Raw genomic sequence first — 72,089 nt, 5'->3', positions numbered from 1 at the left:
GATATGTATTCACGCTTGTTTTACGAATATTAGTGGTTTGTATAGTATTGTATGAAATTTCGGGTACGAAATTTTCTTAAAGGGGGTAGGTTGTGACAACTTGTCCCGAATTATAATGTATTTTATTCCTGAAAGTGTGAAAATGATGGTTTTACCCTTGAGCGTTGGGTTGTGAATGCGTTTATGGGCTAAGGTAAATGTACCAATTACATCATTTCCTAATTTTTGGGATTTTAGTGGGCCAATTGGAACTCAATTGGAACTCAAGGGTTTAATTTTGTTGCCCAATCCGGACCATACCCACATACACACACGTTGACCTCTCTCTCTTTCTTGATCTTTCTCACCTATCTGTACAACCTGTACGGTCAATTCATCGACTATCTTCTTCATTCATGGATCAAGCTTGAGGACATCACATCATCTTCCTCATAACCTCACAAACTCGCCTATACTTTTAGTTTCTTGTTTAGTGGTCAAAAACCCAAGAAAACAAAAATTCCGATGGGGAGCAAACTTGTTCCTACACGATCGCCAAGGTTTCACAAGGTTCTAAGGTTCAAAGAGGTCCTAGGCAACTTTATAAGGATCTTAGGTAAATTTTGGAAGGTTTTGGACGTCAGGACACTCGAGTTCTTCGAGTTGAAGGTTTGGCCAGTTTTCACGAAATTTTTCGACGAGATTCCATTGGTTTTAGGACTCCAAAGTGGTAAGATCATGTTCTCCTTGTTGAGAGCTTCATTTTGGTACAAATTTCATGAAATTTGGTGTTGAAATGAGTGAGATACTAAGATTTGAAGTTTTTCCAGAAATCGGCAAGTGCAATGGTGACTGGCGCCGGACTCCGGCGAACCAAGGAAGGAGAAGGGGAATATTCCATCAACTTTGACGGAATATGATAACTGCTTCAGGTAAATTACACGGTATATTCCATTATTTAATGGAATATTCCATAACGCCGTTAGGGAATTCGTCAGTGTGCCAGGCATGTGCCTGTGCGTGAGCGGCGAGTAGGAACTTATAAATTTTTTCTAAAAATATAGGGATATTCGTGGGGTTGAGTAGGCCACAATGGTATATTCATATACCCCAATTGAGCAACGTATGAGAAGTTATTACCTAGTTTTGATCATGTGCTTAAAATAATGTTAAAGTAGTTGTTTCACATATAGGTGAGACGTTTCCTGAGGACGAGCGTAGTCAGGTGAAGCTCGGGGGTTACAACCCTACCACATACCAGTGAGTGGGCTTTTAGTTTTTAATATATATGTATATATGCTTGGTATTTTTCCCAAAAAATATTTAAATGGTTTTATGTTTCGAATGCCATGCCAAATGTTTTATAGTTAGAATATGCATTTAGTAGTCGCATATATTATTGTTGGTGCTACAGACGATGCTCAGGTAAGTTCCAGGTGAGTTTATAGATGGTGGATGTGAGTTATATGATTATGATTACATTGATGCATTTAGAGCTCATAAACCTGCACCCCTGTGTTAGTGCTCCTGCACATAGCCAGGGCACAGTCTTTAACGTGATGTTCACCTCCGGCACCGCACGCTCACCTTGGATCCAAGTTTGGTGCACAGTCCTATCGTTCATACCACTATAGGTGGTTCTGACTCGTAGGTGATTCACGATTATTCGCACAGTCTTCACATGATCGTAGCACTTGAGCATATTTATTTACACCCAGTCCTGTCGTATAGACCATTTTAGGTGGTTCCGACTCGTGTGCAGGCATATTTGATGAGCTATAGATTCAGCCGTACATGCCACCTTAGGTGGATCCGGCTGGCATATTACTTTTCATTGAATTACTTCACCTGATTTACTTACCTCATTATGTTGAGATATTTGACATGGTATACACGTGGATTTGACTATTTCAAGTGTGGTTTCGATATACGTATGTATTCTATTTTCTAGGAAATTATACAGGTCTTATGGCGAGGGGTTACTATCTTTGATGATTGAAATGGTTTTGAAAATATTTGTTTTTGCCCACTCACACTTTTTGTTTTGCGCCCTTCCAGGTTCTAGGTAGAAGCGTTCTTGTTCGTGGCTTGCGAGGAGTCTACAACGGTTCTAACAGACGGTATCTAATGTAGAACCATCCCTCTGGTATTGTATAATTAGTATTTGTCCTGCTGGATTGCACTTAGGCTACCTATGCTCTGATTGTGTGTGTTTACATTTAAATCTCGTCGCTCGCACCTATTTATTCGTCTAGTTTAAATTAGTTAGCTTGGTTTTTATTTACTCACATTTTTATATCCTTATCACTTCCACACTGTGCACATGGCTACGTCACCTTCACATGACGGCCAGCATGCCTTGATTTAGGTCGGGGTGTGTCAAAATAACAATTACCCAACACCTAACTTGCTAATTAAATTAAATATTTCTTTATAATAGGGTTCAGTTCCATTTCGTTTCATTTCCAAATAACAGGAATCGAAACCAAACTGTTATTTTAGCTATTGGTGCGATTTCAAACTGAAACTATTTTCAAAACCGAAAAGTTGAATCGTTCGATGCCGTCTAGTATAATCTCGGTTCAGTTTCAATTTTCCATCCCAAATACCGACCCCTAGTTTATATTTATATTGCAGAAGAAAAAACTAACACTATGTTTGGATGAAAAAATTTAAAATTACTAAGGAATTTTAAAATGACGGAAATTGAAATGATAAGATTTTATTTTTTAGAATTTGTAAATTGTCTTGTTTGATTAACCTAAAAAAAACAATGAAATTGAATACAAAATTTGTTATTTTTAAATTCTCATCATAGAAATTGGGAAATGATACCTATTTATATGGAATTTAAACTTGAGAATTGGAGGTCCAAAATTCCAAGTTTGTTTTCCACGCGGAAATTCTAAAGTTCTATGTTATGAATCCAAACAAGAGAATTGATGCATGTCAATGTATAAATTTTAATTTTTATCAAAATTACAAGTTTATTTGCCTCATCCAAACAAACATAGTGTAAAACTTTGCACTTATATGGAATTTACACATTGACGGAAAAGCGGAGAAAACCGGGAGAAGTCGGGTAAACATAGTAAACTAAAAAACCACATTGAATAAAGAAACAAAATGAGGGGCATATTCGTCAACATAGCGCCCAATAACTTGACCTCCTCCCCCACCTCAAATCACAAACCCTAGCGCTCGCGAGCCCTCGGATACCGCCGCAGACTCACGCACCCCCGCCGCTCCAATCCCTCTCGGAGATGTCGCACTTCGGTCGATCCGGACCTCCGGACATCAGAGAGACCTACTCCCTCCTCGTCCTCAACATCACTTTCCGTAATTCCCCTTTTGCCCTCCTCCTCCATCATCCCCTTGCTCAAAATACTAACTCTCCCTCTCTCTGACACACTCTCTCTCTCTCTCTCTCTGTGTTTACAGGAACCACCGCGGACGACCTTTTCCCGCTCTTCGACAAGTACGGAAAGGTCGTCGATGTCTTCATTCCCCGAGACCGGAGAACTGGCGATTCCCGCGGATTCGCTTTCGTTCGGTATAAGTATCAGGACGAGGCGCAGAAGGCTGTGGAGAAACTTGATGGTTCCTCTCTCTCTCTCACTCTGCCCGCTTATTAGCTTAATTAGAAGCTGGGATTTTGTAATTAATCAATTGAATTTTGATTTCAGGGAGAGTTGTCGATGGAAGAGAGATAATGGTTCAGTTTGCTAAATACGGCCCCAATGCGGAGCGAATGTAAGTTTTTCGTGCGATGTAATGGGTTTTGAGAATTGTGTTTGTTGCCAGTTTTTATGTTTTTATTGGAGTGTTGCTGTTTTAACAATTTTGGTTTGGTTTGTTTTTGATTTTCTAGCCACAAGGGTAGGGTAAGTGAATCAACTTCTAAGCTCAAATCAAGGTCCCGAAGCCGTAGCCGTAGCCCTCGTCCTAGGTGAGATTTCTTCATTTGCTGGAATTGGGTAGAGCACAAATCGTTGTATTCTGATTAACTGTAATTGGGTAATACCGATATCTTGTGTTCTAATGTTGCGTTTCTAGTCCTGCATTACCACATATTGGTTTTGCAGTTTCCTTCTGAATAATATGTGCGTGTTGTATTTAGTTGGTATTTACAGTTCACTGTTTGCTTTAATACATCTAGGCATTTAATTTTAGCAGCTGATGGTTATCAGTTGCCATTGAAGTGGACTGCATATATGCAAGGGGTATGCTGTTGTAGCATGGGGTGATAGTTGTATCATAGGGTGATAGGTGTAGCAGTCTGGACTGGTCGATTTTTGTTTCTTAAACTCTATCTGGTATTGGCGTTTTTCACCATCCTACAACTTTTTGGGGTTTTGGTGAAATTTTCTAATCTTACACCTTCGTACATAATTTTTCTTTCTTTTCTTCATTTTTTACTGGGGGTTTGCACATCAGTTTCTGTTTTTATTTTTTCATGATTGGGGTCCTAGCCTAATGGCAGAGGACCAAGGGACTCTTTAACAAGGCTCAGGTGTTTTGAATTCGAAATACCTACTTCTTTCGATCCTCAACATTCTTTCTTTTTTCATGTTGACGAAGAGCTCTTAACTATTTCTTAGTGCTGCATGATGCTTTGGGTGGAGGGTGATGTCTCTGTTTCAGTTATTTGATTCTTGCAACGGTACAGCTGTTTTTTGAAGCTGGTGTATTTTCTTATTTTTCTATTTTTATATAAATCTTTTTATTGAGTTTATTAGTACAGTTATTATGACATAGGCCTCTATTCTCACTGAACAGATTTTACATGGATTTAGGGTTTTTTTATTTTTATTTTTATTGGGAGCTAATACACCCTTATGTGTTTGTTAGTAATTGTGTGCTTTTGGAAAGCTGTACCACTGACATGAGTCTATAAAATTTGTGGAAATTATGTTGCAGCAACTGACCCAAAAAATTTTCAGGTATCGAGATGAATATAAGGAAAAGGATTACGGAAGTCGCAGTCGAAGTAGGGAGAAATATAGTCGTGACAGGCACCATAGGAGTGAAAGAGAGCATCGCTACAGAAGTAGGAGCCGCAGTGCAAGTCCTGATAATCGTAAGAGGGGCAGATATGATGATGAGCGGCGGAGTCGAAGCCGGTCTTATGGAAGGTATAAAATATTGTTTCTGATAATGTCTTTTATCATGAATTATTGTGCCTTACTAAAGTGTTATTTGATGCTAACCTTTTGTACTTCAAAGTGCCTCTCCTGTTCGGAATAGCCCCAAGTCTCGCAGGAGCCCCTCTCCTCGTAGGAGCTCATCTCCTCGCAGGAGCCCTTCTCCTCGCATGAGCGCATCTCCTCGGAGGAGCACATCTCCTCAGAGGAGCCCATCTCCTCGTACGACACCTTCTAGGGGTGAGAATGTTGATGGACGCAACCGCAAGGAACGCTCTCCTACCCCCAAAGATATTTCACCACATGGACGACGTAATGATTCTCCAAGTCTTTCCCCTCGTAAATCTGATGCTGATGTAAGCCATACACTTTGGGTAGATATTTAATTGTTCCTATTGTTGGATTGCAACATATTATTGCATGAATAAGTATGTATGAGTCGTTTAAGTTGTTATATTGTTCTGCAGGAATGATGGACTCTCATCTTTTGGCCTGAGATGATAACTTTTGGCTCGACTCCTTGTGTCTGAATTCTTAGTAGGAGGATGACTTTCATATTATGGATCAACGAATTGAATGTTACTTTTGACTTCCTGCAGTTTTGTTGAAGGTTAAACATTTCTTTGTTGGACTCAGTGAGTTTTTTAACTCATCTAAGTCTGATGGTAGCCTTTTGTATTCTATTACTGGGCTGGTACAATATGAAGTGTTTGCTGTAGTTTTTATAATGGCTTAGCAGTCCATGCGAATGGGAGTCTTCTGATTATCGTTTTACATTGCAGTTTTTTAGGTTCTAGAATTAGCGTCTTTATTTTCTCAAAATATTTAATCTTTTTAGTTTCTTTCTATTCGTATTTGTTTTGAGCTTTTTTATTGCTGTCATTTTTTCTGCTCCGTTATTTTTACTTATGTTCATTTTTTCTTTCCATGAGCTGAAACTTGCTTTGTTCATGCCATATACTGGCCTTATTTATTAGTGATGTTCGGGAAGAGTGAACATTGCTGATTGGTGAGATGCTGTAGCTGTACTAGCTGTTGGTGCTATTTCTACTACAGAAATGGTAGATGTCAATGAGTCGTGTCCCTGCTGATTGCAGTCTGGTCTTATCCTATTATCCTACTTGCAATGGTCGATAGATTGGGCTTATGTAGTGGTATCAGGAAGAGTGAACTTGCTGATTGACGAGATGCTGTAGTAGCTGTTGGTGCTATTTTAACTACACAAATGGTAGATGTCAATGTCATGTTCTTGCTGATTGCGGTCTGCTCTTAGCCTGTTTTGCTTTCATGAAACTCTGGTTGGTAAGAGTAAAACTCATGTTTCCAGTCTTATATCCATCGGTTTTTTGTATTTTGTTTTTCCCTTGATCACACTGATTTTGCTTCACTGATTGTAAAGTTTTGGTCCTGTAAAGGAATCGGGGATGCTGTGGTTGCCTAAAGTTGGTCGGAATTCACTTGCCATTGCATGTAGCCGATGCAGTATTTTTCTAATAGGAGCTGATGCATTCATTATTTTTAGGAGCTGATGCGGTATTTTTTTTTATAGGAGCTGATGCAGTTTATAGGAACACATAGATTTTTGTTTTGCTTTTGTTTTCTTTTCTGGGAGTAGAAAAAATAGCGGGGTGGTGGGCGCGTTACGGTCGATCATTAGCTAGTTGCTGGCAGCCACCGCAGTGCTATGAATATTCTATAGTCATGCCCTTGATGCAATAATTGGTATATTTAGGTAAATTACTGACGCAAAGTACTTGTTCAGCTATGTGAAAGATTGTTCATGTTCAACAAAGTTATAAGCTTGTATGATGATATTGTTCATGTAACTCTACTTTTGTGCAATTTTTCTTTAAATTCTTTGAATTTCTTTCGGGTCTTGGTACGAGTCGCGATACCATTGTTAAAACTCCTAGGTGCTCTAATCGCAATGTAACATGTTCATTCTACGTTGATGGAGACCTTTGCGTATTGGGTTCTGTATTACGGTACTGCTACGTTATTCAAAGTCTCACAGGGGAAGGATCTGGCTGCACCTCACTGTGGCATCTTAGGCCAAAAGTACTGTTACTTTAACTTAAAAACACTAGGCATTTCGATGTTGGCACTGGATGTTATTCTGGCGTGATTAGGTGTAAGGGCTGGTTTGGTATTGCTGTGCTTTGAAAAAAAGCTGCTGTGAGAATAAACGGCTGTGCTGTGAGAATAAGCGGCTGTGAAATAAATCAGTAGAGTGTTTGGTAAATTTTTTTGTAAAAGTGCTTTTGGAAAAAAAAGCAGTCTAATAGTGGATCTTTTCAATTAAGAAGCACTGTAGCTCCGTGTGCTTTGAAAAAATGCCAGTTTTTCAAAGCTACAAATAGCAGCTTCAGCTTTTTCCTTTGATTTCAGCTTATTCTCACAGTAATTTCCAAAATAAGCTATTTTTTTTCAGTTTACCAAACACCTAAAACCCTCACAGCTTTTTTTCATGAGTGTTTTTTTTTTAAGCACCTCACTCCCAAACTAGGTCTAAGTCTTGCGTCTTGCGGGATTTTTGTTACACTGATGAATGACCTTGTATACGCGTGAACGTGTCTTCTGACTCCACAGTTAATAGAGTTAGGGCTTGTTTAGGGTTGTGTATCGAAAACCTAGTTTATTAAAAAATTTGAAACATTAAATATGTATCGGAAAATAAAGAAATACTTATTTAAAAAACTGTTGGTGCCGGTAGAAAAAAAATAGCAAAGCGATTTTTGATCGTATGCCACAATTTGAGGATTTACAAACTGTTTGCTGAGTCGTCACAAGACAAACTGTCGATCCTACACCACTGCAAAAGTCTGCTGCCGCCCTGAAATAATTGGCTTAGAAAAAAGAAGCCTAACTCGAAAATTGGTTTTGTGCACTTGTTGATCATGCTTCCTGCTTTTGGGGGCATTTATAATTGCTTTCTATGCAATCTATATCACTTTGAGAAGAAAAAGGAACAAAACGAATTAAGCGACATTCAATATTTGATGGAAAAATATTGTACAAAGAAATCATAAAAGCAACTGAGAATTTTGATGCTAAATATTGTGGAGCAAAAAATAATAAAAAAAAAATATTGAGGCAACACATGGATTTTTGGGTAAAAAAGACAAGATTACCCTCGAGACATACCGGGATTTCTACACGTGCAATCATCCCTCAATCAAGTCAAAAATGCCCAAAATAGATATTTATTCAAAACCTATTTCATCCATCCTCATCAAATCTTCTCCACTAGATAACCCTCAAATCATTCATTTCTAATTATATTAATTAGCTAATTAATTGATTTATTACTCAATTAATTTATTGATTAGCTAGCAAATCATGAATCTCACCCAAAAAACTATCCAAGTGGCCAGTCCATCTCCTCCCAAAGGGGCCAACCACACCCCTATATAAACACCCTCATTTTGTTCAAAACCTAAGTTCTACATTTTTGCTAAATTCTCTAAATTCTCCTAACATTTTTCCCTCAAATTTCTAACTTTGGCATTGGAGGTTCTTCGGCCAAAGCCCTCCCCATTCATCGTGGGCACGTGAGGCTCTTGGCCTTGACCTAAGGTGTTATTTGTTTTGTAGGTGCAATTTTGTCCAAGAACAAGGATGAATAAATTTGCATCCACCAATATTGCATTGGGAGAGGGTCAGTTGGAAGTGTTTACAAAGCAATGCCGCCCTGAGATGACTTGGTAGCAGTTAAGAAACTCCACAGTCCGTGTGATGGTGGTGAGTGAAGCAAAGAGTTCTTAAACGAGGTAAGGGCAGGGGCGGAGTTAGAATTTTTTTTTTTAGTGGGGGCAACCCGAAAAACAACTAAGAAAACCTTATTATAGTATGTCTTACACCCAATACGATAGCATGGATGACTTCAAATGATGAGGTATCACCATTCCAAAGTTACAAAAAATTCAATGTTGTAGTGGAAGGTGGCAAAGTGATGAGAAAAAAATATTAATACATGATAGGTGGGAGATGGGTTTTTTGGTTTGAATGACAAAACAAGAACACTTTTGCTCATATAATATTTGATATGGAGTATATGTAGTATGAAGGTATGTTGGATATTAGATACATAAATTTTCTTTAAGGAGAACGCGTATGTATTATATAACTATAGTTTGTAACTTAACAAACGAATTACTTGACTGAGAATATCTGCCTCAGTGAGCCTTTATTGGCTCCGTCCATGGGTAAGGGCATAAACTGTGACACAACATCGGAATATTGTTAAGCTTCATGGTTTCTGTCAGCATTCGAGGCACTCATTTTTTATTTACGAGTACCTTGAAAGGGGTAGCTTGTTTACAATCTTAGCCAATGATGAGGAAGTTAAGAAGTGTTTGTTAGAACTAATTAGGGTTAGCTCATAACAAGGAATACGAACAGTTATTCAAATGAGTTAAAATATTTATTCCTGCAGGTTGTAGACAATATGCATCTACATGTAATCATGTCGAAGAAACACAAAGGAATAAGAGTGCTGCCTGAAGATGTCATGGATCAGAACGAAGAAGAGAGTCTGATGTAGGACAAAATTTTGATTATTTCAATAAAATTGAAAGAAGAAAGCGGCAAGCAAAAAAGAAAAGTGATGGGAGAATTAGTAATTCATGTGTTAATACATTATTTGCTACAGCCATATCTCGAAAGTGGATATTTTGGACTTTTCAGATTGTTTGGATGAACTAACTTTCATTTCTAATGCGTTTGTAGAAGATGTTTGTACCATACTTGACCAATCCCGAAACTATTGAGCACCGGTCAACGTTATGCCGTCAAGGACCTAGAAGAGCTTCCCTTCAACCAGGAGGCCAATCACAAAGCGACACGTGTCGTCATCAGAAGCCAATCACAGCTCGACACGTGTCAACATCAGAAGCCAATCACAACACGACACGTGTCGATGTTAGAACAAAACTAGAAACTCTCCTCTATAAATAGGGATCATTCTCCCACAATAATCTCTAATGTCATTTTGTACTAAACTATTCACTAGAACTCACTAAACCAGAGCTTGAACCTATGTATTTGTGTAAACCCTTCACAATTAATGAGAACTCCTCTACTGCGTGGACGTAGCCAATCTGGGTGAACCACGTACATCCTGTGTTTGCTTCTCTGTCTCTATTCATTTACGTATTTATCCTCACTAGTGACCGAAGCAACCAAGCGAAGGTCACAAAACTTGACACTTTCTGTTGTACCAAAGTCCTCGCTGATTTTGTGCATCAACATTTGGCGCCGTCTGTGGGAAAGACACTTACTCCCACTCTCTTCAGCTTTGTCAAGCTGGTTTCCACCGCTCGTACACTTTCTTTTGGCCAAGCATCTCTCTCCGACATGGGGAGCGAAAGAAGCCACAGCACACAGAATGACACCCCCGCTGGACCTAGTATGAAGCAGCGAAAACAGGAAGGAAATAGAGTCACTCTTCAAGCTAAAGTCGATGAGCTAGAGGTTCAGAACAACAAGATAGCAATGAAGAATGAAGTCCTCCAGGAACAATATGAAAAACTTTTCGAGATGCTTCACGAGGCTAGGCAGGCTCAAACACATAAGCTCGTCGCCCCTGTTGAGGTTAACAATCAACTGAATGCCCCCCAACACGGAGGGTCGCCGATATCCGACACGGACATCCCTGATAGGGATCGAGCTACACATCAATGTGATAATCAACATGAGACTTCTCTCAACCCAGCTGCTTCAACCCGAAGCAGGAGAAGTAGAGGAAAACACCTCCTCACAGAGGGAGTGGAAGGATCAAAAGCTGTCTATCGCGATTGTCGAGACTTCCTAAAGCAACGTCGAGAGAATCCCATCCACATAAGCTCGAAGATCAATGACCCAAGGGTTTCTGAAAGACTCGGTCCTCTTCCACGACCCAGGCCAGCCGCCAATCTAGGGAATGGGCAACAAGTCCCAGAAGAATATGAAGGTACTGGGGACTCGGAAACATTCTGACATACTCACTCTAGAAGTCAGTGTGGCGAGTCCAAAGAAAGATCACGCTATCTTGATCAAACTTTCTTACTTCCAAGAAGTGATGGGGACTTAAAGAAGAAAACTTCGGTGGTGCATGACTCCGCTCAGGACCCCCTTGTCCTGCAGCTCCTTGAGGAAGTAAACAAGCTGAAGGCTGAACGTCAAGCCGAGATACCTGACTGGAACCAACCCAGACCTGGCCCTCTTTCAAGAAGGATCCTCAACACTCCCCTCCAAGCAAAGACAAAGCAGAAGCTTGACTTACAGCTCTATACTGGAAAGGAAGACCCGATTGAACACCTTAACCTCTTTGAGTCCACCATGGTATACTGGGGACACACCGACGAAGAACGGTGCCTTCTCTTCCCCTCCACCCTCTCTGGCGGAGCTTTAAACTGGTATTGTCGTCTTCCACCTGAGACAGTAGACTCATTTGAAGAGTTGAGGAAGCTGTTTGTCTCTCAACACATCTTCCAGACCGATCGCTTGCATTCCGCATATGACTTGTACACTATTCGCCAGAAGCCGGACGAGTCATTACGAAAGTACGCTGGCCGCTTCAGCCATGAGTATTCTCGCTGCGCTGAGGCAGATGACAAGACCGCCCTCAAGGCTTTCACGGCAGGCTTACGTGACTGTTTCTTCAAGTACATGATCAATGCCAACACTTGGAAGACTTACTCTGAGGTGATGACACAAGCTTACAACCATGCCTCCGCCGAGGCAAGGACATATCAAGGGAAACCCCCTACAGTCACCCCTTATCAGCAAGTAGGGAGTGGAGGCCAGATCCAACCGAATGAAAAGACCTCAACCTTCCAAATGGTAGCAGCACACCCCCTGCCTCATTTAATGCTTCGCCAAGTCAGCAGACATATCAATCTCAGGGCAAAAGGAAAGACTTCCATCCTCACCAATCTCATTTTAATAAAAAGAATAAGGGGCACTATCGCGATAACTCAGGATATCGTCACAATAATGCCCACCCCCAGGCAGTCAACGCAGTGGGCCAATCACGTGTCAAGACAGGCCCTACCTCGAGGTATGAGACATACACCTCTTTGAATGCTACATGTGCTGCCATCTACCCCAGTATAGCTCACCTGATACCAAAGCCAAAGCCAAGACAGCCAGATTACAAGTCCACGAAGAACACGGGAATGTTTTGCTGCTACCACGAGTATAATGGCCATGATAGTGAAAAGTGCATTATCCTCCGTGACCATATTGAAGCTTTGGCACGTGAAGGAAAAATTGATCAGTTCCTCCTTCACCCTCCGAGGGATAACCGTAACCAACGCCAGGTGAATGTGATATATTCCATAAGCGGCGGCACACCCATGTCTGAATCTTCCAATAGGGCCATGAAAAGCAGTGAACGAACTTTGAGACCTGGCCATCAAGTGTTTCACGTGGAAGACATCAGAGGAGGCAAGTATCAAAAGCCTAACTGGGATCCAATATGTTTCTACCCTGAGGAAGAAAGAGGTATCATCTACCCTCACAATGACCCGCTGATCGTGGAAGCTCACATAGCAAATTTTGATGTGAAACGAATCCTGATAGACACAGGTGCTTCAGTCAATATCATGTTTGCTGAAGCTTTCAAGGCACTTAATGTAGCAGAACACTTGTTCGATCGCTCGATTTCTCCTCTGATAAGCTTCTCTGGCGATATCGTGCAACCTTTAGGGAGTATACACTTACCCTTCACCATTGGTACAGGCCCCTACACAGCTACTATTACCACTAACTTCCTAGTGGTCAACTGCCCGACGGCATACAATGTCATCTTTGGGCGCACAGGCATCAATGATCTCAAGGCCATGGTATCCACACATATGTTGTTGATGAAGTTTCCAACCCCTTTCGGCAATGGGTACATCAGGGGAGATCAACTTAGTGCTCGATCATGTTACAACACTTCAGTCAAACAACAACACCTGTCTGTTCCCAAGAAGACTCTCTCTATACATAACCAAGTCGTAAAGACCAGTCCAGATGAATCCAACTCGGGTCTTCAGGATGGCAACAGTCAACCCGACGACCCTCGAGATGACTCATTCACCCAGCAAGCACAACCCGCTAAAGAGTTAGAGAAGGTCTCTATATCCAAAGACCATCCAGACCGCATAGTGAAGATTGGCACTACTTTGTCACCACCCATTCGGTTGTCACTGATCTCCTTTTTGCAAGAGAACGCTGAGGTTTTCGCTTGGTCATATAAAGATATGCCGGGCATCTCTCCCGATATCATTTGTCACCACTTGAGTATTGATCCCAAGACCAAACCAGTAAAACAGAAGCGAAGATCTTATGATGTTGAGCGATACGAGGCGATGAAAGCAGAAGTTGAAAAACTCAAGGACATAGGCTTCGTCCGTGAAGTCAATTACCCAACATGGGTAGCAAATGTTGTCCTTGTTAAGAAAAATCTGACCAAGGAAAGTCTCCTGCTTCAAAAGGTCTTGTGGAGAATGTGTGTCGACTACACCGACCTAAACAAAGGATGCCCGAAGGATAGTTTCCCCATTCCTCTCATTGATAGACTTATAGACTCTATGGCAGGGTGTTAGCTCTTGAGCTTCATGGACGCTTATTCAGGATACAACCAAATCCTCATGAACCCCTCAGACCAAGAACACACAGCCTTCACTACTGACAGGGGACTATATTGCTACAAAGTCATGCATTTCGGCCTAAAGAATGCAGGAGCAACTTATCAGAGACTAGTCAATTCAATGTTCGCCAAACAGATTGGGAAGAGCATGGAAGTTTACGTTGATGATATGTTAGTCAAGAGCAAACATGCTGACCAACACATCATCAACCTATCTGAAACTGTCACCATTCTAAAGAGGTATCGAATGAGGTTGAACCCCAACAAATGTGCCTTCGGCGTGGGCTCTGGCAAATTCTTAGGCTTCATGATTAGCCAACGAGGCATTGAAGCTAACCCCGAAAAGATCAAAGCAATCCTCGACATGAAAGAGCCAGTAACTTCAAAAGACATCCAAAGCCTTACTGGCAAGGTGGCAGCCTTAACCAGATTCATCTCTAAGGCCACAGACAGATGTGCTCATTTCTTCAAAGCACTCAAGGGAAATAAGAAGTACATTACATGGACGGAGGAATGTGCCAAGGCATTCAGGAACCTCAAGGAGTACATGAGTAAAGCCCATCTGCTCTCCAAACCAGAAGTTGGTGACACTCTCATTATCTATCTATCGGTTTCGGCTTCAGCAGTTAGTTCTGTTCTTATTCGAAAGGACAGTGGGGCTGAAAGGCCCGTCTACTATGCTAGCAAGGCCCTACAAGATGCGGAGACACGATACTCCAACATTGAGAAATTAGCTTTAGCATTGGTCATGTCTGCTCGAAAACTTCGCCCCTATTTCCAAGCACACGCCATTATCGTGCTTACCAATCACCCTCTTCGACAGATACTCCAGAGTCCTGACACGTCTAGGCGAATGATTAAATGGGCAATATCATTGGGTGAGTTTGACATCTCCTACCAACCAAAACCAGCCGAAAAAGGTCAGGCTGTAGCAGATTTCATAGCCGACTTCACATATCCTGTTAACATTGCTTCTACACCTGAAGCAATAGCTCCATTACCATCGGAAGCTCAGAAGATAGAATCAACAACCCCAACATGGAGTCTGTATGTTGATGGCTCGTCCAACCAACAGGGCTGCGGAGCAGGATTAGTCCTTACTACCCCCGACAAAGTGGTGATGGAATACGCTCTTCGTTTCAAATTCAAGGCATCGAACAATGAGGCTGAATACGAAGCCCTTCTAGCAGGCTTACGTTTGGCCAAGCACCTCGGGGTTAAACGAATTGATATCTTCAGTGACTCCCAATTAGTGGTCAACCAAGTCACGAATAACTTTGATGCTAAGGATAGCTCCATGGCAGCATATCTTGCGCAAACGCGACTTTTGCTCAAGCACTTCCACTACCAGATCACCCAAGTTCCTCGAGCGGCAAACAGTCATGCAGACGCTTTGGCTCGCCTCGCCTCGGCAGTGGAAGACAAGATTGGGAGAAAAATTCATGTCGAATTGTTGGCAGCACCAAGCACCATGGTCATGGAAGTGTGCAATTTACAGCAAGGAGATAGTTGGATCACCCCAATTTATAAATTCCTTGCTCATGGCACCCTCCCAATTGATAAAGTCCAAGCTAAGCAGATTCGATACAAGTCTGCCCGATACCTGATCATTAATGACCAACTCTACAAGCGCGGTTTTACCCTGCCATACTTAAGATGCCTTACATCTGCGGAGGCGGAAATTGTCCTTCGGGAAATACATGAAGGAGTCTGCGGAGATCATGCTGGGTCTCGATCCCTAGCACACAAGACTTTTCGCCAAGGATAGTATTGGCCAACACTCCACCAGGATGCCATCAGAATATCACGCTCATGTGATAAGTGTCAACGCTACGCAACTATCCCTCACTCCCCTCCCGAGCCGCTCACTCCTATGATCAGCCCTTGGCCCTTTGCCCAATGGGGACTTGATTTGATCGGCCCAATGCCTGCAGGGAAAGGCAAGGTCCGCTATGCAATCGTTGCAGTTGACTACTTCACAAAGTGGGCTGAAGTAGAACCCTTGGCAACCATTACTGAGGGAAAAATAGAAGACTTCGTATGGAAGAACATCCTCTGCAGATTCGGCATTCCCAATGCGATAGTCACGGACAATGGGCGGCAGTTCGACAACAAGAAGTTCAAGATGTTCTGCTCTAAGTTCAACATCAACTTATGTTTTGCCTCTCCAGCCCATCCCCAGTCTAACGGACAAGTCGAGGCCGTTAACAAAATAATCAAGCGCACTTTGAAAACTAGCTTGGACAAAGCTAAAGGTTGTTGGCCAGAATTCGTACCCCAAGTTCTTTGGTCATATCGCACTTCATATCGGACTTCCACAGGAGAAACTCCATTCTCACTTGCTTTTGGTACAGAAGCAGTTGTCCCGGTTGAGCTTGAGCAAGCAACATACCGAATCCAGAACTACATACAGAGTGAGAACGACAAGCAACTCACCCTCAACCTGGATCTAGTCGAGGAACACAGAAATCAGGCTCACCTGAGGAATGTCGCCTACAAGCAGCGCATCTCCAACTACTACGACTCAAGGGTCAAACCTCGCTCTTTTAAAGTGGGAGACTGGGTACTGAAGAAAAGATTACTCTGTGATAGAGTCCCGAGTGAAGGAACACTCAGTCCTAACTGGGACGAACCATTCGAGGTCGTCGGCATCAGCCGCCCTGGCTCCTACAAGCTCAGAAGCTCCGACGGCAAGACCCTTGGCCATCCATGGAATGCTGACCACTTGAAGTACTATTACAAATAGACTCACATTGTACAAGTGTTAAGCTACAGCCGTTCAGCATCTTATGTAACAAAGACCATTTGGTATGAATTCAATAAAGAGGTGATTTAGCCAACTCGGCCCTAAACTCTTTTACATTCTGAGCAATGAAACACTCAAGTATTGAAGCTTCAACGCACATGTTTCCAATACAGAATAAAATCTAAGTATATGTCAACAAGACTATACAAATGATTTATGCAAACATAGCCAAACATTCATCAATGATAAGGGCAAACACTTGAAGCTTGATAATACAAACACTTGCTTGATAATGCAAACACTCATAAACATACAAAAAAAAAAAAAAAAACCCTCGAGTTTATAACATGGCACATGCCATACAAACAACAAACTAGTGCAGGCAGAGTACATACAGAAAGTGAAAGCACTTCTAGTCCTCCTCCTCTGAAGTTGAACCCCTGATCATATCACTCTGAGACCTACCGCCATTTTCTGCATCTCCAACCTCATCATCACCCTGATGACTCTGCTCATCAGCACTAGCATCATCACCCGACTCATCTGCACTGCTCGAATAAACTGCAAGGTCGAAGGTTTCACCTTTTCGATGATGCTCATCTATTTCTTCACGGTATTTTCGAAGAACACTTCCATCATCATAACGATCAAGGACAGCCATCCACTTTCTTTTTTCAAAGTGCACTTCCCGGGCACAGCGAGGTCTAAGGACATGGAGAAAGGCCTGGGAACCCAAGAACTCATTCACAGCAGCTTCCTTCTCAGCCGGGATACCACTCTTCAGCTCAGAAACCTCAACCAAGGCACTATCCAACTCCCCTTTAACCTTGGAAACCTCGAGCATAGTTGTCTCCAACTGTTTCTTAGTCGCTTCCAACTGTACCTTGAGTCTCAAGTTCTCACCATTCCGCCTCTTCAAACTCTCAAAATGTTGATCCTTGACTTGGATGGCCTCAGCTAAAGCTTTGCTCGTCTTCCTGGCATCATTCACAAGCTGCTTATTCTCTTTCAATTTCACCTTGCACCGTTCAGCCTCTCGCAGTCTGTCGTGATACTCAGCCATGACCTGCATGACAAGACGATCATCACTACTAAAATAATGCTAATAAAGAGGAGAAAACAAGGGAATGACAAAGTAACACTCACATATGAAGATAGCTTCAACATCCGGTCGCAATCCAATTCATCTTTAGCTAAGGGTTCTCCGAGCTCATCGAAAGTGAATCGACGCCCTGCCAGGCAATTGTTGATATACCCAAAGTCCTTTGGCCTCATGGCAACCTTCAAATCCTTCCAAGGGACACTGCCAACCTCTTCCTTATCTTTACCCTTGCTGCTAGAACTAGGATCACCTTCCTGCCCAATGTGTTCCCTAACTGGAGGAAAGATGGGATTAATAGTAGGAAGAGGAGGCAGCAATCGCCTATCTTCCCCGGCAACTATGGCAGCAGCACATCCAATGGCCTCAGCTTCAGCTTTCTTCGAGGCAGCAACCTTGAGGACTTCTTCTTGAGACTTAGTTTTAATAATTGGTCTCACTCGGTGCTTGCGCGCTTCCTTGTGAAACAGGATGTCTTCTGAATGAACTAACATGGGCACTCTCCTTTTCTTGGTGCTAGTCTCCACTTTCTTGCCCACCTTCTCCACTGAACAAGGAAAATCAAAGTAAGGAATACCACATCATATATCTATAAAAAAAAAGAAAAAAAAAAGGGAAGAACAAGGATCAAGTGAGGATACAACTTACTCGCTCGTCTCTGGCACTCGGAAACTAAGGGCTAGAAACCGTACTTTCGAAACAAGGGACGTAGCTTACCCAAGTATCTATCTTCTTTAGGCACCCTCAGCACTTTCTCTACATCAGCTAGCTCCTGTCCGGAGAGTTTGATGGTGCCTCGTGTCACTGCATGAAGAAAAATCTTAGAAGCAAGAGAAAGTCACAACAATAGCAAATAATGAGAAAATGGATACATTACAACCTACAGTCTGGAAGTGAGTAGGAACACGTCGCTCAGGCGTGACACCCTTAGCATGCTCCCAATCATTATAAAGAAAGCACCAACGTTTCTTCCATGTGCAGTACGACTTTCTCTTATTAAAGACAACACGCTCTCTCTCGCTCCGACATGCACATTCAGCATAACCAGTATATGCTTTCACCGGGCGCATCTTATAACAGTAGCACCATTGATGGAAGGAAGGCTCACCTAATCCACACTCCATCCAAATAATATAAAACCCGATCAAGGTATCCCAGAAACCAGGGTTGAGTTGCCCAGGTGCATAACCAATACAAGCTAGTATTCGTTGCAACCACGGATGCAAAGGTAAATTTACCCCCAAGGTCACTAATGTCTGGGTATAGAACATAACATGACCCTTGGGCGGCTCCGAAGGCAATTCTTCACAACGCACCAAACGTATTCCTACACTACGGGGGATACTACATGATTGCCTTAGGGCCTCAAGCTGCTTTTCGCTATCTAACAAGTTATTTTCTAAATGGTCCGCTGTGAACTCAGAGCGAAATATGGGTATGGCATCACAAACAACCCCCTCACCCACTCGTATGGAGGAAGAACCAATCTCGGCTAAGGTTTGACAATTGTGAGGATCAGAACGACATATGGGTATGGCGTCACAAACAACCCCCTCACCCACTAACATGGAGGAATAACCAATATTGGCTAAGGTTTGACAATTGTGAGGATCATCCAACGTTTCTTTTGTACAAGACTCTAACAAAGGCCATGAAGACCCCGACATTGCAGGCTCAAACCTAGAGCCCGAGCTAGGGAAGCCCTCATCACTAAGACTTCCAGACTCCGACATCTACAACAAACAGAAACAAACTCTATTACTACATGAAGGATCAAAACATAAGGAAACTCACAGGGCATGAAGAACAGCTCAACCAGTTCATTATGTTCGTCACAAAATACATGAACATTCCAACAATTCAACAAAAAGGAAAACATCCAATGTAGTGGAGAAGACTACCAACCTGAAGATGGTGCAGCAAAGCAATGCTAGAATCCCTCTCAAGTAAAAAGCACTTTGTCTTCAACAATCACTACAAGATGAGCAAATGAAGGTAAGGTAAAGAATGGAAACTTATCCTTCTTATATATAGTTCAACATGGCTATTAACATTCAAAATTCAAATTCAAACCATGAGAAAGCCCCACATGGAGAATCTTCAAACTTCTAACATTAAGGAGTTTCAAATTTCAAATGTTTCAGTTCCCCCCTCAAAAAAAAAAAAAAAAAAAAAAAAGGGAAGGGGGAACACAACAGCTTCATCAATGGGATTCAACTCCCAATCTCAAAAGCTTCGCACTATGTTCATCAAGATAGTGCGAAGCATAATCAATTTATGATGCCAACAAAAGCTTCATCAATGGAGGATAAATATCAATCTCAAAAGCTTCGTACTATGTTCATCAAGATAGTGCGAAGCACAATCAATTTATGGTGTCAACACCAAAGCTTCACCTATAAAGCTTCACCACCAAAGCTTCACCTATAAAGCTTCACCACCAAAGCTTCACCTATAAAGCTTCGCCAACCAAAGCTTCACCTATAAAGCTTCAACACAAAAGCTTCACCTATAAAGCTTCAACACCAAAGCTTTACTAGTCAAGCTATCTACCCAAGCACAAATCTATAGTCAATAAACCTTACATATTAAACTATTTTCCAAACACAAAACCTTGTGGCAAATAAACAAATTTTGTTCACACAACCAAGATTCTCTTGAACTTGTACAACAACACATGAGTGCACACAAACTTTTTTGTTTTACATCCACAATATCCCTATCATAAACAGACATACAATTATATACAATCCAACCCAAGCAACCTTTTTTTCTCCCTCTCCCTCTTCCGCCTCTTTCCATCTATCAAATTTCTGCAACTCCTGCTCTTCTTCAGTAGAGCTGAATTTTGGACATCTTATAGTTCTTGAGCAGATGAACAACTTTCACGAAGGAAATGTTTCCATTTGAGCGACGGAAGTTAGAGTGATGAAGCTCCAACAAAACGACGGTCAGATTTCTGCAAGCTTCAATGCTGCTGCGGTGTTTCGAAGATCTGGACATATCCAACCGTTAGTTTGTTCTGAATTTTTGATATGTTATGGAAGAGATGATGAGGAACAACTTTGTTGAAGAAAGTATGTTGATCTGAACACGACAAAATGAAGTTTCGAAGCTCACAATAAGTCTGACGGATTAACAGAAAAATGATGCACAGTTACTCATCATACCTGAATATCTGGAGTTGTATTACTCCGATGAATCTCAAACTTGGATATGTTTTAGTTCACCAGCTAAGGAACAATTTTGATGAAGAAAGTATGTTGATCTGAACAAGAAAAAATGAAGTTTCGAAGCTCACAATAAGTCTGACGGGTTAACAGAAAAATGATGAACACTTACTCAACATACCTGAATATCTGGAGTTGTACTACTCCGATGGCTCTCAAATTTGGATATGTTGTAGTTCACAAGCTAAGGAACAATTTTCATGAAGACAACCTTGCGAGTTGAGCTACAGAACATGGTGTTATATTGCAGAGCTACCGCACCCTCTACGTTAACTCCTTCCTTCCCTTCCTTGGCTCCAACACCCACTTTCCTTCATCATGCCTTTGGACTCATTCAGATTTTTACGAGGACATGAAGACCTTTCCAGCAAAGAAAGGAAAAGGCAAGTCAAAAGAATAGCTAAAAGCCACCAAAAGTGACGGACAAAAGGAATAAGTGCACAGTGCCATATTGAACAAAGTCCGGGGAAATGGGGAAGAAGACACAGGCAAAGGGATGAGACTTTGAGTCTCATTGTTATTATTTATCTACCTCCCAATATGCAGCAAGAATACATTGGGCTTCACAAAAACTAAATAAAGGGGATTGGGCACAAACCTGTTCTCCTCTTTGGGCTTGCCACACAAATAACAAATGAACAAAGGCACTGGATCCCTTCTTTTCGTGGGCTTGCAAACAAATGAGCAGTTTTGGGCTACACAAAAATTTTGGGCCCTCCCAAAGCTAAACCTAGCTTGAAATATTTTTGGATAAGGCATATATGAAGGTGTGACATCAAAACAAGGCTTCGTTACTTTGACATATTAGTAGCAAGCCAGACACCTCATTCGGCAACTCTCATCGCCTGAAGACTTGGGGGACTCCCACCATATGCTACTGCACCTTGATACTCGGAAGTCTCACAACCACTCAGTGACTTGGATTTTTCAAGTCTCCAACCGAGAAGTTTTCCTCACTCAGGAAATTAAGGGAACACTACCTCAAACTACATGCTTCACTCACAAAGCTTCAACAATACAAGTTTCGACAAAAGAAAAAATTCAGAGAACTTCCTGAAGAAGGCTTTGGTGTATTTAACACAATATGTTGAAATGGAGCAAAGCTTATTTATTAATATTTTCGATAAAGCCACAAATATGTACATATACATGAGTCAAAATAAACAAACAAAAGGGAGCCTTCACAAAGGTTGCTTAGGGGAAGTCTCAGCAGTCGGTAGAGCCCCAGAAAGAGAAAGCACCGGAGGGTGGTTATCCGGAGCCTCAGTACTTGACAAAACCCCAGAAGGAGGAGGTATTGGAGGTTCATCATTTGAAGCTTCATTACCAGGTACAGCCCCAGAAGACGAAGGCAATAAATGCATTTGGAACAAACCCACAAACCGCTGATGATCAAGTAAAACCTTACCATCAGATTTCTTCATCTGGTCAAGCTTCCTCTTCATGTTTGTAGCATAGTCATGGGCGAGCCGGTGCAACTGTTTATTCTCATGCTTGAGCCCTCTAATCTCCTGTTTGAGACTCATCACTTCAGCAGCCAATGATTCAACTTGGCGGGTTCTAGCAAATAGGCGTTGGGCCATATTAGACACAGAACCTGCACACTGAACACTAAGAGCCAGAGAGTCCTTAACAGCTAACTCATCAGACCGTTTGGAAAGTAGTCTGTTATCTTTGGGAGTGAGAAGGTTCCTGGCCACCACTGCAGCGGTCATATCATTCTTCATCACAGAATCCCCAACGGTAAGAGGACCAGTAGGGGATATGAAGGATGGGCGCCATATGTTGTCTGGAGAAGGCGTGGCTGTCTCTTCTCCAAGGTTCAAGTCAAAACAACGGTCGGAGGGTCCAGACATTTTCAAATGTGTTGAAGAGGGAAGAGGTCAGACAAATCAAGATCTTAGAAGTGCAAGAATGGAGCTTCTACTGGTAGAGATTCAAGTGTGCTGTGGAACTTAATGCCAGCCTCTATAAAAATCTGCACTCGACGGAGCTTCAGAAATCGAAGAGGCATTTGCTTTCTCAAAAGCTGGGCTGCTCAGAGACCACGAGGGCCGATCTCAGAAATCGAAGAAGCACCTGCTTTTTCAGCCTCGTCAGCACCTATCACATGCACACTCAGCTTTGCGAAAATTACGGGCAATCTGTCGAAGATTTCTGGTAAAGTAGAAAGCACGTGAATCTTACTGTTCAATCACCGCTCTCCACATGCACCATCAACTCCTCGGGTACCACATATAACTTTGTCAAAGATCTCTGACAAAGTTTAGGCACGAGAATTTCGAAGTTCCAGCTACCCTACTATTACCCACAAGGGTAAAGGAACAGCACCACTGCTTGACAACTGGAAAGTCCCTATGTGTGTCGACCTCCGTGTTTTGCGGCAAGACAGGTTGGCAAGAACGTCCAACCTTTACTCACATTCGAGAAAAGACTCCCAACATAATTACTTTCTCAAAAACCGAAGTAGCACCGCTTTCCGAATCTCGAGAGTCAGATCCTCGACGGGATTGCTTGTTCGAAAACCGAAGAGGCACAACTCTCAGAACTTCGAGAGCCAAATTTCCTTAGATAAAGCTTGTCTGTAATCTTCACACGTAACATCAGCTTTCCAGATACCACATACCACTTTTTCAAAGTGCTCTGACAAAGTTAAAACACGTGAAGCTGGCAGCTCCCACTACATTGCTATTACCCACAAGGGTAAAGGAATAGCACTACTACTTGTTATTGGGAAATCCCTATATACATCGACCTCCCTCCTCAACGGACAGGCAAACCTGCAAAAATGCTCAACCCTTTCTCACATTCGAGAAGGCACCCTCAACATAACCTCTCGAAATACTCAGCTTTATTTCCCCCCGATAATACCTCAGTAAATAAGCCACACCAAGAACAAGAGTATCTCATATCATCAGGGTCGAAAGCAAGAGTATCCTATATCATGCTTTCTCCATGTCTTTGTCTTTGTCCTTGTCCACACCTGCAGGACAATGAGAAAGAGAGCAGTCAGTCGGAACCTGAAATCAAACCTCCAATCTAGAATTGACTGCCTGAGACCTTTGCCTGGTTGCTTACTCAACATTGCTCTCGAGTACTCATCCTCAACTGCTGTCAAGGTCACAAATTCCACCAACAAATACCTCATGACAGTTGATCAGATATTGGCTCTTTACACTGAAGCTGCCAAGCGTGGATGAGTCACTAGGAAGGAATGTTCTGAATGACCATTTAAATGCAAAGGGTACACACCACTTCTGCCATGCAAAAGATTGAAGCAGAAGGTTCAACGGTGAGCTGAAACAGATCACTACAGCACGACACCTTTCCATACCACATTCATTATTCTGTCAACAGCAAAAGTATCCCATATCATCAAGGTCGAACGTACTCTAGATTTGATGGACTTGTTTTGACCCTCAAATTCTTGAGTCGGCCTTATACTCTGAAGGGAACCAGAAAACCCTCCAGCACAGTTCAAGAATAAGCCTGTGGAAAGTTACTTCTTTAAAAGCAAAAGTATCTCATATCATCTCTTCTCCATTTGCTTCTCCTTATCCTGGCAGCTGAATGAGAGACAAGGAGAAGGAGAACAATCAACCGGAAGCCGAAGTCGAACCTCCGATCCTGGGTTGCTTGCTTGGAAGTTTGACTGCTTACCTTGTCTGTCACCTCTTTCGGCAGATCTCCTAGCTCGGCGACTTGGGGGACTCCTACTATAGGGTTTGTATCGCACTTGACCAAGCCCGAAACTACAAGTAAGCTTCAAGTGAAATTGATACATTACCTTGTGCATTTTCATCGGTTAAAGATACCACCCATGGATGGAGGAAAAGTACTTCCAGAGAAGATGCCACATCTACATATGAGACAGATAAGGCACGTGAAAATGATACCACACTTCAGTACTTAGAAGTTTCGTGATTACTCAATGGCTTGGATCTTGCAAGTCCCCAACCGAGGAGCTTCCCTCACTCGGGAACTTAGGGGAGCACTGTTTGTACCATACTTGACCAATCCCGAAACTACTGAGCACCGGTCAACGTTATACCGTCAAGGACCTAGAAGAGCTTCCCTTCAACCAGGAGGCCAATCACAAAGCGACACGTGTCGATGTTAGAACAAAACTAGAAACTCTCCTCTATAAATAGGGATCATTCTCCCACAATAATCTCTAATGTCATTTTGTACTAAACTATTCACTAGAACTCACTAAACCAGAGCTTGAACCTATGTATTTGTGTAAACCCTTCACAATTAATGAGAACTCCTCTACTCCATGGACGTAGCCAATCTGGGTGAACCACGTACATCCTGTGTTTGCTTCTCTGTCTCTATTCATTTACGTACTTATCCTCACTAGTGACCGAAGCAACCAAGCGAAGGTCACAAAACCTGACACTTTCTGTTGTACCAAAGTCCTCGCTGATTTTGTGCATCAACAGAAGAGATGTTCAATCTCCCACAAAAGTGGCTTGAGCCATCTTTTGCAGTAATCCGTCAAAACAACAGTCTACTAATAAATGGAGTTCTTTATTGTTTGTCTTTTGCGGTTTCAAGGACTTTATTATTTATCTTTTAGTTTTTGTCTCAATTACTTAAGTCTTTGAGATGCCCAGGGGGTTGTAATCTGTTTATTTAAGCCATTTGACTTCTCATTTGTAAGCATATTTTATCTTTCAATCAATTAATCAAATTATCCTTTGGGATTTCTATCAAACTAGTGGATTGCATAATTTTATTCTTCAAGGATTTACGCTTGTAACAGCTTTGTGCTGCGTCAATTGGTATTAGAGCAGGGATTTGCCTTGTTCTAATGGCAATCGATCGTGGGAGAAGATACACCTTAAGCAATGTTGATCGCAAGGTTGTTACTATAGATGGGGATAGGGAGCGCGCAAAGGGAGTTGCCCCAAGCCAACCATATCTGGTTGATGTCGAAGATATTCCTATTTTCTTATTTTTTGGGAAGTGATTGCATTGAAGGTTTTCTCTTGTGCATTGAGGATGTAGAGAAACTTTTCAAGACACTACCAAATTCAGAAAGAGAGATGGTGAAGATGGTTGCTTCTTGTTTAGATGGTGATGTGCGTTTATGGTGGGATCAAATGCAAGAGTCTAGGCGACAACAAAGTAAAAATTCTATTCAAACTTGGCTTTGGTTGAAGCGTCTAATTGTTAAGCAATTCTTTCCCAATCTCTACAAATTGTATTTGGCAAGAACGGGTCAAGCAATCATTAGAAAAGACGCTACAGTCAGGGAGATTGAAATTTCACTTTGCCAAGAAACAGTGGAGTTCATACTAGTACAAAAACATGTTTGTGCGATGGAGCAAATTTTGTTGCGCAAACGGTCTTTGCGCAATGACACTTTGTGCTATGAAGACTGGCGTCGCGCAAGGTGTACCTACGTCAAGCAAAGCTGTTTTGTGTGACGCCAACCTTCGTCGCTCAAAGTACCATTACGCAAAGGCCATTTACGCAACATTTTGTGCGTCGCGCAAGATTTTGACGCCAAACCAAGAATGCTTTACCGTCTTTTTCCCAACTTTGAGCAATGCAGGTGTACCTATATCGCGCAAAACAGTTTTGCATGACAAAGATTGTCATCGCGTAAAACTGCTTTGCGCGACGAAGGTTCACCTACATCGTGCAAAGTTATTTTGCACGACAAATGCACACCTTCGTCGCGCAAAGTCAATGACTTTGTGGTATAACATAAGATTTTGTGGTATCCACTTGTGTAAATATTTTAATTGGCGATCGAATTAGTTCATTGTATTCATATAAGATCAAGGAGTGTAGTTGTAAAAAAACATCAAAATCGGAGTTAAAATAACCGTTAAATCGTGATTTTTCGTTTATAACCGTCAAACTCAATGATATATATATTTATTAAATAGCTTTAAACTTATTTATTCTGTTATAACACTTAAGAAATTGAATGATATATATATTTATTAAGTAGATTTAAATTTATTTATTCTGTTATAACACTTAAGAAATTAAATGGTATATATATTTATTTATTTTGTTATAACACTTAAGAAATTGAATGGTATATATATTTAATAATAAGTAGCTTTAAATTTATTATTGTAGTTCGGATCCGGTCTTTGTTGGAAAAATATATTATTGTGTTTTATGTAAAAAAAAAAATTAATTTGAAATGAGTAAAGTGACATTTTCAGTCAATTTTATAATACATATATATATATATATATATTTAAATATAACTTGTGCGACGTCACAACTGGGTCGTAGCTCAAACACACCTTGCGCGACGCACCAACCAGTGCGTCACGCAAAATTGCTTTGTGCAACGAATGCACACCTTCGTCGTGCAAAGCCAATGACTTTGTGGTATAACATAAGAATTTGTGGTATCCACTTGTATAAATATTTTAAATTAACGATCGAATTAGTTCATTGTATTCATATAGGATCAAGGAGTGTAGCTATAAAAAAAAATCATCAAAATCGAAGTTAAAACTACCGTTAAATCGTGATTTTTTGTTTATAACCATTGAAAAGGTTTGTCCCGTTACTTGATATCCGAATGTTTATTTTTTGCTATTTTTAGCGTATGCAATCTCGAAGCATATACAAACAAGTTTTGACAGTTTGATCGTTGAAACTAATTTCGTAGGATGCATATCCCATCAAAACAATTGATTCACTAACACTTGGAGTTTATTTATACTTTCATTAAGTATAACATAAAGATTTTATGGTATCCACTAGTGTAAATAATTTAAATTGAAGATCGAATTCATTCATTGTATACATATAGGGTCAAGGAATATAGCGGTAAAAAATCATCAAAATTGGAGTTTAAACTACCGTTAAATCGTGAATTTTTGTTTATAATCGTCGAAAAGTTTTGTCCCGTTACTTGATCTTTGAATGTTTTTCTTTTTTTGTGATTTTTGGCTTATGCGTTCTCGATAGATATACAAACAAGTTTGACCATTGGATCGTTAAAACTGGCTACGTAGAATGTGTATCCCATCAAAACGATAATTTCACTAACACTTAGAGTTTATTTATACTTTCATTAAGTATAACATAAAGATTTTGTGGTATCTACTAGTGTAAATATTTTAAATTAAAGATTGAATTCATATAGGGTCAAGGAGTGTAGCTGTAAAAAATCATCAAAATCGGAGTTAAAATAACCGTTAAATCGTGATTATTCATTTATAACCGTAAAAAAGTTTTGTCCCGTTACTTGATCTCTGAATGTTTGTTTTTTTGGATTTTTGACGTATTCAATCTCAAAATATATATACAAACAAGTTTGACGGTTGGATTGTTGAAACTAATTTCGTACAATGCGTTTCCCATCAAGTTCAATGGTACATATATTTACTAAGTAGATTTTAATTTATTTATTTTGTACTCATAAGCAAAAGGGGGGGAAAAGAAACTTTGCGCAAAGTAGGTAAAGCTGCATTGCGAAAAGTTATTTTGCGCGACGTAGGTCTTCGTCGCGCAAAGGTGTTTTTTGCGACGCATGTGTACCTACATCACACAAAGTTTTTTTTTTCTTTTCATTTTGCTTTTCTTTTGGGGTTCTTGCATTGCCTTTTTCTTTTGTGGTATCCACTCGTGTAAATGTTTTAAATTGACGATCGAATTGGTTCATTGTATTCATATAGAGTTAAAGAGTGTAGCTATAAAAAATCATTAAAATCGGAGTTAAAATAACCATTAAATCATGATTTTTTGTTTATAGTCATAAAAAAGGTTTGTCCCGTTACTTGATATCTGAATTTTTTTTTTTGTGATTTTTGGCGTATGCGTTCTTGAAGCAAAAATCTTCCATGAGCATCATAGTACACCTTATGCATGTCATATTGGATTTTTAAAGACTTATAAAAGAATTTTTCAGTCTTTTTATTGGCAAGGCATGAAAAATGATATCAAGGAAATGGTGGCTGCTTGTGGTCCGTGCCAACAAAATAAATATGAAACACTTGCCTATGCAGGGTTATTGAATCATCTTCCAATTCCACATAGGGTATGGTCAGACATCTCTATTGTAGGGTTGCCCCCTTGTAAAGACAAAATTGTCATATTTGTGGTGGTTGATAGGCTTTCGAAATATGCCCATTTTATGCCTCTTTCTCACCCTTACACAGCGCTGACAGTGGCTCAAACTTTTGTGGATAATGTCTTCAAATTACATGGAATGCCCACTTCAGTAATTAGTGATAGAGATCGTGTTTTTCTCAGTGCTTTCTAGAAGGAGTTTTTCAAACTATAAGAATCCAATCTTTGTTATAGTTTTGGTTATCATCCTCATACGGATGGGCAAACTGAGGTTGTAAACAGATGTGTAGAGACTTATTTGAGATGTTTCTACAGTTCACAACCAAAACAATGGTTGAAGTGGCTTTCTTGGGCTGAGTGGAGCTATAACACAGCCTATCACTTTGCTTCTAAGATGACTCCTTATGAAGCTGTTTATGGGCAATCACCATCACATATTCCAGTTTATGAAGCGGGGACTACTAAAGTTGATTTGGTTGATAAAAGTTTGCAAGAAAAAAAATCGAGTGTTGTCTCTTTTAAAGTCGAATTTGGAAGATGCACAATACAGAATGAAGTTGCAATCAGACTGATACCGTACTGAAAGATCATTTGCAATAGATGATTTTGTTTATCTTAGGTTGGTCTCTAGCTTCCCACCCTTTTAATAAATGCAACCCAGGTATTATGGGCCCTTTGAAATACTTGCAAAGGTGGGGTTATGTTGCTTACATATTGAAATTACCTTCCAATTCAAAGATTCATCCAGTTTTCCATGTATCTTGCCTAAAAAAGCAATTGAGAAATTTTGTGGTTCCTAATGTGCCTTTACCAGTAGTTGAAGATGAAGGGTTGGTAGAGGCATCTCCACTGGCTGTTTTAGATAAAAGGGTGATGAAGCATGGTAGTGCACTAGTGCCAGAATTGTTGGTTCAGTGGAAAGGACATTCTGTTGCAGATGTCACTTGGGAAAATATCAAGATTTCACTACTCAATATCCAGCTTTTACGCCTTGAGGACAAGGCTGATTTCAAAGGAGGGGGTAATTGTTAGGAAGCTAGATGGCATTCCTCTATTTGGTCATTGGCTAATGTTTTTCAAAATAAAGGCTGTAACAAACCAACTTTTGGAGAAATTTTTTGGGAAAACTTACATCTGGATTATAAAAGATTAACAAATAAATGCATGCTTGATTAAACCAACAACTTGCAACTGATAAAATTACTAATTTATTACCTACCCTTGTTCCCAGCTTTTGGCCCCTCTTGTTAGCTCATACAGTACGAGGGAGATAAGGTGGACCTCACATCGGCAAAATCCGAGGCTAAGCTGCTCCATGAAAAGATCTCAGACAAGGCCTACAACGATGACGATATCATCAGGATTCTGGCTACGTGGAGCAAAGCACAGATCAATGCAACTCTAGATCACTGCAAAAAAAGAATTCGGGAGTGACATCAACAAGGTATGCAGTTGAGTTTTACGTAATCCCATTTTTGACCGTAATCCGCTGAGGCTTGGATTTGATGAGTGTTTCTATGCCCAGGATCTGAAAGCTGACCCCAACGAGTATCTTGCAATACTAAGGGCCACGAAAAAGTGATTGGTCCGCCCTAACAAGTGTTTTGAAAAGTCTCTTCTTCTGGCATTTAACAGACGAGGAACAGATGAAGGAGCCCTCACTGGAGTTGTCGATACGAGGGCTGAGGTTGGCATGAAGATTATCAAGGACCTGTACCACAAAAGGAACAGCGTCCCTCTGTATCAGGCCATTAAAGAAGACACTACTTTAATGCATCTTTCTTGTAGGAGCAAGGCAATATATTTGAATCCGATATGTTCTACTTACGACAGATAGTAATAGTGGAAGCTTGTTTTTGTTTTACAATTGAAGAGCATGTTTTTTTCACTACTTCAATGCATCTTTCTTGCAGCTCAAGTTAAACATTCTTCTTCATAGCACCAAAGCCATCAGTGTTTTATTAATACACCTCGCGAATGGTTTCTTAGAGGCAAGAAATTCCTGGATGGAATCGCTGTGTACAACTTTTGGCCCACAAGACCTGTCACTTACAAGCAGCACAATAGGAGTTGAACGTGAGAGGAATATGCAGCGGTTTATGTATATAACCTGAAAGAGATGATTGTCCGGTCATATATGAACCATCTCGACCTCAAGAAAGAAATCCCAACATCACATTTATACAACATCGAATCAGAAATCCACAGTTTCGACAGTGGAATATCATACATCCAAAGTTCAGATCAACACACAAAAGCAACAGAATATTACAAGAAGCAACTGCATCAACGAATCAAAACTCTGTTTTAACTCCTTCAGACTTCTTGATGCCATCCATAAAACCAAAATTGCACTCTTCATCTGAGGATCGGTAAGAGATTTAGACGAACATCCCGTATCTTAGCTAGGGCCAAAAAGAGAGTAGTTATTAGTAATTAACATAGAGAACAACAACAAACACTCCAATATAGATTAAAACACATCACTTCTTCAGAAGGTCCTTTGAGAAAATCCTCTTGCAGTATGGACTGGTGCGTAAGATTGTATGAGGCTTCACTGCTTCAACCAGAGCAGCATGAAGAGGGCCCTGGCAACGAAACAAAATGATTAGGACGTGTGTGTGTGTGTGTGAGAGAGAGAGAGAGAGAGAGATTAATTTTTAAACCTTTGCAACTCCAAGAGCAGATTGAATCACGTAGTTTGCGTAAGGGTCTTGTAGCAACTGATCAAAACGCTGAAATGAGAGCAATTCGTGGATGATTTTAGGTCGGCTCTCTTCAAAATACTTGAGGCACTTTTCAACAACATGACTACTGCACTTCTGCATGGAGAGGCGTACAAAATTTCCTTTTAACTGAGTAGTCAGTTTGGCCATGGCAGATGGGATCTTCAGCTCTATCACATATTGAACGACATAATTCCTGCAGAGCAAATGGAACAAAATAAACCCTTACTTCAGTCATAAAACCGAATCAAATTGTTCCACAGAATAAAGGATGAATCATTAGTCATTTCGATAGATTTTGGATATATAGAAGTTTGTAAAATACTAAACTGAATTTTAGATTAGAAAAACAGAGGAAACGAATGAAGTAACGCAATGGTTGAAGGCGTGATGTAAATATATAAGAGATCAGCCTTATGTTTGCATTGAAGTGGATCAAAGAAATTGCTGACTGGAAAACTTTTGGTTCCTCAAGAAACAAAATTTGTCAAACAATATCATATTAGGGGTTTATGGGCAGCAAAGAACAAAAATTATGACAGTTTGAAGACACTTGTAAATGATTACCCATAAGGATCTTGTGAAAGGAGAAGCCCATTTCTTGAAATTTCATTGATCAGCTTATCTCGATGTCTCCCAATGGCATGTGCTATGCATTTTTGTAGCACACAGCATCCATGGCGTTGAGTTGCAATCTCGACACAATATCTTGCAGCAGCATCAAAAATAAACTACAAGAGATGATTAACAGAAAGATGAACAGAATAAGTTCAGTCTTTTCAACAAAAAACAAAGTATATCCTACAGAAAGCACACAACCAGTCCTTAAAGCCTTGTTTGCAATTTAAGTTGTTTAATCTCGTATCTGTCTGTAAAATGCTTTTAAAGTAAACATATATTCCAGTCCATCCCGCCAATCTTGTGATGCAGTTCTAACAAGTAGGATCGTTAAGAGCAGGCTTACAGTCACCTATTGAATCTGATCAAGCATTCTTTAAAAGTGTCTCATTGCTCTGCAATCAGAAGCTCTGCTTCTTTCCTTTTCGTTAAGGTTTTCAGAAGCAAATTTGCAATTTGGCTAATCCATAGAACACTAGATTTGCGCAAAACATGTTGGAAACAACGCCCCAGTTTATCTCTTTGCTTTGATTTTTCTGGTTCTTCTCATTGTTCCCATGTACAGCTAGGTAACATATGATTCATAAAGTTTTAGCACTGCTACTGAAAACTGAGTCTTTGGTTTTAACAACTCAACTACAGATAAGTGTGGTCCTTAAACTCAGACTGACGTCTTCAATACTACGGAGAGTAGTATATATGATAATTTCTTGCATACATCTAACCCGCCCCACTGACTTTTTAGCGTAGACCTCACCAACGGATTTCAGAACACATCAGATGAAACAGTTCACACCTTGAATATGCACTTCCAGCAGTATTATACAAAAACACTCTACAGCTACCCAAGCAATGAGTAAGAAACATCATTAAAGTTCACATTATTTGTTACATTGGAATAAATTATACGGCGAACATGTGAAGGTTTATGGAAATAATGTACTGAAACAGTGCATTACCTATGGCAAATACATGACTTTACAAAATATTGTATTTGCAATTTTGCATAATAGTAATGATCAACACAATTTTGCTTGACTATCATTAGCATTTGCATGGTTACCACATAAAACTTGTGAGAAAATGCAACAGAAAAAGAAGAAAACATGAATCAGACAGTATTCATTCAGAAGATATTTATTCTTAAGAGCCTATTTGAACCTGGTCAATTTAACAGGAAATATATTTTAGTAGAATCATACCTTATTGTCTTCGTCGCTAAAGCAATCCAAGCAACGTTGTACTACATGATTGCCATTTGGATCCTTAATAAGATCAAGAAAACCGCATTCAAGGGACGATTTAACTAACGCTATCTGTTTCCCAGGTTTCAGAGTCTCAATCAATTTCTGTACGACACGAGTCCTGAAACCGTAGCCAATTATATTCAGGAACATGATATCAGTAAAGAAAGAACAATACAAATTTAGTGACAACAAATGAGTACAGTATCAAGAATATACCCATGTGTGTCTAAGGAAACTCTGACAAGCTGTCCTGGTTCTTTTATCACCTTGATTACAAATTGCATTCTTTGTTGTTCATTGCACACATCCAACAACTTCTGCATAAGGTAATTGCCAAATGGGTTCGTCATAAGTTCGAAAACATGGTTGATTATTTTGTCAAATATTAGTTGCAAATCTTGGCTAGTCCCCTCATCAAGCATCCCTTGTAAGAACCGACAGCCGTACTGATCCTTTGCAACGAAATATATATATTCCTGGACCTCAGCCAATGAACACAAACTTATAAATGACCTAAATGAGTTATTGTCACTCTGGCTCCATTCATTTCCACCATCATATGAATCGGAATCAAGTCTGGAGCTTTTCTCTCCTGTCGGCATTGCCATCTTAGTGCAAGAGTTCTTCTTGTAGCCCTTTGAAGACTTGCTGGGTTTACATATGGCGTGATTCAAATGGTTTCCTTGCATGATGGAACTATCCTCGCAACCATAACCCTCAAAGTCCCCTGCACAATTCATGGACTTGAAAGATTCAGGAATCCCACTAGTTGGATTCACTCCAGTCCTTTGTTTTATCATTGAATGGTTATGTGAAAGATTGTCCACATTCAACTTAGCAACCGAGGGGAACTGAGGGGAACTCATCGGATACATAAGACCCTTTCCGCCACTAGAATCTGTTCCACGTGGCTGTAAGCAAAAATAGTCCTCATCAGGGTAAGACCTAGCACTAGATGGGTTCCTCTGATACCAGCCATCTCCCTGTTCCATTCTTTTAACACAACTAGGCCCAGAATAGAAAGCATTGGGTTGCATATGATTGCGAAAGGACCCCATTGAATCGCCAACAGCGCATTTTGGCTGCAATCCAAGCAATGCTGACTCCATAGTCCTACCAAATCTCCCACTACCTCCCAAACCCGCAGATTGAAACCCATCAAAATCCGAAACATTGTTCTTAGAACTCTCAAATAGGCCATAGTTTTCAGCATTCCAAGGACTAGTCCCCCAAAAAAACCCACCACCGAGTCCAATCCCATCTGGGCCTCTCTCAAATCCCCTCCTTTTAGTCCCATTTTCCTGTTCTTCCCCAATATGCATCCTATAGAAACGCTCAGCCAAACCCAGATCATCCGGGGGCGGCTTAGAGTCGAGGCACAACCCGTTCACGTAAGGTGTTTGATACTTTGCCTCTTCAAATGGGGTTGAATACGGAGACGGAGAACCGTAGCCGGAGGAATAGAACCCATTTGAGAAAGAGCTCGACGGAGAGAACTCCGACGGCAGAGAGGCTCTGCTCACCGGAGAGCCGCCGAGAAGGTGGTGTTGGTGCGGAGGATGAAGGAGGTGGAAAAGACTGGAATAATGCTGATTCCTAGTGGGATTCTCATTCCAGAGCTTTTCCAGCTCTCCTCCTTCCCTCTGTAAAACCCTCTTGTCTTCCTCAGATATTTTGAACATCATACAACATACAACATACAATATATTATATATATCTAATATAAAATACACGTGAGAGAACAAGAAATATATAAATATATATACTTTTTCAGAGGAGAACAACGAGAACCCAGATTCAAGTTCCGAAACCCCACGTCGGAAAACGATTCGGAAGCACGGAAAACGACCGGTGAAAGACGATCATTGCTTGTATGTCAATGTCGTTTTGGGGATTGGATTTTCGGCAATGGGGTTTCTAGAGAGAGAGAGAGGGTTTCGAATTTTGGGTTTTTCTGTGAGTGTATGTGGTAGTACAGTCTGCGACCGCCTCGCACACTCACGCCATTAGACCCTAAAATGAAGAGTCGCACTACAGCGCTCACCGCCCACAACTCACTACAACTCAGAAAAAAAAAACGGAGAGAGAAGAGAGAGAGAAAGTCTGAGAGTCTGACTAGCAACTAGGCAAAGGCTATTTTTCAGTCTTTTTTTTTTCTTCTAATTTTCGGGTCCGAAAGAATATTTAGTTTATTTCATGTATTGTTGTTCCTTAATTATTCAAGTTTTTTAATATTTGATCCTTTTTATTAAACAGCATCTACTTCGTAAATAGAGCTTTAAAATTGTTCTAACATTGATTCCCTGTGGCCTCAAAGTTTGGTTTATTATTGTTTCCTCTTAACTTAATCCGGTTCGATTTTGTTTCTAAATCTAAATTAATTATTTTATTTTTTAGAGTGGATGGGTACTATATTCATTTTTTTATTGAAATACCATATTAATAGAGTGAATGTATTTTTTTATTACAAGTTAAACTAAGAGTAAGAGTTGACCAAAAAAAAAAGTAATAGTAAGAAGAAAGGTCTATCATATCCACTAAGACAATTCACTACTTATAAAAAGGTAAATGAATAAGTACAATAGAATAATAGTGTTCATATTTTTATTAGAAAGCCGACAGGGTTTGAACCCACACCGTAGTGCAAGGGTCACACTCCTCTCTACCACTGTGGTAGAGGGCCTCTTACCTTGACTGCAATATAAACCTTTCTCCAAAATTCAACCCAGTCGAAAGAAAAAAAAAATCTCACATCTACATCACAAGTTAACATTATCCATTAATAACAAATCACCTATTATCAGGAGATTCCTCGAACCAAATGTCATCATATTCTCTTACAAGTTACAACAACATATATGCAACTGATTTCAAAAAAAAAAAAAATATATATATATATATATATATATATATATGCAACATTGTTAGAAGAAGGAAAAAAAATAATTAATCAATTAATCTTAATTAGTAGATTTATTTATGATAATTCTTTTTAATTTTTAACAGTCGTTTCCTCCTGCCTGTCTGCGCTGCGTAACCTTTCTGGCCAAGTCTTATACCAAAATTAGAAAAAGCAACTTTCAGTCCAGGTCAATGTTTGTCATTGGATTGGAGCTCAATTTAAGCAATGGAATCGCTTCTTCCTATTGGCTGCTGCAATTTATTTCACTTTTTTTTGTTTATAAACACAAAATAATTCAGAAAAATTAATAAACTAAATACCCAAACGTAAGTGGGCCCCGCGTTTTGAAAATAAAGTGATCAGAAGCTAATCGGTGATTGGCCCAGAAATTTTGTTGGGAGCCCAACAAATTGTATTTCCAGCTTCTGAGGGTATGGGGGTAGACACAAGACAGGCAGAGCAGAGAATTAATGGAAATAATAAAACTCAAGGCACCTAGGGGGTAGGGCACCTCCAAATTGGAACTGTATTCATTTTTTTTCTAAGAAAAACTAATGAAAATGGTTTGAAAACTTTGAATTTTAACGATAAGGACAAAATAAAGGGTAAAATAAATAGTACCAAGTTTGACTTTTTAGTGTAAAAATATGGTTTTTCGTTAAAACTCCATTTTTTCTATGATTTGAACTGGGAGTTGTTAGGAAATTATCATTGATTGTATGTTACTTGGCACATGAATAAAGGGTTCATTCGATGTAATCAAGGTTCCAAGAGCATTCTCAATGAGGAGTTCTATATGAGCTAGAAAAGTAGTGGATATAGCTCATTTTAGAGCTTCAATAAATCTTTGGAGCTTTATAAAAGAAATTCTCCCAGTGAGGAGCTATATCTTTCGGGCTCTATATGAGGTTATATATATATTTATTTATGTAGTAATTTGATTAAGCGATGATTTTTTTTATTAGTTTTTCTTAAGTTGATTTTTGGACGTGATATCTTAAATTTTTATTTTTATGAACCTTTCAACCTAAAAAGTTCAAATTGTGACAAGATTAGATTTTATCACTTATGAATCGTTCGTTGGATTATATTCTCTTATCTCAATCTCATCCGTTGAAAGAAACCAACCCCCCACTTCACCCTCTAAAATAATTTGATTTTCACGTATAACACAACAATTTACCTAGCACCAATTGGTAAATTATTATCATACAATTTTGAAAAAAATTATTTGAAAATTTCACCCACCAATGCCCACGAACGTTAAAGCAATTTAAAATTTTAATCCTTATGGAATTTTAAAAAATCATTAATTAGCCAAATTGCAAGAAAAAAAAAAGTAAGAAAAAAGAATTTTTAAAAAATAATAAAAGTAGAGTATTAAGTTCATTCGCTAGTGGAGAGAGAGAGATAAAATTTTGCTTACATGGGTTGCTACTTTTTTTGGGACCCATTGTTTTTTTGGGCTAAATGTAGCCCGATTTTATGCTACCCAAGAAAAGATGTTGCTAGCCACATTAGCAGATTTAGCTCCATTTTCTGGCTCATTGGGAATGAAATTTCTCGCTAAGCCTTGAAATGTAGTAGCCTCATGAATGATAGAGCCCCCATTGGTGATGTTCTAAAAGATGTTAGACGCTAGTAGGGCGCCGGGTTGGGGCCTACCGTCTAGGTGGCTAGACAGGGCCTAAGCAAACTAGGCGAATTTAGGTAAATCTATATATATTTCGTGTAAATAAGTGTTTTTTTTATAATTAAAATATGGTAAAAGACTGTTTACTACCCTCATGTTTCGTGGTTTTCAATATTTAGTACATCAAGTTTTTTTCGTCTCAGATTCATACCTAAAGTGTAAATTTTGGGACAGTCTCATACAACCGTTAGTCAAACTGTTAAATCTGCCGTTAATTGTGACGTGGCGCCCATGTGAACAATGACTAGGCGCCACGTGTCATCCATGTTTTTATTTTCTTTTATTTTCTTCTTTCTTCTTCTTCCTTCTTCTTCTTCCTCTGATTGCAACTTTTTTTTTTCTTTCTCTTTCTCCTTATTCCTTCCTCCTTCTTCCTTCCCCTTCTTCCTTCCCCTTCTTCTGCTTCTTCCTTCTTCTCCTTCTCCTTCTCATTCTCCTTCTTCTTCTTCTTCCTCCGAATCTGGGGAAGGCTTTTTTTTCTTTTTTGTTCTTCTTCTTCCTCCTTCCTTCCTCTTCTTCTTCTTCTTCCTCTGAATCTAGGTTGCAGATTCCGTTTTTTTTTTCTTTTTTCTTCTTCATTCTTCTTACCCCTTCTTCTTCTTCCTCCGATTGCAACTTTTTTTTTCTTCCTCCTTCTTCTCCTTCTTCCTTCCTCCTTCTTCCTTCCTCCTTCTTCCTTCCCCTTCTTCTTTTTCTTCCTCCGAATCTGGGGAAGATGAAGGTTTTTTTTTTTTTTTTTTTTTTTTTGAGGAAGATGAAGAAGAAGGAAGAAGGAAGAAGGAAGAAGGAGAAGAATGAGGAAGGAAGAAGGAGAAGAATGAGGAAGGAAGGAGGAGAAGAAGAAGAAAGAAGAAGAAAAAAAAAGTTATATTCGAAGGAAGAAGAAGGAAGAAGGAGGAAGAAGGAGGAAGAAGAAGAAAGAAGAAAAAAAAAAAAACCTTCATCTTCCCTAGATTCGGAGGAAGAAGAAGGAAGAAGGAGAAGAAGGAGAAGGAGGAAGAAAAAAAAATTGCAGTCGGAGGAAGAAAGAGGAAGAAGAAGAAAAAAAAATTAAAAAAAAAACCGAATCTGCAACCCAGATTCGGAGGAAAAGGAAGAAGAAGAAGAAGAGAAAGGAAGGAGGAAGAAAAAAAAAAAAAAAAAAAAACTTCCCCAGATTCGGAGGAAGAAGAAGAAGGAGAATGAGAAGGAAGAAGAAGGAAGAAGGAGGAAGGAAGAAGGAGGAGGAAGAAAAAAAAAGTTGCAGTCGGAGGAAGAAGAAGAAGAAAAAAAAACGTGGATGACACGTGGCGCCCAATCATTGTCCACATGGGCGCCACGTCACAATTAACGATAGATTTAACAATTTGACTAACGAATGTATGAGATTGTCCTAAAATTTATACTTTAGGTATGAATCTGAGACGAAAAAAACTTGATGTACTAAATATTGAAAACTACGAAACATGAGGGTAGTAAACAATCTTTTACCCATTAAAATATATATAATTTCATCATAAAATACAAAATAAAATAACATATATTTATGAAGTATTAGAACATAATGAAAACATGAGAAACAAGTATATAATGTGTGTTCATTTAAGTATTCAACAAGTCTTACAATTTATTAAAAAAAATGCAAAATTAAAGTTTATTTTATGTCCAATTGAGTTGCAACCTAGTTGGGTGCCTAAGCAAATATGAGCGGGCTAGGCGGGTGCCTCAGCAAGTCTAGGCGCCTTTTTTAAATTTTCTAAACGCCTAGGCATTAATCGGGAAAGTGGCCAGCCGCCTAGGCTTAGGCTGGGATTTCTAAAACAGTGTGTAATATAAAGATTTTGAACTCAATTTGAGTTTGTCTTCAATAATCCAACTTATCAAATAGTCCGATATTTTAAACAATCTTTACTATTTGATTTCAAGAGTTAATTTTCACCATAGATTTCCCGGATTACTCAAAAGTCCACAACAATTTGTTTTACCTAAATCAACTAGATGAGAAAAGAACCTCCTTAAATATTCAAATATATGCCACTAATTCCATAGTCTGCTAATATCCTTTTGATTCTATATAGTTATTAGTTCAAATATTTGTCACTAATTAAATAGTTCATTGTATTGTACCAAATCAGTAGGTCCAGCTTGTGCACTACACATTATTTTATTTTGGGAAATTACCAAGAATGATCATTTTTTGACATTTAATTGCAGAAATAATCATTTTCAGTAACGTGACGTATTGATTATATATCGACAACACAACGTTGACATAACGACACTTGATCATTTTTATAATCAAATATCAAAAAGTGATTATTCCTGCTAATTACTTTTTTATTTTTAAGGCGTTCAATTTTAATCAAACGGCACCTACCCACCCCGCGTCTTTCCTAGCACCGTAGAGGATCCCCGTAACCGAACTAACCGGTCCGTTATGGTTTGCAGGCACGGCCGCAGAACGGGGCTGAGGTGAGCTCAAGCCCAACTGAAGAGTCCCCACCTAATCCAAACCCAACCCATTCAAACCAACCCCAAACAAAAATTCTTTATTTTGTTTCTTTGTATTATGGAATTAGAGATTTATTAATTAATAATTATGGATACAGGGGTTGTGGAATTGAGGAAAATAGAGATTTCAGCTTATACTTGTGTATACCATACATTTCTAAATTTAACAACTGAGTCACTCAGTATTATGATTTGGTGGTATTTTTCTTCACTTGGAAATGAGAGGTCTTATGTTCGAATCTCGTAAATAGCGAATTCAATACCAAATTAGGTTGCTCATTGTATGACTCAGCTGAACTCTCATTCCCCTTAGTATAAAAATATCAATATATTATAAAAAATATAAAAAATAAAAAATAAAAACAACTAAGCATGTGGTAAAAAAATCCAAGCGAATTTAATGGATGAATCTGAGCCGCCCCAATACTGCTAGTACAGGCTACAGCTGCAAAGTTTTAAACTCCAGTTACCGGCCGGATCAAAATGGTCCGGTTGCGCTCTTCACAGATATGTTTCACAGATTGAGGCAACTTCAACAAGTACAAGAAGCAAGCTTGTCCGAAAAGAGGTTGGTTTTCTATGGGGAATCCAGAGCTCCATAAACACCTAATTCACATCAGTTCTGCCAACCTTCCTTAAGCACAAGCTCACAAGCAGATTCCTCAATATATTTCCGAGAAGCGGTTTCCTCCAAAACACTACATCTTTCTGACATACAAGAAGATCTGAACTGATGATCTATCATTTCCACTCCTCGACCTATCACCACTAGCCTAACTCCATTTTAATGCCACTGAATCTAGGTTTCTTGGAGTTCAAAGTACAAACACAAACAACGCATAATAGCCAAAACGATACCAGTAATCAATTTAGAGCTACTAATCCATAGATTAAAACCCGGTAAAACAGCCCAAGCACTTCATTAAGACAAACACTGAAAGAACACAAAATATGGACATAGACAACCCAATTAGCAGATAGTCCATAGCTCTGGCCGACCCCGTTATAACCTAAAACATAACTCCCAAAACCCACAATGAACAAAAGAAAAGGTCAAATAATATAGTATCACGTCCTCCCGGCACTAGGAGAAAACCAGAAACAAAACCAGACACCATGTGATCAAATAAAATAACCAAGTTAGACCTAACATGATGCTAAACCAAGGCAATGCTGCTCTCTCCACCTGGGGGTTTGCGTACGCCTCCTAAGTAGTCTCGAGCCTCCTTTTTCCCATCCGCAAAGATGTTGCTGCCACTCATCTCTCGTAGTTTTGCCGAACTCAGTGGCTTTTCAGCTGACGATGGAGGAACATTACCCTTGAATATATCATTTCCTGAGAGCTCAGAAAATTTCTTGTCATATATCTTCTTGGCCGTCTTGGGCGCTGGTTCCTCAATGGATGTTATATTGCTCTGACCCCCACCAGGCTATTGCATAAAAACCAAATTCACAAGTCAGATGCTTAATGCCACATAATGGTAACAGATAATGATATGTATCAGGCATAAAGTAACGCAGTTCGCTTACATTAGAAACCTTAACAGATGTGCGACCGTTGGGTGAAGTAGGTTCTCCTATCTCGATGCTTCCTTTCAAGGCCAATGCACGCGGGGCAGTAGTAGTCCTGGGTAAAATTTCAGGAGGGGGCGCAAATATGTCATGCCCACTAAGCTCCTTGAATTTAGACTCAGAGAGCTGCTTCTTCAGCCGTGCCTCTCTCTCTGCTTCAGTTTCCAAGGTCCCACTTAGCTCGCGCTGCTTTGCAACTTCGGGAATGGTGGTAGGCTTTTTAGGAGAAACACCCTCTTCATCACCAAACGAGATATGACTGATTCCAGCAACCGCTTGCTGCCATTTCCGACCATCAGAAGAAAAATTCAGCAAGAGGGTTTTGTGCTAAACAGACATACCACACTATAGCATCTATGTTTTAATAAAGAACCTAAAACTTGACCACATATTGATCGGTACCTGGTACATACGGATTCCGGGTTTTGGGGTAGGGTTCGCACCATCAGCTTCCGCGGCATCGTTTTCTGCCTTCGGTGCAAAAATGCCGCTCCCGGTGATCTCCTTCATCTTATGCGCTGAACAAGGTTTGCTGGAAATTTCATAGTTAAACAATGTTAGAGGTCTTCCATATTACATTCCATTACATATTTTTACCACATCCTGTATATTTTCACTACATAACGTGATTCAAACTTTCCCCAAAACAAAACAAATTTAACATTTTACGAAAATTACAAAACCCATCATAAATCCATACATAAATTCAACATTATAACTCAGTGATTAAAAAATACAATTTTTTTGGGGTGAAATTTGCAAAATTTATACAATATGGAAATTTGAATTATTTATGTGGATTCATAGGCCAATTAATGTAGATCGATCAGAGATCATTGACTCAATCAATCTTCAAGTTTAAAAATCCAATTTCCATATTAAGAAGGGGAAATTTACTGGAAAATACCAAGTAAAAGTTCCAATAGAATATCCAAATAACAAAAAAATAAAAAAAAGCAATATTTCTTTTAAAAACAATTTGGTTAAAAAATTTCCTTAATTTCGTTTTTTTCAAATTCATAAGCATTGAAGGAGAAAGACCTGTTGCAGGTAGATTTCTAATGGCCACAAACAACGAGAACAAAGAAACTAAATTTGGAAAAACACAAATCCCAGAAAATAAAATGCGAAGGAGAATTGGAAAAGCAGATGCAGGAAGAAGCAGATCTGACCGTTTGTTCAAGCTCTCGACCTCTTCGTCCGTCACCTGCCCTCCAAACACCACCTTTCTGATCCCATCCGACGGCTACGATCAATCCCCAAAACAACACCAAACAAACAATGAATCATCAAATCAAAGAACAAAACGAGAGAGAGAGAGAGAGGGAGGGAGAGGGAGAATTTGGAATGTCACCTGGTGAGGCCGAGAGGCGGAGGAGGGAAGAGGAGAATCAGCAGGGGGAGTCTCGGACCAGGTGAGCAGATCCGCGGTGGATGTATGGGGTTTCCTCACCGGAGTGCTCCTCTCCATTTCGGGTCGTGCCTTCGGATTCTCACACCGTCCACACCGTCCGATTCACCACCACCACCACTGTCGCCGGAGCTCGCTGGCAAAATGACGGTACTAACCTCGTTCCGGAACGTTCCTCTGTGTCTGCTCTGGGGTACGGAGTGGAGTGGGGGGTATTTTAATGGCCTTTTTGGAAAGGGTGGAGTTGAAGGGAGAGTAGGAGGAGGTGACTTGGAGTGAGCTACTGACTCTTCCCTTTTTTCTAATTTCCCCCTTTTTTTAATCTTTTTCTTAAAACGAAAGGATTAATGTGGGTCGGGTTTTATTTATACGCAAAAATATTTGAAAACTTGTACCGCGTACAAAGATATGAAAAGGATTATCATCGGATTATTTTTGTGAGAATGACGAAAATTCTTCAATCACATTTTTTTATTATACATTGTATGGTTAGTTTTTATCAGATATTATTTATATTTAATTTTAAATAAAAAAATTTATAATGATATCTGAACTCATAATGTACTATAAACGAATGTGATTTGAGGATCTCAGAATCCTTACAAAGAGGATCCGGCAAGGATCCTCTCTCCTAAGATATGGCCACCCACTGTACAGCCACATAGCGGTTAATTTAATTTGATTCAATTTGAAATCAATAGAAATAATATATATTTATCCATCATCAATTATTTTGATTATTTCATGAGAAATTATGTTAAATAAAATGATAAAAATATCCTAGATTTTTGTCAAACAAGAATTAAGAATATTTTTATCATTTTGATATTTATTTAATTAAAAAATTTCAAGAAATGCCCTCGGTGTTTTAGATTCGGGCGATTCAGCTGCTGATGGTTTGATTAGGAAGGTTCGTTTTTGAAATTTTGAAATCCGGCCCTTGGTTGCGTGGGTGTAGGAGATAATGTTATCAACGGTCAGATCGAGATGACGTCCCCAGAGTGCGAAGGATTTGAAATGCACCATCAAATTATTTGAACACAAGTGGGTTTAATCCTGTGCGGGATGATGTATTTTGGGCTTTAATTTGAGTTCAAGTCTCTTATGTCAAAACTCCTAGTTTTAAGCATAAAATACTTGAAGCATATTACCAAACTTAGTTAATGTCATATCAGTTGAGAAATACAGTAGATATCCTTAAAAAGAAAGTTAAAATTACCATCACTCAAGGATCATGTGCACAACTAGAAAAGTCTACTACATTCTTCTTGAAAACGAGACAATATGTCTTGTAATCGAATGATATTTTAGTCTTCCTTCTCTTTTCAGAGCATATCCGCAGAAGAATCCAATACTTTTTGGTCGTGAATATCTGAATGGGACAAACTGTCATGTAGACGGAAGCCCGGTCTAGCAATATCGAATGAGTGAAGTAGGGCAATGGCAATTGTGAAGCTCTTTCGTCAAGTGCACGATCATGATAGGACTTGAGGAAGATGCCCCAGGCTAACTTCGTTCCAACAGCTGTAGTAAGACGGGGATGGGCCTTATTGATTTCAATGATGATAGATACATTTGGAAAGACTCGACTTTATTGATTTCGACGATGATAAATACATTTGGAAAGACTCAACTCATGAAATCTTCTCGGTTAAAATTACGTACACAAATATAGAAATATTCATTTGGAAAGTAAGAAGACTCTTTGACATCTTCACATTTGCAAAGAATTCTCGACGTAGTTACGTAATTATTGTATGTATAATATCTAAATGACGCAATAAGATTCTTTTCGATGAAATCCTCGTGAACTCTATGTATGTAATATCATTATGTAAACAAAGTCAAAAAGCTTGTTGAACAATATTGAGTTGTTCTGCAAGAACTAAGAAAAACTGCATGATTTAAAGGTCGCCACCTCCCTCCATGTGTATTTTGAGTTGTGAGTGCGTGACCCAGAGGTGCAAAATCTCGGTCTCATTCGTGGGGCAATGTCATGTGTCTTGCCAGCCAGTGTTTCACGTGTACTCTAAATCTTGCGTCAAGCTTCTCTCATTCTCTCCCGGTTTCTCTTTCGTCAGAGAATTCTCCTTTCTTTTTTTCTTTTTCTTTTTTTTAGTATTTCGCCCATCTCTTCTATATATGTATGATTTTTTTTCTTGAACTTCTATTTTGGTAGATTTTCTCCTGAACTAAACTGTTATAATTGACTAATTTCACCGTACGTATAGCGGTACTCATTCACATTTGAAAGGGTGTGGTTTCAATGTTTTAGTCTATAGAGTCTATAGATTGGATTTCCACAACTATTAGATATTTTATTTTTAATCTTAGTCATTCATTTTCCGTACCACTCAGTGTTATGCACTATTAGAGAAAAATTACGTTTTAAGAAATAAAAAATAACTAATAACAAATAAAAATGAAGGTAGGGGTGCTTCTCCAACCATGCTTTCTATTTTTAAGTCAAAATTTAGCTAAAAAGACTATAAGTTACTTTAGGAGCCCCCTAGAAAATTTCGACTAAAATTTTAGAGAGAATTCGAAAAGGATAATACTTGCATTTCATGTCGGGGCTCATTCCCCTCTTGCGAATAATGTATCTTGATAGTACAAGTTTCATAATTGGAACCATTAAATTTCTTAATCTTCATTTGAAGATCACTCCTCCAAAATATCATTTCAATTGAAGATCATTGAGTCATTCAAATGTATAAAAAAAAATTCAACAGTGTAAGTACTAAGTAAAATATTAATGATTAACCATCCATTTATCTAATATGTTTTGATGATTAAACGATCTCCAATTCGAATGATTTTTTGTAGGATTGATCTTCAAATGAAGATTTATAAATTGAACAGTTCTAATCGTTGATTTTACTCTGTCACACCACATTTTTCACAAATGAAAAAATTATTTTAAAATTTGATACAAACTCGTTGGGACATTATCTATATCTCTAAGGCTCTAAATCATGATTTTGGTGTCTTAAAAAATTAATCTAGTTCACCAAACTCGAATTTCATAACGTAGGACGAACTGTTTCGTAACTTAATGAAACTTAATCGCCCTATAACGCTTCTTTCAATCCTGATTTTTCCATAGCAACTTTCAGAATATATTTCCGATGCATAATGAACTTAATATTGATATTTACTTTCTTTTTACACAATAAATACATTATACGCTGGAAAAATATTTTGCAAAGTGCTAAGAATTCATTGCGATATTGTCTACTATGATAAAGTCCTAAAATAATTTTAATCAAGTAAAAAAAATAGAATTGAAAGAAGCGTTATAGGGCAAGGAAGTTTAATTAAGTGACGAAACACTTACTCCTATGTTTTGAAATTTGAGTTTTGGGAAATATATTAATATTTACAACACCAAGATCACGATTAATTTAGAGCTTTAGAGATGTGAAAAACGTCTCAACGAGTCCGTAGCAACTTTCAGGAAAGTTTTCGACATATACTGGATTTATTATTAATACTTTCTTTTGTTTTTCATAAAAATTGATAATAAATACGTTATGCACGTCGGAAAACTATTCCGAAAAGTGCTATGAACTTGTTGCGATTTTTTTACTATGATAAAGTCCTAAAATAATTTTTAATCAAGTATAAAAAGTTAGAATTGAAAGAAGTGTTATAGGGCAAGGAAGTTTAATTAAGTTACGAAACCGATAATCCTACTTTCTTTTAACAAACGATATTATGTACACTAAAATAAGGCATGGACTTAGGGCTAGTTTGGTATTGCTGTACTTTGAAAAAAGCTGCTGTGAAAATAAGTGGCTGTGCTGTGAGAATAAGCGGCTGTGAAATAAATCAGCAGAGTGTTTGGTAAACTTTTTTGTAAAAGTGCTTTTGCAAAAAAAAAAAGCAGTTTGATAGTGTGTCTTTTCATTAAAGGAGCACTGTAGCTCCGTGTGCTTTGAAAAAAAGTCAGTTTTCCAAAGCTGCAAATAGCAGCTTCAACTTTTTCCTTTGATTTCAGCTTATTCTCATAGCAGCTTCCAAAATAAGCCTTTTTTTTTCAGTATACCAAACACTTAAAACTCTCACAGCTTTTTTTCATGGGTGCTTTTTTTTTTAAGCACCTCACTCCCAAACCACCCTTAGTCTTACAATGAGCTAGCAATAATCTGGTTCAAATTCGCCTTTAGCAAGAATCGAACATAAGACGTCTAACTTACAAGTGAAGATGAATACTGCTATACCGTAGTAGTAAATAGCCGTTAGTCCTACGTATTGAAATTCAAGTTTGGGGAAACTAGAATAATTTTTTAAAACACCAAAATAATGATTTTTTTTTTTCGGGCAAACCAAAATAATGAATTATAGCCTAAGATATGTAGGAATGTCTTAATGAGTCGGTATCAACTTTTGGAATATTTTTACGATGTATAATTTATTACTAAATTTTTTTATTTTACTTTAATGTATTATTCGTCGGGAAAAAATATTCTAAATAGTGCTACGAATTTGTTGCGATGTTGCCTACTATGATAAGTTCTAAAATAATTCTCAATTGAAATTGGTTCCAAGTGGAATAACCTGCAATTTAAAATCTATATGTGTGCTTGTCTGACTAGTTAGCAACACTCATCAACTAAACTCATATATGTTAGTTTACTCACAGCAAAAGAAGTCAAATTAAAGTTCAGTTTACTAAAAAGTTCCTAGTTAACTAAGATCCAGTTTAGTTCACATTTTAATATTGACAAGTTTAGTTACAAGGACTTATCTATTTGTGGATAATGATGAGCATATATCACAAGCAAAAGGAAGATGAGTAAACTAGTAAAACGATAAATTGCATGAGATGTTTTTTGCCGGAAAAAACTGACCTTTGGATTGAAAAACCAGGGACTCTCCACTGAGTCCAATCCACTAGTGAAATCAAGATTCTTACAAAGTAACTACACAAGCTCAATTCCTAAATATTAATGTACAGAGTAGGTTATACCTTTGTACAACCTTGCATTTCACGAGGTGAACTCCTTCGGTCTACACGAAGTGGCAACTCCTCAAGAGCTCTTCACCTTGTGGCACCGAAATCCATTCAACTTATGCAAATGATGTTATGATGAAGTTGATGCAAATCTGTATTCAATATCTAGTCAATTTTACCAATCAAACACTTAAAAGATGAAACTGAAACGAATCCAAAAAGAGGTCAGTTCAAAGATTTGAAACTTAAAAAAACAAAAACTTGACCTAAAACAAAGATCAAAATCACAAAAGCAATGCTACCCTAATATGCAATGATGTGGGTACTTAGTGCATGAGTGTGATTTTGTGGCTAGAGTTTTCAAGTAAGAACTCAGGGGCAACTCACAGCTAAAAACAACCATTATTAGAAAATATAAATCTTCTAGCCAATCTAAAATGAAACCCTAGATTGTGCTTTTATAATGGGCTAATGTTTGAAACAAAGCGAGGGGATGGAAAGGCCATGTGTTCATGTGCAAAAGCAATCAGAAAAGATCTAGGGTTAAAAAAGACTATCGGAAAAAAAGTTGTCGGATGGCCCATGTAGGTTGTCTTAAAATGTGTGCCCAACTTGTGTGAAAGCAGCAAGAAGTTTTGACGAGACAGAATCACTAGACAGAATGTATTGGAAATAATGACATGAAGTGCATATCTATGAACAAACTTTTGATGTGAGAAGTTAAGCTCTTAAAGTGATATTTCCAGCAGCATGATCCCAAAAGTAGTAATTTAACCCTAAATCTAACTAGAAAATGTGTGGTACAATTTACAACATTTGACAAGGGAAGCCAAAACATTAAAACTAGACTTCACAATCTGCCCATTTGGCTTTCCTTGACAAAATAACCCAAACCCTATATCTAAATTCACTCAACCTCACTCAAGAGAATATAAGGGATGAATCTTGCAAAGAAGTACTCTTGACAAAGAACAAGTGACAAGTTATCATGGTTAAAGCAATTGCAAAAAAGTAAATTGTTTAGCATATTGTTCATGATTGCAACATAACACAAAATTTTAAATTCCATTTTTCTCCCCAATTTAGTCATGGCAAAGACAGAGGATGTAAAATGAATGATATGCCCGTTTCATTAAACAAAAGAAATTGACATATCAATTGAGTTCAACAAAGAAATAACCACCACCATAACCAGACATATACAAAAATTATCAACTAAAACATAACATAACGGAGTTTAAGCACATGATACAATTCTCAATACCAAAATATATAGTGCACAAATCAATTTAAGGGATATGTTCAAGATAACCAACAACAACAAATACCAAGAGTAGCACAACCACATTATACAAAAAAAAAAAAAAGGAGTTTCAAATTACAACTTAAGCACAGAAATCTAACAACTTAGCAGCAAAAAAATGAACTCCCTCATAAGATGTGCTCTCCTAACAACCTACACTCACAAACTACATTCCCCCATTAGTTCACTCCACATATGGTAGAACTCCTCGGATTGAGATGATGCTTTCGAGTGAAGTGGTGAACCAGTAGCCTCGGTTTCCTCAGCAAAGTCTTCTTCAGGATCTTTTTTAGGGTTTTCTTCAACTTCATTCTCTTCATCATCTGAGTATGTAAACCTTACATGCTTTGTCATGAGAATTGGATGAGAGGGAGATTAATGAACTTTATGAAAGGTTCATTTACCCTTGGCAGCAAAGATGATAGTCATTTTTACATCAACATCACCAAAATGACCAAATGTAGTAGCAGAGAAATAAGAAGCAGATGATGAGGCCACAAGACATTGGGGTGCAAGTTTAGATTGACGCACTGACGATTGAGGTACAAACGATGATGGGCCCATAGATGATTGACTTAAGGATTATGGTGAAGATGAGTGACTTAAACGAGGTAGGGATGAGGACTGACCCAACTTGGATTGAAAATCCACAAATTACTTACGGAGAGAGTTAAGTTTAGATTCGAGATAAGCAATTTTTCTCTCTTGAGAGACATTTAGTGGTGGAAAAGGACAAGAATCACCATAAGCAACGACACACATCACATTGCTCAGGTCAATGAAACCTTTGTCCAAGTCTTTAGTGGATCAAGGCCAGACATCATCCGATCTAAATGGAACCCCAAGACGTTTATAAATGACGGTAATTAGACAAGGATGGACAGTGGACACACACTGTTCTTTTTCGAGACGATTGATCTTGGACATATTTGAATGAAATATTAAGTATCCAAATGGGACATTAGAAAGGCTCAACATAGCATGTAAAACTTTGGCTGACTTTAAGGTGCGATTTCCTTTATTGAACGTACATAGAACATTTCTACGAAGGAAATCAGACAAATTGCTATAGAAAAGCTTGAGGCAAGACTTAGATCTTTGATTTTGTATCAAAGGAATGGAAGGGTCTAAATAAGCTTCACGATGATAGGCTTTCATGTCATAGTAACTTATGATAAAGTCAAAGACATGAATACTAAAAGCATTTGATAAATCTAGACCTAGGATATCACAAATAACACGGGAATCAAAAGATACTTAAATGCCTCGAACAAAGACTTTACCTTTAAAGTCCCGGAAATTTAAAGGGACATTAGCATAAAATTCTTAAACAACCGAAAGATTAAAAGAGGGAGGTGGAGAGTTCACCTTCTGTAATATTAATGATTGATGAGATCATCAGAGAGCATTACATCCTGAAGAGGAAGATCATCCCAGATGATTTTTTCTTTCAGGAACTACTTTCCTATGAACAACAACTTTATAGAAATTCAAGGTCTGAGTAGTTGGAAAAAATTGAAGATCGACGACAATAGATTCATTCGTAGTAACCTTGGCAGATCCAGACCATGTGTGCTGACGAATAGGTGGAGAGATTGAACTATAATGGTGAGAGGAAACATTTCTCATAGACATGATTAGGGTTTACAGCACAGAGAATATGAAGTTCAAACAAGGGAAGGGCCTGGTAAGAGAAACCACCCGGCTGAAATGAGGTGAAAGTGAGAACCTAGAAATTTTAGAAGGTAAAAGCCTAGGATACAGTGAGATTAATATGGGCCCTAGAGATGACATAATCGGTTGAGATTTGGAAGTGAACACATAAAATGCAAGGACATAAATACACTTAATGAGCATATCATTTCTGAAGATTACCTGACACTGGACAGAAAGAGAAAACACCCAGTTTGAACACAATTTGGTGCTAACTAGAGAGAGAATCACACTAGGTGAACTCCTTTGTGCAACTTTGCCTTTCACGAGGTGAACTCCTTTTGTATTCATGAAGTGGCAACTTCTCCTAAACTCTTCACCTTATGGCATCGAAATTCAATCAACTTATGCAAATGATGTTATAATGAAGTTGATGCAAATCTGAATTCAATGTCTTGTCAGTTTCACTAGTCGAACACTTGAAAGATGAAACTCACGCGAATCTAAAAAGAGGTCAATTCAAAGATTTGAAACTTAAAAAAACTTGAGCTAAAACAAAGGTCAAAATCACAAAAGCAATGCTACCCTAATATGCAATGATGTGGGTACTTAGTACATGAGTGTGATTTTGTGGCTAGAGTTTTCAAGTAAGAACCAAGGGGCAACTCACAGCTGAAAACAACCCTTATCAGAAAATATAAATCTTCTAGCCAATCTGAATGAAACCTTAGATTGTGCTTTTGTAGTAGGCTGATGTTTGAGATAAAGAGATGGGATGAGAGGCCATGTGTCATATGCAAAAGTAATCAGAAAAGATCTAAGGTTGAAAGCACTCTTGGGGAAAACGCTGTTAGATGGCCCATGTTAGCTTGTCTTAAAGTGTGTGCCCAACATGTGTGAAAGCAGCGAGAAGTTTTGATGAGACAGAACCACTAGACATAATGTACTAGAAATAATGACATGAAATGCATATGTATGAACAAACCTTTGGTGTGAGAAGTTAAGCTCTTGAAGTGATATTTCCAGCAGCATGATCCAAAAAGTAGTAATTTAACCCTAAATCTAACCGGAGCATGTCAGTATAATTTACAACATTTGACAAGGGGAGCCACAAAAAAAAAAAAAAAAAAAAAAAAAAAAAAAAAAACTAGACTTCACACCAATCAAGTACAAAAAATTAGAATTGAAAGAAGCATTGTTGGGTGAGGAAGTTCATTAGTTTTTTTGTTATAATTTTTTTATTTAACAAATGATATTATCTACACTAAAGGGGAGGGGGTTGGGCTTAGCTTCACAATGAGCTAGCAATAATATGGTTCAAATTCGCCTTTGGTGAGAATCAAATATAAGATCTCCCACTTACAAGTGAAGAGGAATACCACTAGACCGTAGTACTAAGTGGCATGAAGTTTATTAAGTTACAAAACACTTAGTCATGCATTTTGAAATTCAAGTTGGAGGAACTAAATTCAATTTTTAAAGCGAAAAAATGAGATTTCAGATCTTAGGTACGTAGACAACGTCCCAACGAGTTTAATTTCAAAACGACACGTTGCGGCATGTTAAGTGGATAACCCGCTATTAGGGCCTGACAACGGTCTTCTCAAGTGTTGCCACATGTATGTTTCTTTTCTTTTTTTTTTCATTTGGATTTAAGTTTTTTTAAGGCTTATTTTTTGCTATGCTCTTTAAAACTTGATTTTAATCTCACTTTCCCCCTGTAACTCAAAAGTCGTCAGTTTACTCTCTAAAACTCAAAATTCGCTCCAATTTGCCTCTTAAACTTGATTTTGATCCCATTTTGACCCTTGAAACTCAAAAGTCATCATTTTACCCTATGAACTCAAAATTTGCTCCACATTTCCTTAATTCTGTTATGTGAGTTCGATTTAGGTGCACTGGGCTAATCAATTTTTTTTTTAATTTTTTTTCCATCTCTGCAAGTCAAGCACAGCAACCCCTAAAAATTTCGATTCTTAATTTCTTCTTTTAAACTTAAATTTTTTATTGTTGAATATTAAGGCATAGTGGAGATTTTTAATCAAATTCATTGGCACATATGGCATAGTATTATTGGGTGGTGGGTTCCACATACATTTTAGGGGGCTACCTTTGAGTTTTTAGGGGAAGAGAAAGAGTCCACAAGTCAAAGTAAAACGAATTTTGAGTTTCAGGATGTAAAGTTGTGCCTCTTTCATTACCGGGGCAAAATGAAATCAAAATTAAGTTTCAAGAAGCATATCTAAAAATAAGCCTTTTAACCAATGTTCCCTTTAAAATATTAGAATAGTAAATTAAAACTCTCTCTACAATCCCTTAGTCTTCAAGCTTTCCAGGTCCTTAGGTTCTCTCTCCCTGTCTCTCTAGCCTCCATCTTCCATCAAAGAATTTGGGATCTTCAAAAACTATTTTATGGCAAAGGAGCTTCGCAACTCCAGTAAGAAATTGCAGGTGGCCAGAATTTGGACACTTCCATGCCCACCACCACACTCACATCTATTAGTAGTAGCGAAGGCATGAATTGTCGCCAAGGGGGAGGGGGTGCAATTTAAAAACGCAAAAGGTTCCAAAAAAATGTAGACAACCAAATCCTTTTACATAATAGACAATATCAATGTCATTCATAATGTATCAATACAAACATGTTACAATTGTTGTCGGTGAAGTTTCATGTTATGAAAAAGTCGTATAATAAGGCTCATTATCAATAATAGGAAAGCATATCTCTCAATGTAAACAACTAAAATATCACTTAACAATTGATCTCCTAGTGATCTCCCATTTTGTTACCAGAGGTTTTTGAGAATATTCATAGTAGAAAATGCTCTCTCCACCAAAGTAGTTGCAACCGGTAACACCGAACCCAATGTAAGAAGATTATACACTAACTTGTAGTTTTCACACCTCTCGGTCTTCACCAATTCCTTTGAAAGGTCACTAATTTCTTTTAATGATGAAAACTCACTATGCATTTTCATATTATGAATATAATTGTCATATTGAATTGGAAAATTCATGAGGTTCACACGATCAAAATCTTGAGGATAAAATTGGGTGAAAAAAACTATTTTTTGTTAGTCAAAAGATGAAAAATTATTCACTGAACTCAAACATGTCATACAAAGAAGACTATTCCATATATGGTATGGTGATCATGATTTTCAGATAGCTATTATTTGCAGGTTTGTAGATCGCTATTTCATGATTACTGACCCCCTCGTGCATATTTAATTGAACAATTAGGATAATAGGGTTAGGTGAAAATCTATTAGTAGCGAGTGGACAATTAATTGAAGGATTAAAATTTGAATTTTGAGTCCAATCGCCTTGGATGCATATTTTGAGTCCAATATTTTCTTTTCCAATGAAGTTACTGCATGCCACTGGAGAAAGATAGCAAAATCGTGCAACGGTAATGGCTTAAGGCTTAAGAGTTGATCTTTTCAGGAGTGGTTAACAACCCACTATTAATCACATTTATATTGTTCTTTAATTGTATCTTATTATGTATTAGCATAACAAGTGTAGGTGTTTTATCACACAATGCTTTGGTTAACAACCCCCTATGAAACTGTCATTTAGTCTCAATTTATCCTCTGAAATTAGTTTTGTCTCACTTTGCCCCTTAAAACTAACATTTTCAATTCTTTTGGTCTCACTTCACCCCATTCCATTTAAAGAACTATTAAATTCAAGGGTATTTTAGATATTTTACTTTTTACACATTTATTAACCTCTATCCTCCTCAACTAATCTCAATTCTATTTTTGACAACTCTAATTCAAACTCATGAGTTTTCGGCTATTTTTAAAATAAATTATTCAATCAATAGAAAAATCCTGAGTAACAAAACCATTATATCAAACAAAATAAGGATAATATTTTGTTCTTAAAGTCATTTCACTTGCAAGGCATCCACGTATTAGCTCGAAACTTTGCACTTGAAAAGTACTCATTTCAGTATAAGGGAAACATGATCAGCCTATCTCAAGATATCTTTCTAATTGAAATTGGCCTAACCACAAGTTTTACTCATATAAAAATGATCTCAGATCAATTTCACTAAATATAATCTCAAAAGAACCATTAAGCTATCATGTCCAAAATACTCCCAAACCAAAAAAAAAATCATCTAAAGAAAATGCATTGTTTGCAACCAAAAGTTTCACATTGTTGCTCGAAATTTTTCTATTGATTGAATAATTTATTTTAAGGTCTAACTCATGGAGTTTGAATTAGAGTTGTCAAAATGGAATTGAGATTGGTTTAGTGTAAGTTAGTGGTAAATAGCTGTGTAAAAAGTAAAAAGTCTAAAATACCCTTGAACTTAACAGCACTTTAACGGAATAAGGTGAAGTGAGACCAGAGAGTTGAAAATGTCATTTTCAGGGGGTAAAGTGAGACAAAATAAGTTTCTGGGGGTACATTGAGATTAAATGGCAATTTCAATGGGTATTTCAATTAATAAGCCTTGATTTTATTAAGAGTGGGACAATTCATTGTATTGAAACTTATTTTGTCAATTTTCTAAGGTGAGATTCTTGTATTATCTAACAAAAACTACTCATTGTTGTTTTGAAATGTATCGCATCAAATTATGACTTCAACCAAGCCATCACTATTACGGTCTTACGGTATTCATTTTCAATTGTAAGTCAAAGATCTTAGGTGTGGGTTATGTTATGAAATTATATTATTATAGATTGTCCCATAGTGCGGCTTAGCCCAACTTTCCTAAGAAAATTTCACTTGTACATGACACACTTGTTACATGGTGTGCCATTTTACAGGTTACAATATGGATGTATGAAATGACTGATATGTCATTTCTAGGGTATACTAATAAGAAATCAAATACCTGTGTTATATTTTGAGTAAAGTAGTAACACTACCTAACGATATTCTAGACACACATGAACATATTTATGCGACTTAATTAGCTTGTTTTCTTGCATTTTTATAGCTAGTTTCTGTTTATTATAGTGAATTAAGCTATTTTTGTATGTTTGTAGGTCCAAATGACAAAGTTGGCAAGAAAGTGCAAATTGGAGCATTTTGGAGCAGTTTTGGGCCAATAATGGATAGCACATGTGGGGAGCACTTTGGATGGACGTTTTTGAAGTTCAAAAGGCTAGGAATGTGTTGAAAAGATGAAGAAAATGAATTGGGTAAAGTATGAAAAACTACCTCAACTATTAGTGTCACGACGTTTTCATACCTCATCTTTTAAAATTGACAATGTCATACCTCATCTTATGAATTTGTGCCAATATTATACTTCCCGTTAGCTTGGTGTGAATTTCTCAGTTAAATGCTAACGTGGCTTGATCCGAGGCCCATTTTCTATTAAAAAATTATTAAAAACAAAAAAAAAAGTCATTTAATATTTTTTAAATATTAAAATAATAAAGAAAAGTTTTTTTTTTTAAAAAAAAAACCAACAATCAGTTTGTCCCCTTCCCCCCTTCTCTCCATCTTCTTCTTCCCCTTTACTGCAACTTCAACCTAGAAAAAAGAATAGAAAAAAAAAAAACCAATTTGTCTTCCCCGCTCCCCACCCCCTCTTCTCCCCGCACCCAACCTCCCCACCTTCCCACCCAACCTCGCACCCACAACTTGCAACCCCAAAAAAGAAAAAACCCAGATCTTGTTGAGGTGGAATCGGGAAACCTTCGCCAGGCCGATTTTGAAGGTTGAGAACTTGGGCGCGGAGAAAATGGGGGGAATGGATGTGGAGGGAAGAGGGTGGGTACGCGGGGCGGGGGGGGGTGGGATGGACGAACTGGGTGTCCGTTTTTTTCTTTCTTTTCCTTTTCTCTCTTCTTCTTCTTCTTCTGCAGGTTGGATGGGGGGGGGGGACGAACCCTTTTTTCCTTCTCTCTCTTCTTTTACAGGTTGGGGGGGGAGGGACAAACTCGGTTTCCATATTTGTTTTTTTTCTTCTTCTTCCTCCTTCTTCTTTCTGGGTTTAGGGGGCGGGTTGGGGTTTTTTGTTTTTGTTTTTTTTTTCTTTTCTTCTTCTTCTTCCTCCTCCTTCTTCTTTTTAGGTTTGGGGGGGGGGGAACTGGGTTGGGTTTTTTTTTTTTTTTTTCCCTTCTTCTTCCTCCTCCTTCTTCTTCTTTCTGGGTTGCAGGAAGTTGGGGAAGAGAGAAAGGGGGAGGGACGAATTTCTATTAAAAATGGGAAGAGAGCACAGTCGTCTACTCTCGTAGGTAAAGCAAGCAAACAAACAAAAATTCTCAAAGAATTTACTGAATCGAAATCGAAATCCCTAAATTCGTTGTGAGTGCAAAACCCTAGATTCTTCAATAGCTTGACAGATTGATAGGTAGACAAAAAACACACAAAGATGATTACGCATTAGAAACAACCATTAATGAAAGCCCTACGGCGGATTCACACTTCTTCTAATCCACCTCCACCGTCGTCAAATTCCACATCTTCACCGTCGTCGTCATCATGGATTCATATATGATCGGTTTTGTTAGTCGTTGCTTCCTCGTCTTCCTTACCAGTTTCCAGATATCGGTGAGTTTTCACTGTTCCTGTTCTTCCCCCATATCCTTGTCCATTAAATTTGGTTCCTTTCAGTATACTTGGTTACTTAGAAATTGTATGAATAGGAAGAAAAGCTGGGATTTTTCTGTTTCATTTCACATTTTTGTAAGTACCAAGGGTGGGGTTTTTCTCATCTTTTATAAATTTGATATGTAATCCAATTGATTCTTGTGTTGCGGAAACTGTCCTGTTCAAGTACTTATTCCCTAGTACTACACTCCTGTAGGAGTTTAAAAAAATTATTTTGTAAATATTTAATTATTAAAAATATATTTAATTATTAATGAGTGGATCCTGCATGTAACCACGTCAGCACTTAACAGAAAAATTAACAGAAAAACTGACGGAGGTATGACATTGGCACAAATTCTAAAGATGAGGTATGAAAATGTCGTGACACCAATAGTTGAGGTAGTTTTTTGTACTTTACCTAAATGAATTCAAGACAAAGAAGATAATGATTCAGCTAAACAGAATGAACATTATCCAAAACTTTATCCAACCTTATCTTATCTTATCCTAATCTTATCATACCTTATCTCCAGCTGCAAAAGGAGTCCTCATCCTATTCTAAATCCTTCCTATCTGAATTTAGGAGTCCTAATCCATCTAAACACATTAATTCTTTTCCTCCCTGGAATCTGATTAGAAGTATCCTTATTCCTTGATGATTTGGAGCCCTAATTCTCTTCCTACTCACCCTAGTCGTGCCTTACATTCTCCCTATAAATATAAAGTGCTGCAGCACTTAGAAATCACACACCATTCACCACAAATTCGTCCCATACATCCCTCATACACATTCATCCCATTGTGCCGTAACTTTGCAAGGAGATAGGAGAGGAGATCCCTGGAGCCGTGCTTGCCATTCAAGACGTTGGATTGCTGGAGTGTTTCTAGGTGTATTCTATCCGTTGTTTCAATGTTTAAATTTAATTGTCTTTGTTTAATTGCAAACTTGAGGAGCTAAACTCGTTTTAGCTAGGGAGAAATTCAAAGCCATGAACATATTTGCAATATGAATTGATTACTTCCAGTTGTGATTTCATGAATCATAAATGCAATTTACTTAACTGTTTGATTCAGAACTTATTCTTGTTTGTTGATTAAGGGTGCACACTTAGTTTGCATGCAGGGATTTGATGCTAGAATATAAGGGAATTTCACCTAATAATTATAAACTTATATTCACAAGTAGTGGAGGTTGCTAGTCACAATCGTGTTAAGTGAATTCCTGGCACGAGTATCATGCTATCATAGTTACAAATGCCTTGTCAATGCTTATGATTTTCACAAAGCTTAATGATCATTGATTGTATCTCTATTATGTTGTTCATGTAGGGAACTATTGAAGACTAATTTGGTTGCCGATGCGTTGTCCATCCAATTCAATGACTTAAGGAAAATCTGAGGTTAATTAGTGCTGCTCACGGTTAATCTGGGGCATTGAGGTTCATGGTTTATTGGAAAAGCAATTGGAAATTGATTTGTATACAAGTGTGTCATGCGTGGAGAAGAACCCTCTAGCTAGCCAATCACCCATATTTTCCCCCAAATTCGTGCTAAATTTGCTTAAGTTTTTAATTTACTTGTCTTTACTTTAAATTCGTAAAAAACCCAATCCCCTTTACGTTGCTGTGTCAAGTTAGTTAGAATCAGTCCAATTTGTGTTTTTAAGTGTTTTGAGTCAATTTAAAATCAATTTTCGTCCAATTCACCCTCTAGTGTCTAGTTTGAGTCTATTTAATTGTTGTGTGCTGTTTTGAGTCTTTTTAGTTTGTTTTGAGTTCATAAGAGTCTAGTTTAGTGTTTTAGAGTTTAATTTATGTAGATTAGCAGCCCTTCTAATCATCGGCCTAAAACAATCCCTACTTTCATATACTACAATCATAGGGTTTTAATTTGAGTGTTAGAATATTTCACATCAGTAGGGTGCAAGTTCTTTAGGATTCCATTTTGAAAGGGTTATGAGCAACATATATTATAAATTAGAACTTTTATTTGAACCATATATAATTTTATTATACATTTAATTTAAATTTTAAACATGAATTATCTTTTTTTGTCCTTTGTATAATTACCATCAAGCAAGATGAAATTGATTCTATAACTAAAGTTCATCAATAAATCTATATTCAATAATCAAACACTTGTCATCGCGCAATCTTTGTTCTACATTATAGCTAAAACACTAGAACATTGTCATAGAAAAAGAAAAAAAAGACTATTTTTTACGGATAGTTGGTGATTACGAAATTGGGGTTAATAAAATTTCCCATTATAAATTTTTAATCCAATTAGCAGTGCAGATTGGAAACAAAAATTAAAAATTAAATAGCAATACAGAGAGAATATACACCCTAGTTATTGTCATTGTCATTGAGTTGTGCCTTGATCCATCAGTATGCAAAGACTGTTGATGATCATTCAACCGGAAGAAAAGAGTAATGAGATAACTAAACATCATTTGTCAATCAACCAATTAACAAAGTTTCTGGCTTCTAACTGTGGCGCGGGGCCCTGGGGCCCGAGGTAGATTTGTCGGCAGGAGAATTAAGATGTTAATCCCTAATTAATTAGACAAATTACTTTGTTCAATCACCAATTGTTTTGGTGTTAAGTTAGGTTTCCTAATTAAAAAAATTACACTAATTACACTCGCTGTCACTGACCAGCTCCACCAATCACCATTCCAATTGATCTTGATCAATATTGAAAGCAAAGTTGGTGAAGTTTTTCACAAAACCTTTTATCAAGCTCAAGAGAATAATGGGAATTGGAAAATCTATTAAATTTGGATAACTTTTTGTGACATGTTATTCATTTCGTCTAAATTGGCTCACAATCAAGTTTCAAAGTACAGAGTTCACGAGGCCGCGGCCGGTCACCAACTTTGGAGTGACCGGATCACTTGATCGGAGTTGAGCAATTTCGTAATTGGCGGTAAGCACTTAGTTGGCTGGTGTATCCTGACCGTTTGGGTTGCTTATGTGGAGCAAAAAATATTCACCAGGCGACATGTGGACTTTTGGACAAAAAAAGACAAAAATACCCTTGAGGCATACCGGGATTTCTACGCGCAAGCAGCAGGCAATCATCTTTCAATCAAGTCAAAAGTGCCCAAAATAGGTAATAATTTAAAGCATATTTCATCAAATCCTTTCTATAAGGTAATCCCCAAAATCTAATTTATTCTATATGTTTATATTCCATTATTTAGCTAATAAATTAGCTAAATAATATATTCCTTTCATATTTCCTAAAATTGACTAATTAAGGGATTAATTACCTAATCAATCCCTTAATTATCAAATCAAACCACCAAATTATAACCAAAAAACATACCAAAGGCCGGTTACCCATTAGGGCCGGCCATGCCTTTTATTTTTTGCTTTTTGCTACCATTTTCTTTCCCTTTTATGACATTCAAATAGCTAGTTAATTAGGTTATTATTATTTGCTAATTAACTAGCCAATTATTTCCATAACTCCCCAAAATAACTAGCCCATTATCTCCATAACCCCCCAAAATAAATCATCATTGGCTTAAAGGCCGGCCACCCCTTCCTCTCCTATAAATTGGTTCCCATTTTCACCAAACACTAATTCCAATTCTCTTACAAAAAATCCCAAATGCTCTAAACACTATTTCTCTTTAAAATTCTAACTTTGGCATCAGAGGTTCTTCAGCCAAAGCCCCTTCCATTTATCGTGGGCGCGTGAGGCTTTCGACCTTAACCTAAGGTGCTAGTTGTTTTGTAGGTGCAAAATCATCCAAGATTGAGGAGGAAGAAATTTGCATTCACAAATTGGTGTTTTCATTGAGAGTTGAAATCCATACTCGTAGAAGACTCTCGCACAAAAAGGTTTTTTCTTTATTTTCTAATCCATTTGAATATTTTTCATACGTTCTTATTATTAGAATTTTGGGTAAATTACATAGTAGCCCCTCAGGTTTGAGGTCTATTGCAATCTTATACAACATCTTTAAAACATTTCACTTTCATACCTCAAGTACTATTTTATTTCAATTTCATACAACCGTTAGATTTTCCATCCATGGATTTGTTAAATGTTGACGTGGCTGCTACATATATGACACGTGGCTGCCAAATGTCTGCCATGTGGCAAATAAAATAATTTTTTAATTTTAAAAAAAACAAAAAACATATCTGCCACTTTTTTTTTCTCTCTTTCTTCTTCTTCTGGGTTCGGACCCCTTTTTTTTTTTTTTTCCTTCTTCTTCTTCTTCCTCCTCCTCCTCTTTCTTCTTCTCTTCTTCTTCTTCCTCCTTCTTCTTCTGGGTTCCGTCCCTTTTTTTTTTCTTCTCTTTCTTCTTCTTCTTCTCTTTCTCTTTCTTCTTCTTCTGGGTTCGGACCCTTTTTTTTTTTTTCTTCTTCTTCTCCCTCCTCCTCTTTCTTCTTCTCTTCTTCTTCTTCCTCCTTCTTTTTCTGAGTTCGGTCCCTTTCTTTTTTCTTTTTTTTTTCTTCTTCTTCTTCTTCTTCTTCCTCATCCTCCTCCTCTTTCTTCTTCTCTTCTTCTTCTTCCTCCTTCTTTTTCTGGGTTCGGTCCTTTTTTTTTTCTTCTTCTTCTTCTTCCTCCTCCTCCTCCTCCTCTTTCTTCTTCTTCCTCCTTCTTCTGGGTTCGGACCCCTTTCTTTTTTTTTCTTTTTTTTCTTCTTCTTCTTCTTTCTCCTCCCTCCTCTTTCTTCTTCTTCCTCCTTCTTCTGGGTTCTGTCCCTTTCTTTTTTTTTTCTTCTTCTTCTTCTTCTTCTTCTTCTTCTTCTTCTTCTTCTTCTTCTTCTTCTTCTTCTTCTTCTTCTTCTTCTTCTTCTTCTTCTTCTTCTTCTTCTTCTTCTTCTTCTTCTTCTTCTTCTTCTTCTTCTTCTTCTTCTTCTTCCTCATCCTCCTCCTCTTTCTTCTTCTCTTCTTCTTCTTCCTCCTTTTTCTGGGTTCGGTCCCCCCTTTTTTTTTTTTTTTTTTTTCTTCTTCTTCTTCCTCCTCCTCCTCCTCCTTCTCTTTCTTCTTCTTCCTCCTTCTTTTGGGTTTGGACCCTTTTCTTTTTTTTTTCTTCTTCTTCTTCTTCTTCCTCCTCCTCCTCCTCCTCTTTCTTCTTCTTCCTCCTTCTTCTGGGTTCGGTCCCTTTTTTTTTTCTTCTTCCAATTTCAAGTTTTTTAAAAAAAAATTAAAAAATTATTTTACTCCTTCTGGGTTCGGTCCCTTTTTTTTCTTCTTCCAATTTCAGGTTTTTTTTAAAAAAATTAAAAAATTATTTTTATTTGCCACGTGGCAGACATTTGGCAACCACGTGTCATATATGTGGCAGCCACGTCAGCATTTAACAGATCCATGGATGGAAAATCAAACGGTTGTATGAAATTGAAATAAAATAGTACTTGAGGTATGAAAGTGAAATGTTTTAAAGATGTTGTATAAGATTGCAATAGACCTCAAACATGATGGGCTACTATGTAATTTACCCTAGAATTTTTTACTTGCAAGTCTTTGATAAAACGTATAAGAAAAATATAATGGCTAGAAATTTAGAAAATTCTACAAGTGAAAATTCTAATATTCAAGAAATGGGATTGCGGAGATCTGTGAGGCTAAATGCGACAATAAGTGGAGCGGCACCACCACCACGAGTTTCCACCACGAGAACCACCGCGGTGGCTACCTCGGTAGCTACCCGTGGTAAGGTCCATGGTGCCTTCACCACGGCCCGAGCCGTGCCATCCAAGGCTTATGACACCAAGGCCATGGCCCAAGCCATGTCACTCCAAGCCCAACGTGAATTTAACGCATTGCCAAGCCAAACCCAAGCCTCGTACCCATATGCATCACACTCCGAGCAGCCTGATCCTGTGGCCCAGCCTGCTCCAACCGAGTAGCCCACTCCTATGGCCTAGCCTGCTTCAACCAAGCAGCCCACTCCTATGGCCCAGCCTGCTCCCGCCGAGCAGCCCACTTCCGTGGCCCAGCCTGCTCTTGTCGAGCAACCTACTTCTGTGGCTCAGCCTGCTCCTGCCGAGCAGCCCACTTCCGTGGCCCAGCCTGCTCTTGTCGAGCAACCTACTCTCACAACCCAACCTGCTCTTGGGGCCCAGCTTGCTCCTGATGCCCAGTCTGCTCCAGTGGCTTTCCAAGCAGCCCAAGTCGGCCCAAGACTATCTCGACCATCCGGACCTACCATCAAGCCGGGGGCATTCTCACCACATTTTTTCTCGGATTTGACATTTCCCAACTCAAATATCGCGCCCAGAGTCTACCACCATTCCATTGCCCAAGGAGGCACATTTCTTCCAAGCTCTTCCAATCCAAGTGGCGAACAACATTTGTCTCGACAAGTCATAGAGTTGACGAGTGCCCTTACGCAGCAGACAACTTTGGTGAACCAACTCTTGCAGCGCACCAAGATGCAACGTGCCCTAAACAAGGTGTCCCAAAGTAGGACAAGGGTAGACAAAGAACCTCACCAGCAACGTCCCGGTAAGCAACCACTCAACCAGCCACGAACCGAGTGTTCAGGCAGTGTACACTCCCGATTAGGCCCCTGAGATAGTGTATACTCTCGTCTTAAAGCACGGAGGAGCGTGCACTCTCGACTAGGCCCACAGACAAGCATACATTCACGGTTGGGGTCACACTCCGATAGTCAACATGAGCAGTCTTCCAGGCGAAGTGTTCATTCGTGGTTTAGCCTGCAAGGAGCATCATCCACCTTACATCGGAGTGGGCAGCACGGACGGACGGAGAGAAGCTGTCACTCAATACGGCTTAAGTTCAACTAGCAGCCTGTGAAGAACTTGCTCACCTGCTAGGAACGTGCTACATGCACTGCATCCGCGGCATAGACGAGCCAAACACATGGAAGAACAGCCTAGACCAGTAAGTCACGACTGGGGGCAGTTGAGAGCTCCACTACCCCAACAAAAGCAAATTCAGGAAGAAGTAGAGAGACTCTTGACCAAGCGATTGCGTAATTTCCAACGCAATGAGGTCATCAACGTAATTTCCAACATAAGCAGGTCACCCTTCACGAACGAGATCGAGCAGGCCGAGCCTCCACGCGAGTTCAGCATGCCACATTTCACATATTTCAAAGGGGATAAAGACCCGAAGAGACACTTAAAGCACTACCGAAGCGCAATGATCCTTTATCGAAACAACGATGATCTCATGTGCAAGATATTCGCCACCACTCTACAAGGCGAGGCGCAAGATTGGTTTTACACCCTGCCGTCACAATCCATCCGGAATTTTGACGAACTTTCTTTGGTTTTCACCAAAGAATATTCATTCTATTGATCAATCAAAAAGAAGTCTTACCATTTGTTCGACATCAAGAAGAACCCAAAAGAGTCGCTTCGCGATTATGTGAGGAGGTTCAAAGCAGAGAAGGCAAAAATAGTCGGATGCAACGACTCGATAGCTAGAGCAGCCTTCCAAAAATGACGTCCAGCAGACCACCCATTGTTCGAAAAACTGATAATGAAAGAAGATCTAACTCTGGCAAACTTTTTCGCTCTGGTAGAAAAGCATGCACTTTGGGACGAAGTTCGTCGATGCCTATTTAAGGCAAATCCAAGCGATCTTGAATATGAAGTTCCCCACTACTTTTAAGGAGATTCAAAGTCTGACTGGATGAGTAGTTGCATTTGAAGCAGAAATAAACTCCACCATCATACGAGAAGACCTGGGGGCCCGACTACCTATATTCCACAGTTTAAAAGCTCTCATCGATGCTATCAGTTGTATTCCACAGTTTAAAAGCTCTTATTGATGTTATCAGAAATTCAAAAACTAACTTTGGCGATAATTGTTGCAACCCGGAATCACAAGTTTTATTTTCAAACGCATGCAGTCATCCTCATGACGTACTATTCTGCCCAATCCAGACGCGCAACGATAAAGGCGTAGACCCTGACGGATGTAAAGTTTTCTGACGAAAGCAACAACTCAGCCTAAAAGACACACCAAGGTTAGACGAACAGTGGAAGGACACATTCAGAAGCAAATTTTATCCTCGTCACCCTAAAAGATTATACATATGAGCAATATGTACCGGCATTTGAGGACCACTTCCTGCTGCCCACCACACGGCCCTAGCCGACCCTTGCTTAATGATTCAACTCTAGAGTGGCCCAATACCGGCAGTTGAGCATCTCCTACTGCGTATGTCATGGCCTTATCTCCATAACTCCCTACTGCGCCTTCATGCCAAGCCTAGGTGACACAACAGAACGACCCAACGATGCCTCAGAAGTAGTCGAGCATACTCTAGCTGCACCTACTCCACCCGATGGAGACTTCTGGCATTTGCATGTCGACGGCGCATCCAACTACAAAGGCTCGTGAGCAGGCATGATCCTTGTCACCCTAGACGGCTCAATGCTCGAGCATGGGATCACTTTAAGCTTCAAAGTATCCAACAATGAAGCAGAGTATGAGGCCCTACTAGTAGGGGATTAAATCAACTTCGTTTGGACATTCTTATTCGAGGATCCTACACCGGGCCGCATCTTCGTTGCCTAGCGCCTACCGATGTCTTGAAGGTTCTAAGCTCAATCCACAAAGGCGTTTGTGGGAATCACTCTGGAGGCCAATCCTCAGCACATAAGGCTCTTAACGTAGGCTATTACTGGCCTACCGTGCACCAAGATACTAAGGAGTTAATATTAAAGTGTGATCGCTGCCAACGTTACAAGCCGGTACCAGCGCTGCCTGCCAGCAAACTACATCCGCAGACGAGTCCTAGGCCGTTCATGCAGTGAGCGATCGACCTGGTAGGGCCAATGCCTCCTGCTACTGGGGAAAGAGGCATGATGATCGTGGCAACCGATTACTTCACCAAATGAGAAGATGCAGAGCCCATGATGATCACGACTCAGACGGACATAAAGCGCTTCATATGGAGGAACATCATTTTTCGATTTGGCATCCCTCAATCCATTGTTACCGGCAACGGCTCGCAATTCATGGGCAAGGATTTGTCGAAGTTCATTCAAAAGTACGACATTAAGCAGCACATGTCCACGCCGAGATATCCTCAAGGCAATGGGCATGCCAAAGCATCCAATAAGACGATCCTCGACTGCCTCAAGAAATCCCTCACCAACAAGAAGGGAAAATGGCCAGATGAACTCCAAGGATGTCTATGGGCATATCGCACCACCAAAAGACGAGCAACCAAATGAGATGGCCACAAGCTTAAATCTGGCAAAGGAGAAGTGCGAGCAGACTATCACCCGCATTGCAGCTTACCAGCAGCATTTCCTCTCCAGCTATAACAAAAGGGCCAAGATTCGCCAGTTCCAGCATAGAGATCTAGTATTAAAGCCTTCATCACTGCCCATAGAGAAGGCTCCAAAAATATGAATCTCATCTGGGAAGGTCTGTACAAGATCAGCAGAGAAGGCGGCAAGAGTAATTACACCATCGCCACCATGAAACAGCAAAAAGATCGAAAAGTAATGGATGACCTACAATCTGAAGAAGTACCAAGTGTGATCTCCCGCTACATCAAAACCCGAAGACTCAAAAAGCTCAACGGGCACTACCTCACAAGCTGAGGACTATCCAGTTATGCAGTTCCTATTTTACAGCTAAGTTCTTGTTCGCTTCACTTGTTTTTTGAATAAGGAATTCAGAAGTAATCACAAATTGGCTCAGCTGCATACTTACAACAACTGATCACTTCTGCACTTCAAAAGAATATTGCGCCCTACTTAGGGACTCATCGCAGGAATTGCACCCCCCGAGAGACCAACCATGCTCTCTAGTGCGAGAGGGTAAACTAATTACTCTCCAGTGCGAGAGAGTAAACCAATTCCCCTACACCTATATGGGTCAGCTTTCCAAGACGGGAGGATAAACTTTACATTCCGAATATCCAGACGTGGATGAGCCTGGCTGCCCTAGTATAACTAGATGCACGATGGCTTGCACGGGTATTCCTAGAAATAGCCACAATGGTCTTTGTCAAGACTTAGCTAACTGAAGGATTTTTGGTCTCTTGGCCTAATCCGTAGGGAATCGGGCCCTAGAGACGGAGGGGGAACATTACGCAGTACGCCCTATAGACGGCTGCCCTGAAACTCTAAAGCTGCTACCAAGTGCACTAAGGTAGCTTACGAATTCTGGAAAACTGCCTACGGCTTGCCCTTCGAGTAGTAAAGCCGCGCTAGACTTATACAATCGCACATTCTTGTGAAATGTTAAACAAGCTAGCGCGCATATACGAAGTTTTAGCCACTGCCGACATGCTACGTAGTTGATAAGCTTCACCTCTGCCAAGCGCGGAATAACTTACACCAAGTCCTAAAGTGTTGTGATACTTACTACGCAATCTACGGAATTGGAGAAAGCCAAGGTTAACAGCCTAGTGCTTACACGGACTTATCTGCTTTTGTAAGTAAGGCATCCGGCTGCCAACCTTATGGCTAACAACTTTACAAAGTTCTACACCAACATCTACGGCTGCATAGGCTACATGGGCTTGTCTGCTTATAAAAAAGTAGCATGCATGCCACTGGTCTATCAAGTCTAAAGGTTAGGGCATGAACAAAAGAAGCGAAGATGAAGAAAAGTAAAGGAAAACATGTTTATAAACAACTAGCAAAGGCCGAAGGAGTTTAAGCAAAACAAGAGCTACAAGGAAAAACTAATAAAATCCTAAAGGCTACCTAGATGACTATAGCAGCTTGGACATCCCACGACTACTCGGTCGCCACACCTTCAGCAGCCGCGACGCTCTTAGCAGTGGTATCATCCGGCGCTTCACCTCTGGCTGCCCCAGCCTAGGCATTAACTTCTCCAACTACTTCACCAATGGAAGCCTCAAAAGTAAAATTAAGCAAGTCTTCCGGAGAAATAGAGAAAACTTTCAATACGCCTTGAAGTTCCAACACTTGGGGTTCAAGCCTATCGATAATTCTCTTGAAGTGGATCACTTGGTTATAAGCAGTAATCAACTCTTCATCCTTTGCAGCAGAACGAAGCTCAGAAACGACATGCTTAAGATCTTGAATCTAAGGTATGTGACATCCGATCTCCTTCTCTGCACTTTCATGCTTAACTTGGATCGCGTTAAGATCTCTTGGCGAGCAGTCTCAAGCTGCAAAGAAGTTGAGGCAGAATATTAGACCCCTTCAAAGCAATAAGCTCAGAATCTGCCATAGTATTTGCCATCTCCTTAGCAGCCTTGCTATATCTGCATCATAGCAAGCAGAGCAGTCATTTTATATTGGGTCGTATGCTTCGCAAATGAGCTTGGGCAAACAACTTTCTAACGCCATCAACAAACTTGGCACAAACGTTCATGTTTTCAAGAGATCTGGTTTCAAAAGCACATAGATCTTAGCAACCTCCCTAGAAGCAGGCTTAGTGGATTTCTCACAGCTGCCTACGCGAGCAGTCTCCTCATTCCCAGCAGGCGAATCAGTCTCAGTAGCATAAGGAATGGGGCTTGGCACTACTTTAGCAGCAGAGTCCACCTTATCGCTCTTCATAATAGCAAGCCTCTCTAAAGGTGAACCGGACTTAGCTCGCAACAGACGTCTTGGTACAAAATTCGACACTAGGGGCATGACAGGACCTTTATGCCGAACAATCCTATCAGCAATCATACTAGCCATTCTTGACATGGCAGGCGCCAGATCTAGCAGCCTTATTTTTCATCCCCTTGGAAAAAGTCAAGTCAATCACAAGCCCAGAGGCAGTCGGCGAACCCACACGAGCAGCGAAAGAAGTCTTTGGTTTTTTCTCAGCCGACATTTCTTAAGCAGGCGGGGAAGATCCCTTTTCCCACCTTCACTTGCAGCAGGATCTACAACATTGATTGGGCGAGCTAATGCATCCGCCTTGATCTTATTCACATTCTCTTTTGGGAGCAGCCCACGTTTCTCCTGACGAAGAGAGTTAAAGTAGCCAACGCCATTCGTGGTACCTAGCAGGGGGGTTCAACCCAACATTCCAGCAGCTCATAAGGCCGACAACCTCTTCATTTCTCTCAATCACCGGCCTAGCTCGCGTCATGTCCAAAAGCCTAAAAGGACATAAGCCATGTGACTCGCCTAGTACTGCATCCCAATGCCACAATCCGCAGCCTCGGCCGTAAAAGTTGCCCTTGGCTCTAGCCAAGCCAAACAGCACAAGCAGTGGCCCTTGCCACAATGCCTCATCGGCCCATGCCGAGTTGACTCCTGGCTTCTGCCAGCCGACGTGCCACACCACCCCGACGACTGCCACACAATAGCATTATCCAAGAAGAAGACAAGAAAAAATTAAATTTTTCTTACATTGGTGCGGCACGGAGAAGACGAAGAAATCAACGAAAGATGGTCATTTGCACGGGCAAGATGTAGAAGATTGCTAAAACAGGGGGAATAAATATCCTCTAAGCTCTCTCTCTCTTGTAGGGTAGAATAAATCGCTCTCCAAAGTCATTTAACAACCCTTAAATAGGCATTGAGAGAAATTTATTTCCCTTTCCTAGAAGGATCTAATTTCCTATTAAAAATAGGATCTACATCAAAATAGGAAGCAGTCCTAAGTTTCCTAAAGTAAGAAGATCTTTACACCTGCTGCCCTTCTGTGCAAGTAGTCCAACAGGTGTGGGGGCATTTGTGGAGCAAAAAATATTCACTAGGCGACACATGGACTTTTGGACAAAAGAGGACAAAAATACCCTTGAGGCATACCAGGATTCCTACACGCAAGCAGCGGGCAATCATCTTTCAATCAAGTCAAAAGTGCCCAAAATAGGTAACAATTTAAAGCCTATTTCATCAAATCCTTTCTATAAGGTAATCCCCAAAATCTAATTTATTCTATATGTTTATATTCCATTATTTAGCTAATAAATTAGCTAAATAATATATTCCTTTCATATTTCCTAAAATTGACTAATTAAGGGATTAATTACCTAATCAATCCCTTAATTATCAAATCAAACCACCAAATTATAACCAAAAAACATACCAAAGGCCGGTTACCCACTAGGGCCGGCCATGCCTTTTATTTTCTGCTTTTTGCTACCATTTTCTTTCCCTTTTATGACATTCAAATAGCTAGTTAATTAGGTTATTATTATTTGCTAATTAACTAGCCAATTATTTCCATAACTCCCCAAAATAACTAGCCCATTATCTCCATAACCCCCCAAAATAAATCATCCTTGGCTTAAAGGCCGGCCATCCCTTCCTCTCCTATAAATTGGTTCCCATTTTAACCAAACACTAATTCCAATTCTCTTACAAAAAATCCCAAATGCTCTAAACACTATTTCTCTCTAAAATTCTAACTTTGGCATCGGAGGTTCTTCGGCCAAAGCCCCCTCATTCATCGTGGGCGCGTGAGGCTTTCGGCCTTAACCTAAGGTGCTAGTTGTTTTGTAGGTGCAAAATTGTCCAAGATCGAGAAGGAAGAAATTTGCTTCCACAACTTAGGCATCACAGAGTGGTCGGCTAGTAAATTGTTGTCACCACTTAGAGCAACTCCACCCAAAAAAATTGCTTGGGCTGTTAGACCATCTCCAAAGGAGATGCCAAAAATGTCACTAATAGGATTTTTACCTTCTACGCAAATAGGGTTAAAATCATACAAAATACTTGGAAGAATACAAGGTTATTGTAGTATAGATGCTCATGCAAGGTCGTTCTCCTCAATGACTATTTGAATAATTTATGTAGAAACAATTCCTAATTTAACTACTTAAAACTAAAAATTGAGAAAGGTGATTTTGAATTTAGGTAATATTAAAAAAGATTTTTAATTAAAAACAAATAATAAATTTGCCCACAACTAATATGATAAAAATAAAATAGTTTTAAATACCAATTTATAAAAACACTAGGGTTCCACCATCACCTAGCAATCCTATGAATTCCTACCAATTACTTAAGATCTACACATGCCACTTTGAATGTTAGGTTTTCCTAATTTATATTCTACTTGGAACCTTCAACATACAAGGTATATCTAATATGCAACCTGTCCAGATGTTCGGATCAAATCTGAACATGAAAGACTCATTATACTTTATGAAAACCTTTTGAAAAACCATGCAACCCTAAGACGTCGTGTTCATC

General features: G+C 39.1%; 4 protein-coding genes and 1 long non-coding RNA gene across 9 annotated transcripts in view; 3 read left to right on the top strand and 2 right to left on the bottom strand.

Annotated features, from left to right (window-relative positions):
* The window catches only part of LOC139198104 (uncharacterized), a 4,232-nt gene extending 4,199 nt beyond the window's left edge, over window positions 1-33 (top strand). The window contains exon 8 of the mRNA XM_070826366.1: window positions 1-33. This exon is cut by the window's left edge and continues 341 nt beyond it. Coding sequence (XP_070682467.1) covers window positions 1-33 — 33 coding nt within the window.
* Window positions 34-3,059: 3,026 nt separating this feature from the next.
* LOC103453321 (serine/arginine-rich splicing factor SC35-like) lies at window positions 3,060-6,949 on the top strand. Of its 5 annotated transcripts, none has more exons than XR_001791995.3 (9): window positions 3,060-3,318; window positions 3,421-3,579; window positions 3,666-3,732; window positions 3,851-3,928; window positions 4,923-5,114; window positions 5,206-5,479; window positions 5,591-5,758; window positions 6,101-6,421; window positions 6,539-6,949. XR_001791995.3 is itself a non-coding variant. In XM_008392861.4 (7 exons), exons 1-7 carry the CDS (start codon window positions 3,243-3,245, stop codon window positions 5,594-5,596), a joined length of 852 nt encoding a protein of 283 aa, XP_008391083.1. In that variant the 5' UTR covers window positions 3,060-3,242; the 3' UTR covers window positions 5,597-5,897. The 5 variants fall into 5 exon arrangements, 1 of the variants encoding a protein (XP_008391083.1); XR_001791993.3 differs by having other exon boundaries at window positions 6,101-6,425; XR_001791994.3 differs by having other exon boundaries at window positions 6,101-6,425; window positions 6,523-6,949.
* A 23,169-nt stretch (window positions 6,950-30,118) lies between these two features.
* LOC114826585 (uncharacterized) lies at window positions 30,119-30,788 on the top strand. Its single transcript, XR_003775542.2, has 2 exons — window positions 30,119-30,314; window positions 30,396-30,788. It is a non-coding gene; the product is annotated as an uncharacterized lncRNA (long non-coding RNA).
* Window positions 30,789-30,990: 202 nt separating this feature from the next.
* On the bottom strand, window positions 30,991-35,488 carry LOC103453382 (putative pumilio homolog 7, chloroplastic). The gene is made up of 5 exons (XM_029107159.2): window positions 33,678-35,488; window positions 33,417-33,579; window positions 32,164-32,327; window positions 31,537-31,792; window positions 30,991-31,458 (listed from the first exon to the last, which is right to left on the bottom strand). The coding sequence occupies exons 1-5, from the start codon at window positions 35,144-35,146 to the stop codon at window positions 31,354-31,356; spliced, it is 2,157 nt and encodes a 718-aa protein (XP_028962992.1). The 5' UTR covers window positions 35,147-35,488; the 3' UTR covers window positions 30,991-31,353.
* A 5,948-nt stretch (window positions 35,489-41,436) lies between these two features.
* LOC103453320 (uncharacterized) lies at window positions 41,437-43,885 on the bottom strand. Its single transcript, XM_008392859.4, has 5 exons — window positions 43,473-43,885; window positions 43,291-43,364; window positions 42,521-42,650; window positions 42,077-42,397; window positions 41,437-41,976 (listed from the first exon to the last, which is right to left on the bottom strand). The coding sequence occupies exons 1-5, from the start codon at window positions 43,587-43,589 to the stop codon at window positions 41,704-41,706; spliced, it is 915 nt and encodes a 304-aa protein (XP_008391081.1). The 5' UTR covers window positions 43,590-43,885; the 3' UTR covers window positions 41,437-41,703.
* Between the last annotated feature and the right edge of the window lie 28,204 nt (window positions 43,886-72,089).

The sequence above is a fragment of the Malus domestica genome, chromosome 08 (genome assembly GCF_042453785.1).
Source record: "Malus domestica chromosome 08, GDT2T_hap1".
Taxonomy (NCBI): Eukaryota; Viridiplantae; Streptophyta; class Magnoliopsida; order Rosales; family Rosaceae; genus Malus; species Malus domestica.
This window is presented reverse-complemented; position numbering and strand designations above follow the sequence as displayed.

Coding starts and splice junctions, on each gene's coding strand:
- LOC103453382 (XM_029107159.2), bottom strand. CDS start 35,146: ATGATGTTCAAAATATCTGAGGAAGACAAGAGGGTTTTACAGAGGGAA. Junction 31,793..32,163: donor CTTTCACAAGATCCTTATGG/GTAATCATTTAC, acceptor TTTGCTCTGCAG/GAATTATGTCGTTCAATATG. Junction 31,459..31,536: donor CTGCTCTTGGAGTTGCAAAG/GTTTAAAAATTA, acceptor TTTCGTTGCCAG/GGCCCTCTTCATGCTGCTCT.
- LOC103453320 (XM_008392859.4), bottom strand. CDS start 43,589: ATGGAGAGGAGCACTCCGGTGAGGAAACCCCATACATCCACCGCGGAT. Junction 42,398..42,520: donor CCGGAATCCGTATGTACCAG/GTACCGATCAAT, acceptor CGGAAATGGCAG/CAAGCGGTTGCTGGAATCAG. Junction 41,977..42,076: donor CATCTGTTAAGGTTTCTAAT/GTAAGCGAACTG, acceptor TTTATGCAATAG/CCTGGTGGGGGTCAGAGCAA.
- LOC103453321 (XM_008392861.4), top strand. CDS start 3,243: ATGTCGCACTTCGGTCGATCCGGACCTCCGGACATCAGAGAGACCTAC. Junction 3,733..3,850: donor GGCCCCAATGCGGAGCGAAT/GTAAGTTTTTCG, acceptor TTGATTTTCTAG/CCACAAGGGTAGGGTAAGTG. Junction 3,929..4,922: donor AGCCGTAGCCCTCGTCCTAG/GTGAGATTTCTT, acceptor AAAAATTTTCAG/GTATCGAGATGAATATAAGG.